Below are 72,089 nucleotides of genomic sequence, written 5' to 3' on the forward strand. Positions count from 1 at the left end.
ATACATTGTCACTATGTTCATTCATCAGCCATACCTGTCTATCATTATTCTTTATGTTGAGGTCCGATTCCAGCTCACAGAATCTAATAAAACATTCAGTGCAGGGTAACGTAATTTCACTCGTTATAAAAATGTTGGGAGGAAAGGTGATTTTGAGATGAGTATTGCAATCTAGTCTGAATACTGAGAGGTTACTCCTGTGCAAGTGTCCACTAACTGCTTCATAAATAGAATGGTGGTATTTGATTCTATTATCCTTTCTGTCAGCGAATTCTCCATCAGCACACCCCCGAGTATTTGGCTTAATAATATCAGCAACCTCATTGTAGTTTCTGTGCCCATGACCCTGTTCAATTCTGGCAACTACTTATCCAATTGCTTAGTAAATATAGTCTTCCAGTCTATCTCTTTCAGCCATCTCATAATTGCATATATATCAGTTCAATTTCTCAGCTGTACCTAAAATGAAAACATGCACTGGCCAGCTAGAACTTTTTCCTCAAAATTATCACATGACACCGTTGACAGCATATCTTGTAGGCAGCAAATAAGGAATGTAATAAAGGGGCAACGTGTCGAGCCAAGAGACCCTTGATTCGAATGGAAGGAAGTGGGATGGATCAGAATAATAAGGTATGTAAGGGGGAGGAGTACAAGCTAGAAGTTGATAGGTGAAGCCAGGTGAGAGGGATGGGTAAGTGGGTGGGGGAGTGGGGACCTGAAGTGAGAAGTGTAAGGTGAAAGGTAGAAGCGGTGAAGTCCAGTGCACACGTAATATCTCAGAGGAGGTTGGTGGACCATCGAAGAATGGGAATAGGGAGGTGCACCAGAGGGGTGACGGAGTATTTTAGGGCAGTTGAGTGGGCTGTGGAAGGATAGGAATGAAGAGGGGCACAAGAAGGAGATGCTAGGCAGGCGAGGAATTGTAATTGTAATAAATTTTGTTCCATGCTACTTCCATTTGTTGCTGAATAAATCTATGTATTTTATTTTCTCAGCTAATAATATTGAAACTTCCCTGTGTGTTTGAATAAACACATCTAACAATTGGAAACCAAGAAGAACAAATGCTTTGCTGAAGCTGTATTAGCAAGACATCAATATGTAGCCGCATTTGCTTACAAAATCTCTTCACGATGCCTGTTGACGATAGAGCAGTTCGTTAAATGGTGAAATAATTAAAATCAACACCGTGTTCAGGGTTTGGTAATTCCTGGTCTCATCAGATTGTAGTTATATTATCTAAGTTTCTGTAGCCTTGAAAGTGACTTTGATTGGAATAGTTATTATTACTTTCGTCTCAAGCTGTTTCCACATACTGCTGTTACACACGCCGTGGGTATCTTGTATCTCTCTTATGACCATGATGTAATTGAGTATCTGCTGAGCATGATGTAATGGTCTTGTGATGGTGGGGTGATGTAATTTCCTGCCAGTGTGAGGTCACATGATGTAATTTTCCCACTAGTGAGAGGACATGTGATGACCTGTTCCGGAGGTATAAGACGGGAAAGCCTTGCTGTGACGCAGGTTAGTTCGTAGTTTAATTCGTCAGTTACTCCGTTATGCTGCGTATTCGTCTCATGACGCAGTTTTCTTTTAAAGTGGAGTTTTACTTTATACTATAAGTTGTACCGGCAGTTTTTAAAATCACTGCCAGTTATATTTGATATATCTTCGATTTAATTTTAAAGTCTAAGTATTGGAGATACGTGACCGTGTAAATCATTTGGACTTTCGCATTTAACACTTTTAAGAACTGTGTTCGCATTTTTCGCTTTAAGAACTATTCGAGTTGCCATATAGCAGTTAATTTCTAGTTAAGTTAGTTGTTTGTTTACGTTTCATTTTTATTGAACAGTGTTTAATAAATGTTTATTTGTTTAAAAATCCTGTCTCAATTATATATTCTTTTTTGCTGGAGAAGTATCGTAACACTGCTGAAAAGCTTAAACTGGTAAATAAATGCTTTACATGCTGGAAACACCAGACAGAATCAATGATCTAAGAAAATGTCAATCTTTGGTCTCCAGAAGGCTTCGGAGCATCACCCACTTAAGCAGATTCTGGTATTTTTTTAATATACAGTTTAACTCACAATTTGCTGTTGTTATCGACATTTGCAACACCTGCATTTATTTTAGTTTTGTTCTGGAAATGTGAACTCGCCCTCTACTGATGCTGACTGACCTGCTGGGTCTTTGGAGCATTTATGGCTTTCTTCTTCTGAGGCACATCACTCCAACTGAAGCATAGGCTCTGACAGCAGCTCACCAGAGTCCTCTGTTCTGACAATTCTTTCAAAGTGTCCTCAGGTTTAGCCCACCATCATAGATCCTTCTTCTGCTCGGATGAGGTCTTTGAAGTTTCTGTTGAAATAGAACTGAGTTTTGGCCACATTCCCGACACTTCCCCTTTCGCTGCTGGGCTTGGACAGTCCATGAAGGAGTTACGCTGTTTTCTTTAAATTACATAGCATATTGTGGGCTATTACTGTGATCTCTGAAATATTAGAACTGTAGATTATGGGGCTTAGCTTAAAGGTGAACACATTAAATATTTCCATTACATACACCGGGCTTTTATGTTGCTAGCAATGGTATTAAGTGAAAGATTGTTCATTCTTGATTGAAGTAAAGGTTTATAAGAAATATAACTTCTATACAAAACTGGCGCCCACCAAATGCTGGAGGAACTTATCAGGTCAAGCAGCATCAATGGCGAAGAATAGAATGCCGTCGTTATGTCCGATATTCTTCATCGGGAAGTCTTGTTTATTCCTCTCCATAGATGATGCCTGCACTGCTGACTTCCTCCAGCATTTTCTATGTGTTACTCCGCATTTCCAGCAGCTGCAGAATCTCTTATCTTCTAGTGAAACAAACTCCGATTGACAATTATCCACACTTATTACTTGAAACAGATAAAGGACCATCAGTCATTTAAAGTGCGCATTAGTCACACCATCAATGTTACGACATCAGAAGAGACATTATATTTCATAGTTCCTTCATAGCATTTTAGTTTTTGTGGGTGGCATACAAGATTTAGTTTATCTTCGACACTTCAGTAAATTCAGAACACGTTTTGCAGCGAGCCTGATGAAGGTGTTATATGAGATCCATACCGCTCAGCACATGGAAGCATAGAATCATAGAAAACCTACAGCAGAATACAGGCCCTTCGGTCCACAATGCTATGCCAAACATGTACTTTCTTTAGAAATTACCTTCAGTTACTCATAGCCTTCTATTTTTTCGAGCTCCATGTAGCTAACCAGGAGCCTATCGTATCCGCCTCCACCGCAGCCCATTCCACACACTCACTACTCTCTGCATAAAAAAACTTACCTCCGACATCTCCTCTGTACCTTAAATCTGTGCCCTTTCGTGCTAGCCATTTCAGACCTGGGAATAAAAACTCTGACTATCCACATGATCAACGCCTCTCATCATTTTATACACCTCTATCAGGTCACCGCGCATCCTCCGTTGCTCCAAGGAGAAAAGGCCGAGTTCACTTAACTTATTCTCGTAAGGCTTGCCTGCCAATCCAGGCAACATCCTTATAAATCTCCTCTGCAATCTTTCTGTGTTTTCAACATTCTTCCTATAGTGATGCAACCAGAACTGAGTTCCATACTCCAAGTGGGGTCTGACCAGGGTCCTCTATAGCTGCAACATTACCACTCGGCACTTAAACTCAATCCCACGGTTGATGAAGGCCAATGCACCGTATGCCTTCTTAACCACAGAATCTACCCACATACACGAGGAAATCTGCAAATGCTGGAAATTCAAACTACACACACAAAATGCTGGTGGAACACAGCAGGCCAGACAGCATCTATAAGGAAAGCACTGTTGACGTTTCGGGCCGAGTCCCTTCGTCAGGACTAACTGAAAGGAAAGATAGTGAGAGATTGGAAAGTAGTGGGGGGAAAGTACTCCAAGTGTGGTCTCAAGAGTGTCTTATATTGCTTCAACTTTCACAACCGACTCAACGTAGAGGTTACCCTTTAGGGTATCTTGCACAAGTCTGTTTACATTTCTGCATTTTGAATTCTTTCTCCATCTAAATAATAGTCTGCCCGTTTATTTCTTCCACCGAAGTGCATGACCATGCACTTTCCAACATTATATTTCATTTGCCACTTAATTGCCCATTCCCCTAAATTATCTAAGTTTCTCTGCAGGTTAAACAACACACACAAAATGCTGGTGGAACACAGCAGGCCAGGCAGCATTTATAGGGAGAAGCACTGTCGACGTTTCGCGCCGAGACCCTTCGTCAGGACTAACTGAAAGGAAAGATATTAAGAGATTTGAAAGTAGTGGAGGGATGGAAATGCGAAATGATAGGAGAAGACCGAAGGGGGTGGGATGAAGCTAAGAACTGGAAAGGGGATTGTCAAAAGTGATACAGAGCTGGAGAAGGGAAAGGATCACAGGACAGGAGGCCGAGGGAGAAAGAAAGGGGGAGGGGAGCACCAGAGGGAGATGGAGAACAGGCAGAGTGATGGGCAGAGAGAGAGAGAACAAAACAAAGAACTAAATATGTCAGGGATGAGGTAAGAAGGGGAAGAGGTGCATTAACGGAAGTTAGAGAAGTCAATGTTCATGCCAACAGGTTTGAACCTACCCAGCCGGTTTATAAGGTGTTGTTCCTCCAACCTGAGTGTGGCTTCATCTGGACAGTAGAGGAGGCCATGGATAGACATATCAGAAAGGAAATGGGACGTGGAATTAAAATGTGTGGCCATTGGGAGATCCTGCTATCTCTGGCGGACAGAGAGTAGGTGTTCAGCGAAGGGGTCTCCCAGTCTGCTAACCTATCCGGCCGCTTCCTACACCAGGTCATTTATAAAAATCACGAAGTGTAGGGGTCCCAGAACAGATCTCTGATGCACATCACTGGTCACCGACATCAATGCATAATATGACCCGTCTACAGGCACTCTTTTCCTTCTGTGGGCAAAACAATTCTAGATCCACAAAGAAAGGACCCCTTGGATCCTATGCCACCTTACTTTCTCAATAAGCATTTCATGGATTACCTTAACAAATGCCTTGCTGACAGTCATATACACTACAGCTACTGCTCTATCTTCATCAAAGTGTTTCATACATTAAGATTGAAAAGTTTTTTTTATTAAATCTCACACTGTTAAAATCTCCGAAAGTGGGTTTGGAACTGTAAAGTAGGAGCGCAGCACTCCGACGCAACTTGTGCATCTACAGGATACTTTTTAACTCTTAATATTGTTGTGCTAATACCATTTACGCGTTGTATGTGATCTATGCACTGTGTTTTTACCGTGGTCCCAGAGGAACGTTCCTTTGTTCAGAAGTATACATGTGCAAAATTGGTTAACAATAAATTTGAATTTGAACTTGAAAAACGACACCGTCGAAATATAAGCGAAACCTATAAAATTCTAGCTGGTTCATAACTCGAACATCATGAATCAGCACTCTAGACAACGCTACTCTACGATAGCCTTATAAAACCGCCAGATGACCAGGCAACCCCTAAAGAACAAATACCTGCACCACATCCTTTAATATAATCTTGTTTCCCGGATTGAGAATCATATTTGCGACTTGAATCACTTGGAGATGCATTTATTGTAACTCATGACTATGATATGAGACTGGAGATAAAATGATAACAGCTTAAATGTAGTTTTACACAGCAAAGTAACTGAGAGCTGGAAAGTATGGAACCAGGGGTTGTGGATATCAGATATGCCGTTTAGAGTGGTAAATCCAATATATTTTACATATTATATTTTACTTAGAGATGCAATACGGCAATAGGCACTTAGGGCTCAATGATTTCGCCCAACTACAGGAATCCTTCCACAACGTTCGTTTCCTACGCGTTTCCCAAATTTTCATATCGTTGCCGGTTCAACAAACTTATGGGCGGCATGGTAGTATAGCGGTTAGCAAAATGCTATTGCTGCACCTGCGACACGGATGTGATTCCACTGTTACATACCCCATGGGTATCTTGTGACTGTCTTATGACCATGATGTAATTGAGTATTTTGTGTGCATGATGTAATTGTCTTGTGATGGTGGGGTGATGTAATTTTCCGGCCAGTGTGAGGTCAAATGATGTAATTTTCCGGCCAGTGTGAGGTCACATGATGTAATTTACCCACCGGTGTGAGGTCAAGTCATGGCATTTTCGAACAGGTATATAAGGGGAAACCACTGTTATCACGAGGTTAGTTAGGTAGTTAGTTTGCTAATTAGTTTTGCTGCGTATTCGTCTCATGACGTAGTTTCGTTTTAGAGTGGAGTTTTACTTTCTATTATTGTAAGGTGCAAAACCGTCGCTGCCAGTTTTAGTTTGTTGGACCTTTGTTTTACCCCTACCGTCTAGTATTGGAGAGTGAAGACCTTACCAAAGCACGGAAACCCAATGGATTGAGTAAAGTTGGTGTCATTCGGCGGTTTCATAAAGGATCGACCTTATTGAATCTTCGTTCAGGAATAGTGGCTTGCATCTGAGTTATTCCCTGCAAGATCAAAAAGATGTGTGTAGTGTTCACCCTCCAGCAAAAAACGTCAGTTCCTTTAAGCCGTTTGATTCCCTACGTCATGAATCCTTTGGACAAGTCATCTCTCGGCTAGGATCAGCAGTAATGTCAGGTCTTCGAAGAAATCAATTTTCAGGGAAGTCTCTTCTTACTGATAGTGCAAATCACTTGGACTTTAGAATTTACCACTTTAAGACTGTGTTCGAATATACCACTTTAAGAACTATTCCAGAGCTTGGCTGTTTGTTAAATTGCTGGAGAGCAGTTAACTTACGGTTAAGTTTACTTTCCACTTTTGTTGAGCAGAGTTTAATAAATGTTTATGTTTGTTTATAAAATCTGACTCAATTTTTGCCCACCATGTAACACCCACAGTATTCAATAAAGAGTTTGTAGACATCCCCGTGGCGAAATGCGTTCCCTCCTGCTGCTCTGGTTTCTTCCCACATTCCTAATATGGTGTACCGCTTAATAGGTTAATTGGTGAAGTGGGTATAATTGGTTTCTGCCGGCTGGTTGGGCCTGTAGGATCTATTGCCATCAAAGCAAATACAACTCTACCTCTTTATCTGTCTTTCCTCCGTTGCGGCAATATGGCTAGTTACTCTGCTAGTTTCTCTGCTTGGAGAGTTAATTGGCGTACTCCAGCTGATGTCTCTTCGAAAAATTTACTTTGCAGAACGGAAGTATGGAAATGGTGTCAGATCTTTGATGCAAGGTAGCAATTAGTAGACTGTTGGCAGAGCAGTTGAAACCACTGTTAAATATCTGCTTTCTGTACACTGAAATAAACAGTTCTAATAATTGTGGTCAAAAGGCAAGCATTTTAATGGAAATATTTCATGAGTGCTCAGGCGGGGGAAGGGGAATAGTGAAGAAAATTATTTCATAACGTAAATTAAGCCCTTGAGTAGAATAAAAGTGGTAACAGAAACATGGAGTAAATTTATGTTGATTTTTGGGAAATCAGGTGTCCAAGTATCAAATAAACAGACAACGCTGACACCCAGTCTTCTGAAACAATGCTCAGAGAAGGCTGCCTCACATACGCTGCATATTCACAGCCGCATACACGACCTGCTCATTTTCTCTTCTGGGAGACTTCTTGGGCTTCGTTGTCGCCCAAGAATTAGCCGTCACCTCGGCGTACAGAATCCGATCTTCACCTGTTCCCGCCTGTGAACTCGGTCCAGTCTGGCCTGACTCGCATGCAGCGTAATCCGATCGTCGATTCCATGGCACTTTCCTGATATTCATTTCAGCATAGAGTACAGATTCTTCTTTCTGGAATGGAACAGACTATTTATTGCAAGATATTAAATACATAAAAAGTTTGAAGAGGTTCAATACCAAATGCCTCTTATCGTATGTGTTTTGAAAAAGGCACGTGCTGTAAAGTGCGGCATCAATTTTAGGTGTAACTCTCTTTATCTTCTGCTTTATTGCTCACCATCCCAGCATTAATAACCGAGCCACTGCAAAACTAACCACGGGGAGATAGCACTTTCCTTGTTTCAAATGCCTTACGTTTCGCTGTCCACTGCTTTCAACAGAACGCCCTCGGTTGAGGAAATGTTTGCCATATTATAAATAAAGAACCTACTATGTCCTATTAGCTTGCAGATTAAATGGCCACTTAATTTACAATGTTTACCCTGGACTTATGACCTGAATGAATCTGTTCCGCTGCCGACATTGCCAATCAGAATTCCCCACTAATGTCACATTGGCCAAAAACAACGTTTTGGGTTTTCCACCACATCCCTGAAAGTAGGAAATGTTAATAATGTTTTCCGCCTTGCTGCCCCTTTCCCAATTGTTAAGACACTCCATTCAACCCAACCTTTTTCCTTCGACGTCTACTCAAATGTTATGTCTATGACCGCAGACAGTTCAGGGTTCCCCTCTGTCCCTTCCCCACTGCAGCAAATATTTCTCTTTATATATCCTCGGGGGATGACCTAACAGGGCACAGCAGCAGAAACCAGGACAGTGGCACTGTGGCCGGTTCTTCGACTCAGCAGGCAAGGGTAAGGTCAGACAGAGTGATAGTGATATGGAAATTAATAGGGGGACGGGCAGTAGATTCGGTCGCAGCGAATGAGACGTCATAAATGTGCGCTGGCTCCTTGGTGTTAGGGAGAGTGTGTAGCTGGAGGTCATGATGCACATTGGAACAGAAGACATAGACAAAAATAGAGAAGAATTCCTTCCCAGTGAATATTGTGTCTTAGGAAAGAGGCTGAAGAGAAAGACCCGTAATGTAGTTATTTCTCGATCACTCCCAGGGCCACGTGATTGAAAGGTCAAAAATAGGATTATAGCACAGATGAATGAGTGGCTGAGAAACTGGTGAAGGTGGCAGGATTTCAGGTTCTCAGATAATTGGAAACTTTTCTAGAGAACTGGCGACCATTATAAGAGGGAACCGTTCAATTTAACTGGAGGGGAGCCAATATCGTGGCCGGAAAGTTTGCTCGTGCTACTTGGGAGGATTTACACTTGTTTGACAGGGCGGTGGGAGTCAGTGCACCAGAGCAGACAATGGAAGGATAGACAGAGGAGTAAATGTCAGAGTCGGTGTAAACTAGGAAAAAAATAACAGATACAATGGGATCGATAGTTCGAAGTGTGCATTATTTTAATGCAAGGAGTAATGTGGAAAAAGGTGATTAGCTTAGAGTGTGGATCAATAATACATCGAACCATGGAAGTAGTACAGAGAAGGCTGAGAGAGGGACAGGAATGGTTTTACATTTTTAGGGAAGATAGAAATGAAGGTAGATGAAGATTACACTATTACAATTACACTATTGGTCATGGACAATGCCACATTTGGATTAAATAAGACCATAAGACTTTAAGACGTAGAAGCAGAATTAGGCCATTCAGCACAGAGAGTCTAATCCTCCATTCCATTATGGCTGTTCCCGGATCCCACTCTACCCCATACTCCCGCCTTCTCGCAAAATCAATTGATGCCCTAACCGATCAGGAGTTCTGTCTTAAATATACGCACGGACCTAGTCTCCACAGCAGTCTACTCGCAGGCTACAAAAAGTTCTTCATTACCTCTGTCCTAAAGGGTCGTCCTCAATTTTCAGGCTCTGCCCTCTAGTTCTGGATACCCCCACCAGAGAAAACATCCTTTCCACATTCTCCCACTCTAGCCCTTTCAACATTCGATAGATTTCAATGAGATCCCCAAGCATTTTCCTAAATTCCAGTAAGTACAGGCCCAAAGGTGCCAACCGCCCCTCATATGTTAACCCCTTCCTTATCAGAATCATCCTCGTGAACCTCCTCTGTACTCTTTTCAATGACAACACATCCGTTCTCAGATATGAGGCCAAAGGCTGTTGAGAATACTCCGTATGGCCTGACCAGTGTCTTTTAAAGGCTCAGCATTATCTCCTTGTTTTATATGATATCTTCCTTGCCAACATTGCGTTTGTCTTTTTTTTTACCGCAGACTCAGCCTTTAAATTAACCTTTTGGGAGTCTTCAACGAGGACTCCAAAGGCCCTCTGCACCTCTGATGTTCGAATTTCCTCCCATTTAGATAATAGTCCTCACTATTGTTTATTTTACCAAAATGCATTATCATCTATTTCCCCAACGCTGTATTCCATCTGCCAGGTTTTTGCCCATTCTTTCAATTTTTCCAAGCCTTGCTGCGATCGCATTGCTTTTTGAGCACTACCTACCCTTCCAGCTAATGTGAAAAGCAGCGGCCCCAATAGTGACACCTGAGGAACACCACTAGTCACCGGCAACCAACCAGAAAAGGCCCCGTTTATTCCCATTCACTGCCTCCTGCCTGTCAGCCATCCCGTTATCCATGACAGTATCTTTCCTGTAACGCTATAGGGTTTTATCTTCATGTGATGCTTCATGTGATGCGCCTTACCAAACGCCTTCTGAAAATCCAAGTAAATGAAATTCACTGTCTCCTTTGTCTGTCTATGGTCTACCGTCATCCACGCCAGTATCCTTCACCAATACACCTGGAAAAGCTCCTCTCTCACGCCTCTGTATTTCCCTTCATTCCGTTGAGATACTGATACTTGTGACTTACGCTTCTGCTTCTGAAATTTCAGTATGAATTCAATCATATTATGATCACTGCTCTTAAGGGTACCTTAACATTAAGCTCCCCAATAAGATCTAGGTTATTACACAACACCCAACGTAAGATAACCTTTCCCCCTATAGGCTGCACAAGCTAGTCTAAAAAGACATCTCATAGGCATTCAAAAAATTCTCTCTCTTGATGTTTGACACCAACTTGATTTCCCCAAAGCCCTTCCATATTGACCTCTCCCATTACAATGGTGTCATTACCCTTAGTCCATGTCTTTTCCAGTTCCCTTTGCAACATCAGCCGCACATACTGACTACGATTTGGAGGCCTATATATGATTCGCATAATGTTTTTTATCCTTGCAGTTTCTTAACTGCATCCACAAAATTTCACATTCTATGACCCTAGGTCACCAGTTTCTAAAGATGAAATTCCATGTCCGACCAAAAGAACCACCGCCTTTCGATATAAGCACACATGATGTTAAACGCCCCACTCTGACTTTCTTTTAGACACGACTCAGTGATGCCCACAACGTCATACCTACCAGGCTTTAATTACGCCACAAGTTTGTCCACCTTAGTCTGAATGCTGTGTTCACCTTAATTCCTGCATTCATCGCCCTTCTCAATTTTGCCTCGGTGGTAGAATTTAAGTCGTAGCTCTGTCTTACCCACTCATCGGTTTGTCCTTCTTGCCATTCACGTTTACATCCATCATCTACTTGTTAACCTTCTGGGTCATTCTTGGCTCTATCATACTGGCTCCCATCACATGACCGATAGTGGGTGCAAAGTTAGCGAGCAGTGACCACAACTCCTTAAGTTTTGATACGACTCTGGACCTCACGGGAAAGTCTTATATTAAAACAGGATAATTAAAAGTGGGGGAGGGGAGTGCACTATGCAAGAACTAGGGAGTGTTAATAAGAGACAACTGATTTTGCGCAAGTCTGCATTTGAGATGTGGAGGCTGTTCATAGACCAACTTGACAAAATACAGGACGGTTATGTTTCAGCCAGAAGGAAGGACAACGATGGTAAGGTAAGAGAACCTTAGTTGTGAGAGAGGTGATGAATTTAGTAAAAAAGAAAAAAAAAGTATGTAAAGCTTAGGAAGCCAGAATCAAACAGAAAACTTGTGGATTATAAAGAAGCCAGAAGGTAACTCATGAAGGGAATTACGAAAGTCAGTCAGGGTCATGAGAAGTCCTAAGGAAGTAGGATTAAAAAGAATCCTAAAGCATTCTAAGCATAGTTCAAGAGAAAGAGGATAACTATGGAGAATGTAGGAGCACGCAAGAATAAAAGCCGTGTTGGTACATCTTCTTGAATGCCGAGGTCTTTAATGAATACTTTACATCAGTATTTACAAAGGAGAGAGATGTGGAAGAGAGGAAGATCAGTGCTGAGCGTAATGATACATTTTGACGTAAGGGGAAAGTAGTGTCGGGACACTTAAAGAGTATTAAAGTGGATAAGTCCCCATCCCCTGATGGGTCTTACGCCAGGGTTTTGAGGGAAGCAAGTAAAGAGATTTCTGGGGCCTTTATCAATATCTTCCGGTCCTCACTATCCAAAAGCGAGTCCCACAGGAATAGATAGGGTGGGGCGGGTAGCAAATGTTCTTCCATTACACTATATTGGGACCAGGGACAATCCTGTGAACGACCGCCAAGGGCATTTTGCGCCAGCAGTAGGTAGTTAATTGAAATGGAAGTTCTATCTTTAGTATCCGTGTTTTTCCCTTTCAGGGATCTTTTGAAGACCGCTGACCTGGAGTTACACGCTGTCTACGGTTCTTTGGGGGAATGCGACCGCTCTCGAAGTTTCACAACAAGCCGTTGTTCGGCACGCTAAGGTCTCGGCCCAAAAGTTCGGCTCGACTTTGGAGGTTAGGAGCTCGGGCTCTGGAGACGGGGGGATCGAAGGTCGGTGTCACGGCAGGAGACACGTGTATCGGGGGAGCTGGAAGATCTACGGCTGTGTGCCCAGAGACTCGAGACCTTGTTATGTCTTCCAGCTCGCTGTGAAACCGAGCCATCTCTTTCTCCCTTACTAGAGTGAGAGAGAACCTGTGATATGTCGAATACCGGGTGAACAATGCAGTCTTTTGGGCAACTGCAAGTCTGTGTCTTTGCAGCAGCTTTGCTTACGCTTGAGTGCTCGGTGCAGGGTGCCGATGCTTTTGTTTTGCCGGGAGGGAGGAAGGGGTGATCGTGGCTACTGCCGCTTACACGGGATGGAGGGGAGCTGGGGGCGGGGTTTGGGGTTCTATCATTTAACTGTCATTTATTATTTGGGGCATCATTGTTTTCGTGGATGTTTGCGAAGAAAATGCATTTCAGGATGTATATTGCATACATTTCTCTGATATTAAATGCAAATGAAAACTTTGAATCCTTTGAGAGACCTTCTGGGATAACATTTATGAGGATTTGGAAAACCTCTTGTTCAATTAGGGAGAGCTACCATTTCTTTGTGAGGGGCGAGAAGTGTCTTACTAACGTGATTGAATATTTTGACAAGGTGACAAGAGTTACTGTCCGAGGCAGATATATGAATGTTGTTTACAATGGTTATTAGTAAGGGGCTTGACAAGTTTCCTCGTGGGAGGCTCATCCAGAAGTTTAAGATGGTGAATTAGTTGCTTGGATTCATAACTGGCTTGCACATTGAAGACAAAGGTTATTGGGTGAAGGGACTTATGCCAGCTGAGCTCTGTCATTTATGGTGTTCTGCACGGTTGTGTACAGGGATCTTTGTTGTTTATGGCGTATATAACTGACCTGGATAAAAATATACTGTAGATGAATGGCTTAGCGAGTTTGAAGATGGCAGGGAGATTGGTACTGATGTGGTAACGTTGTAGGCTATCAAAAAACACAACGGTATCTACATTAGTTGCAAACATGGGCAGAGATAATGGCAGATGTATTTTAACCCGGTCAATTGTGAAGTGCTTCACGTGGAAAAAAAAATGTAAAGCAGAGGCATCTTGGTGGCTAATGTTCTTAGCTCCCTGAAAGGGGCAGATAGGTGGTTAGTAAGGAATATGGCATGCTTGCCTTAAGTAGTCGAGGAATTGAGCTAAAAACTCAGTTGAGTTTAAAAATTTAGTTAGGCCGCATCTAGGGTATTGCATACAGTTCTGGTCGCCCAATTTTAGGAAGGTTGTCGAGACCACAGAGGTTTACCAGGATTTTATCTGGATGAGGTCTTGTGCTAGAACAACAGGATGTAATGTGTGAAAGAAGAGAAGTGAGCGTAGTTACTGTTACAAGGGAGAAGGTGCTCAAAAGGCTGAAAGACTTAAAGGTATATAAGTCACATGGACCAAAATGGACGGCACCCTAAGGTTCTGAAAGAGTTAGCGTTAGAGACCGCGGCAGCATCAGCAAAGATCTTTGAAAAATCATTGGCATGGTGCCAGAGGACTGGAAAATTGCAAATGTCACTTCACTCTTGAAGAAATGAAAAGAGCAGCAGAAAGTAAAATATAGACCGGTTAGCCTGACCTCAATGGTTGGGAAAATGTTGGAGTCAATTGTTAAGGATGGTGTTATGGAGTAATTTGTGACACTGGACAAGACAGTACAAAGACAGTATAGCTTCCTTAAGGGAAAATCCTACCTCACGAACCTGTTGGAATTCTTTGAGGCGAGAACAAATAAGATAGTCAAAGGGGATGCAGTGGATGTTGTATATTTGGACTTTCAGAAGGCCTTTGACAAGGTGGCACACACAAAGCTGCATACTAAATTAGGAGCCTATGGTATTAGAGGGAATTTATTTACATGCTTATAGCACTGGCTGATTGGGGCAGCGGGTGGAAATAAAATGATTTTTGTCAGGTTGGCTGCCAGCGATTAGCAGTGTTCTCCAGGGGTTGGTGTTGGGACCGCTTCTTTTTGTGCAGTATATCAATGATTTAGATGATGGAATAGATGGCTTTGTTGCCAGGTTTGTAGATGATACGAAGATTGGTTCAGGGGCAGGTCGTGTAACGGAAACATGTAGGCTGCAGAAGATCCTAGACAGATTAAGAGAATGGGCAAGAAAGTGGCAATTGAAATTCAGTGATGGAAAAGCATAGCCATGAACTTTGGTAGTAGAAATAAATGTGCAGACTATTTTCTATATGAGGAGAAAATCCAACAACATGAGATGCAAGGGGACTTGGGTGTCCTTGTGAAGAATGCCCTAAAGGTTAGCTTGCAGGTTAAGTCGATGCTGAGGAAGGCAACTGGAATGTTAGCATTCATTTCAAAAGGCATTGATTCTAAGAGTATGGGTGTGATGGCCGGCTTTACAAAGCACTGCTGCGGCCTCACCTATGGTATTGTGAACTGTTTTGGGCTCCCTATCTATGAAAAGATGTGCTGGCATTGGAGAGGGTCCCGAGGCGGCTCACAAGGATAATTCCGGGAACAAAATGGTCATCATACGAGGAATTGTCTGATAGTTCTGTGTCTGTGCTGGCTGGAATTTAGAAGGATGTGCTTTATGACTCATCTGGTTTCCAACTTCAATTAATAAGTGTAGGACAGCAATCATGCTGCTAACTCACAGCTTCGTGAAAGTGGTTCAATTCTGAAGTTAGGAGCTGCCTGTGTGGAGCTTGAATATTGCTCGGATAATCCGCGGGCGGTACTGCAGCATAGCGGTTAGCGTAACGCTACTCCAGCGCCGCGACGCAGGTTCGATTCACCCGCTCTCTGTTAGCGGCTTTACATTCTCCCTACCACCGCGTGGGATTTTTAAGAGTGGACCAGTTTCCTCCCATATTCAATGGATTAATGGTTAATTGGTCACGCGGGTGTAATTGGGCAGCAAGTTCTTGCTGGGCTGGAAGGACGTGTTACCGTACTGTATGAAATAAATAAACAAACGCTTCTTCGGTTTTCCTTCCACATCGCAAGAACCTGTTGATAGATGACTCTGAGAAGAAGGGGAATTTTACCGATTGAAGGGCGGTAGGCAAATGGGGAGGGTAAGAGATGCTCGTATGATATGTTTGCTCTGTTGGGTGTTGAAGTCTATACCACAGGCCGCATGGTCTCCTTTTGTAACGTAATAAAAGTGCAAATGAACTCTCCCACAGTGACGCTTTCTATTTAGCTGTTCTAAGTAGGTAGCATTGTTTTAATTTGTCTCTGCCATTGGCGGTATCCTGGGAAAAATCGGCAAGGTGATATATATGTGTTTACAAAATTACTTAGAGGATTCGCCGCCAGCTTCGAACCATTTCAATCTTACTACGACAACACGCCAGCACAGAATAACCTTTTTTCTGTCACTGTATTAGTGCTCTGTCTCACACAAGTTTGGCATAACGAGCAATTAAGAGTTGTTGAGATTGTATCATGAGCTGCTTCATATAACCCGCTTGCTGGGACACAGAAGAACAACTTTGTATTGTGGCTTTAGGCACAAACTATAATGATCTAGAACAGTAAACGTTTTTCGTTTATCCTTAAAAACAACCAAGCTAACAGGTTCTCCGTCTTAATTTGAAGTGTCTGGAGTCAAGGACCTTGGATCATTCTAAACAACAACTATTGCTGTTTATACCTCAATAATTCTCACATACAATTGCAAGTAATCACAGTAAAAACTTGATCAAAAGCTTTAATTTTAGTAAGATACGTACCTTAGGCACAACTTGGTTTGCGGATCTTTTATCTATAAAACATTTCAAACAAATGATATAGTTTTTATCAAATCCATAAATAAAATGAGGAAAAAAATTGAACCCTAGTTCCGTAACTATGAGAGCAAAATATATTTCTTTATTAACGTATCTGAACTTTTATAAAATTAAACTATTTTCCAGTGTCAATATAATGCTTAGTGGAAAGTATCCGCATTAACTAATAAAGCATTGAAATCGACTCTTGAATTCGCTAATTGAATATCTTACGATTAATTAAATTTGACATTAAGATAATTAATGGGAGGGGGTTTACGCATTGTCTACCGCCTGTATTTCTTTCTCTTCGTCCACAATCAGAACCAATACTCTTCTTACTCCCTTTAAGAAGCTTCTCAAAATCTATAGTCATTTTTATTAGGGGTAAACAAATAGGCGAAAAGTGTGCTAATATTTTATAAACAAAATCCATGTTTTTTCAGCTTCAGATTCGTGCAATATACATAATTCGTGTAATTCATTTCATTTTCTTGAATAAACTTTGCATAAAATACGGGCCATCTTTATGTTATTGACCAAACTGACAGACATTTAGCAATGAAACTGTACTGCTGGTTTTCGATTATATTAATATTATTCCACGTACTGAATAATGAGTTATATCTGTCATGGTACGGTAAACTCCCCTCATTCCTGTGGACTAGAGGACAGCAACTGTGATCTCCTCTGATTTTAATGAGAGGCAGAGTAAGGACATGACTGATCTGTCGGCATTAGGTAAAACACAGAATACAGCAATGGACCGCATAGGAAAGGATAAGAAGACTTAGAATAGACAGCGCAGGTTGTTGTAAAGAAGATCTCATTCAACTAATCTGCTAGAATCTGAGGGAATAATCTGGAGAGCCAATTAAAGTGACGACTTTAGATTTTCAAAAGGATTCCCATGAAATCCCATACAGGCAGCTAATCAGCAAAACAGAACTTGGTGTAATATATTGGAATAGACTTGTTAACCGACCGAAAAAAAAGTAGAATGTAATACTGTAGATCTGCTCCTACATTCAATCATGGCTGATCATTTTACCCTGTTCCTGTGCCCCACACCCCGAATTCTACCCATAACTTTTGATGCCATAACCAATCAAGAACCAATCAAGCTCTGCTTTAAATACACTCAATGACCTGGCCTCCACTGCTGTCTGTGGTAACAGCTTCCACAAATTCACTACGCAGTGGTTAAAGAAATTTATCCGCATCATTGATTTAAATGGATGCTCCTCTGTATAGAACCTGCACCCTCTTGTTCTCGACTCACCCCACCATGGGAAAGATATATTCCACATCGACACTGTCTAGGCCTTTCAACATTCGAAAGGTTTCAATGAGATCCCCCCTCCCCATCCTACTAAATTCCAGCGAGTACAGAGGGAATACAGACTGCAGAAGGACTTAGAAGTCCTCGTGCAAAACTCCCAGAACGTTGAATTGCACGTTGAGTCTGTGGTAATGAAGGCAAATGCAATGTTGGCATTTATTTCAAGGGGAATAGAGGATAATAGCAAGGAGATAACACCAAGCCTTTATAAGGCACTAGTCAAGCTGAACTTAAAGTATTGCCAACAGTTTTGGGAACCATATCTCCGAAAGTATGTGATATCATTGGAGAGAGTCCAAAGTAGGTTCTCGGGGATGATTGCGGGAATGAAGGGGTTAAAATATGAAGGACGTTTGGCAGCTTTGGACGTGAACTCACTGTAACTCTGGGTCTCTGCTGGGAAGAACAGGCCCCCAGTCCTCGGGGTCGCGTTGCCGATGGCCGTTGACAGCGCCGTCTTAATACGCTCGGCAGAGGCTGGTGCTCGGAGAAGCTGTGCCGGAGAGAATGGTCGTGGGCTCGGAGGTTCGACGGACTCAGAGTCGGCTACGGTCAGGTTGCTTTCGGTGTATGCTGCGTCTGCGAGGCTGGTTTCAACGCAGCTTTCATTGTGTGCTGTGTCTGCGGGGCTGAGTCGGGCGGAGGCGTGGCAGTCCACAGCGGCGGCATTCCCTTCTGCCACCGGCGTGGGATTGCGCATCTGTCGGGACCCTGGGGACTTGTAGAAAGTGTGTGGTGATTTCTTTTGAACTTACAGTCCTTTAACATCTTTGGACTATTTTTACTGTGCCCATGGTCTTTTTTTTTAATCAATGATGCTATTGTTTGCACTATTGTAACTATATGTTGTAACTATGTGGCTTAGTGCAGGTCTTGTGGCTTCAGATCTTGGTCTTGTTTGTCTGGTGGATTTGGAGCTCCTTTCCAAGGAACGCACTAGACGGTAGCGCGATATTAATACGCAGCAGCCGCTCCGGCCTCTGGATTGGGGATTGCCAAACGTTATGTGGATTTTCTGGTGTAGTCTGTTTTGTCACACGCTTTTGTGATATCATTCTGGAGGAACGTTGTCTCATTTTTTAACTGCATTGCATTTGTGGTTTCTAAATGACAATAAATTGAATCTGAATCTGAATTTGTCGCTACTCTGAGTCAAGATGCGAATTCTGTCATTTTCCTGTCTAGCTAAGTATTCCTGGCCGGTTGCCGCTGCTTCGAGTCAGGATGCTGGTTGTCTGTCGTTGTTTGGTTTTGTCGTCTCTGTTCCAGCTGAGTGGGCCCGGTCGTTTGCCGGTGCTCCGCGTTGGGAATTCTGTCTCTCAGCCTCCGAGTCCAAGTCCAAGTCCAGGCTGCGTGTCCAAGTCCAGGCTTCCTGTCTGAGTCTAGGTTCGAGTCCACGCTCCGTGTCCAAGTCCACATCCAAGTCCAAGTCCAGGCTCTGTGTCTAAGTTCGAGTCCAGGCTCCGTGTCCAAGTCCAGGTTTCGTGTCTGAGTCCAAGTTCGTGTCCAGGCTCCTCGTTCAAGTCCACTTCCAAGTCCAGTTTCCTCCGGTTTGTCGTCCAACATTTACGTTCATGTAAGCATCTAATCCTCGATCTGCACCCTTCCTGGCAGCTATTAATAAACAGACTTCTGTACTGCTACTTCTGTGTCTGTGTCCTGCTCTTGGGTCCGCTTCCAACGCCCCCATGCAACACCCAGAGAGTGGTGAACCTGTGGAATTCTCTGCCCTGGAAAGCAGTTGAGGCTTTTTCACTAAACATATTTAAGATACAGTTAGATAGATTTTTACATAGTAAGGGTATTAAGGGTTATGGAGAAAAGGCAGCTAGATCGAGTTGAGTTTACGGACAGATAAGACTGGATCTTATTGAATGGTGGGGCAAGTTTGATGGGCCGGATGGGTTACTCTTGCTCCTATTTTTTATGTTCTTATGGCCTGCAGACGTAGAGCTAACAAGCGTACCTTTCATTCCCGAAATCATCCTTGAAAACCTCGTCTGAACCCTTTCCAACGCCAGCACATCTTTCTTATACGAGGAGCCAAAATCTGTTCATGATACTGAAGGTGACGCCTCACCAGTGCCTTAAGCCTCAGCATTACATCATTGCTTATTTATTATAGATCTCTTGAAATGAATGCTAACATTGGATTTGCCTTTCTCATCACCAACATAACTTGCAAATTAACCTCAAGCCCATTTACATCTCAGATTTTTGGATTTTTACCCGTTTACAAAATAATCTGGACATTTATTTCTACAACCAAAGTGCATGACCATGCATTTTCCAAAATTGTACCGGTATTTCAGTTGCCTCTCTTTTGTTCATTCCCCTAATCTGTTGAAGTCCTTCTGCAGCTTACCTGCTTCCTCAAAACTATCTTCCGCTCCACTAACCTTCGTGTCCTTTGCAAACTTGGCAACAAAACCATCTATTCCACCTTCAAAATAATTGATATACAATTTTAAAAAGAAGCGGCCCCCATACCGACCTCTGCAGAATACCAGTAATTCACTGGCAGCCAACCAGAAAATTATGCTTTCATTCCCACTCGCTGCCTCCCAATCAGCCAATACTTCAACCCTGCTAGTAAATTACCCGTAATACTGTAGGCTCTTAACTTGGTAAGCAGCCCCATGTGTGGTACCTTGGCAAAGGCATTCTGAAAGTCCAAATATACAACATCCATTGAATCCTCTTTGTCTATCCTACGTGTAATCTCAAAAAATTCCAATAGGTTCATCAGATTTTCCCTTAAAGAAATATTGCTAACTCTGTAACTACCTTGTCTTGTGACACGAAGTATTCCATTACCTCATTCTTGACATCCATAGTATTATTCATTTGACGTTTGACTCCGGAATTCATTAGTCCAGGGAGTTCTGGAGCCTAACTGGCTGAAAGCATTTTGTCGTAATGGCAGTTAAAGTTTTGAAAGAGTTCTGAAATTTTTAAAAAAGAGGAAATGAGGATCTGACACCGAGTAGGAAAGTCGGCTTGATCATTCTGAATGGCAAAGGGTGGATCAGCCGTAATCATATCGAAGGATGGTGATTACCTGAGGGCCCAAGAGGTCAGCTTTTATTTTTGTTATGCAAACTAAGAGTTAATCTTTAATTACCTGTAGATCGGGCACAGCGTTTCCTATAAATGATGCTGATGAGCAGCGTCAGGGCGAGGAGCACAATAACCAGGAGTGGAGACACATACAAAACGATTTTCCTTTCGTTCGTAAATAATCCATTGTCATGACCCACCGCTGCTGATGAACAGAATTATATCGGTTAACTTCCCTTCTCGTTTACCGTACTTACATTGCTTGATAGGTTTGACCTGAGGTTTAGCTGAAACCCCAAAATTGGCAAACTAACTCTTCTGCGTTACTCCATCATGATGAATAGGTAGACTTGAGGTAACATTTGAGTATATCTATATTTTTCGGCCTGATAGCTTTAGTTATAATTTGGCTGGGTGTGAACCTCTTCCACACATCAAAATGTTGAACAGATAAAAACACAAGATAAAAACACTGTATTTGGCATTGATTTCTAAAAGCAAACACTGTGTCACCATATTCTACGCTGAGTTTCATTTTCTTGCAGGCATTTATGGTAGAATAAAGTCATACAATATAAGAAATGAATAGGTATAATATAATCTACCTTGAAGTTATATAATATAATATGTCATGGTCCGTGTAGGGACCAATGACGTGGATAGGAGGAAGGAGGAGGTCCTGCAAAGAAGAGTTTAGGGAGTTAGGTGCAAAGTTGAAGGACAGGACATCCAGGGTTGTTACCCGTGCCACCTGATAGTGAGGCTAGAAATAGGAAGATAATGCAGCTAAATACGTGTCTAAGGAGTTGTTGTAGGAAGGAGGCCTTCATGTTTCTGGACAATTGGGCCTTGCTCCAGGGAAGGTGGGACCTGTTCCGACGGGACGAGTTGCACCTAAACTGGTGGGGAATAATATCCTTGCTGGAAGGGTTTCTAGAGCTTCTCCGGGGGGGGGGGGGTGTTTAAACTAGATTTGCAGGGGGAGAGGAACCAGAGTGTTGGAACAGATAGTGAGGTGGAGGAGGATAAAGGTCACGCGAGAACTGCAAGTGTAGTGTATGGAGTAAAGTCAGATCTAACGTATAAAGAGGATTGAGGAAAGAGAAGCAGAATGAAGGGTGTAAAGGTAATAAGGCAGAAGGGCTAAAGTGCGTTTACTTCAATGCAAGAAGCATCATGAAGAAAGGTGATGAACTGAGAGCTTGGATACAAACATGGAATTATGATGTAGTTGCCACTGCAGAGACTTGACTGGGACCAGGGCAGGAATGGATTCTCAATATTCCTGGACTTCAGTGTTTAAAAAGGGATAGAGTGGGGGGGGGGGGAGGGAAGGAGGGTTGGCCTTACTGTTCAGGGATACTATTACAGCTACAGAAAGAGTGGATAACGTAGCAGGATCCTCTTTTGAGTCCATATGAGTGGACGTCAGGAACAGAAAGGGAACAGTTACCCTATTAGGCCCCCTGCTATCAGCAGAGATACCGAGGAGCAGATTGGCAGGCAAACTTTTGGAAAGGTGCAAAAATAACAGGGTTGTTATCACGGTTGACATTAACTTCCCTAATATTGATTGGCATCTGATTAGCTGCAGTGGTTTAGATGGGGCAGAGTTTGTCAAGTGTGTCCAGGACGGATTCCTGTCACAGAATGTTGACAGGCTGACTAGGGGGAATGCCACACTAGATCCAGTATTAGGTAACGAACTGGGCCAGGTCACAGAACTCTCAGTGGTTGAGCATCTGAGGGACAGTCACCACAGCTCCATGGCCTTTAGCATTATCATGGAGAAGGATAGAATGAGAAAGGACAGGAAAATTTTTAATTGAGGAAGGGCAAATTATGAGGCTATAAGGCTAGAATTTGGGGGTGTGAATTGGGATGATGTTTTTGTAGGGAAATTACTATGGACATGTGGTCGATGTTTAGGGATATCTTGTAGGATGTTAGGGATAAATTTGTCCCGGTGAGGAAGATGAAGAATGGTAGGGTGAAGGAAGCATGGTTGACAAGTGCGGTGGAAAATCTAGTCAGGTGGAAGAAGGCAGCATACATGAGGTTTAGGAAGCGAGGATCAGATGGGTCTATTGAGGAATATTGGATAGCAAGAAAGGAGCTTAAGAAGGGGCTGAGGAGAGCAAAAAGGGGCATGAGAAGGCCTTGGCGGGTAGGGTAAAGGAAAATTCCAAGGCATTCTTCAATTATGTGAAGGAGAAAAGGATGACAGGAGTGAAGATAGGAACGATTACAGATAAAGGTGGGAAGATGTGCCTGGAGGCTGTGAAAGCGAGTGAGGTTCATCAATACTTCTCTTCGGTATTCACCAATGAGAGGGAACTTGATGACGGTGAGGACAAAACGAGTGAGGTTGAAGTTCTGGAGCTTGTTGATATTAAGGGAGAGGAGGTGTTGGAGTTATGAAAATACATTAGGACCGATAAGTCCCGGAGCCTGACGGGCTATACCCCAGGCTGCTCCGCGAGAAGCGGGAAGAGATTGCTGAGCCTCTGGCTAGGATCTTTATGTCCTCGTTGTCCACGGGAATGGTACTGGAAGTTTGGAGGGAGGCGAATGTTGTCTCCTTGTTCAAAAAAGGTAGTAGGGATAGTCCGGGTAATTATAGACCAGTGAGCCTTACGTCTGTGGTGGGAAAGCTGTTGGAAAAGATTCTTAGAAATAGGATTTATGGGAATTTATAGAATCATGGTCTGATCAGGGACAGTCAGCATGGCTTTGTGAAGGGCAGATAATCTCTTACAAGCCTGTGAGAGTTCATTGAGGAGGTGGCCAGGCATATAGACAATAGACAATAGACAATAGGTGCAGAAGTAGACCATTCGGCCCTTCGAGCCTGCACCGCCATTTTGAGATCATGGCTGATCATCTACTATCAATATCCGGTTCCTGCCTTGTACACATATCCCTTGATTCCCCTATCCATAAGATACCTATCTAGCTCCTACTTGAAAGCATCCAGAGAATTGGCCTCCACTGCTTTCCGAGGCAGTACATTCCAGAACCCCACAACTCCCTGGGAGAAGAAGTTTTTCCTTAACTCTGTCCTAAATGACCTACCCCTTATTCTCAAACGATGCCCTCTGGTACGGGACTCTCCCAGCATCTGGAACATATTTCCTGCCTCTATCTTGTCCTTAATAATCTTATATGTTGCAATCAGATCCCCTCTCAATCTCCTTAATTCCAGCGAGTACAAGCCCAGTCTCTCTGATCTCTCTGCGTAAGACAGTCCTGACATCCCAGGAATTAACCTTGTGAATCTACGCTGCACTTCCTCTACAGCCAGGATGTCCTTCCTTAACCCTGGAGACCAAAACTGTACACAATACTCCAGGTGTGGTCTCACCAGGGCCCTGTACAAATGCAAGAGGATTTCCTTGCTGTTGTCCTCAATTCCCTTTGTAATAAAGTCGAACATTCCATTAGCCTTCTTCACTGCCTGCTGCACTTGCTCATTCACCTTCAATGACTGATGAACAACGACTCCTAGATCTCTTTGTATTTCTCCCTTACCTAACTTTACACCGTTCAGATAATAATCTGCCTTCCTGTTCTTACTCCCAAGGTGGATAACCTCACACTTGTTCACATTAAACGTCATCTGCCAAGTATCTGCCCACTCACCCAGCCTATCCAAGTCACCCTGAATTCTCCTAACATCCTCATCACATGTCACACTGCCACCCAGCTTAATATCATCAGCAAATATACTGATGTTATTCTCAATGCCTTCATCTAAGTCGTTGACGTAAATCATAAACAGCTGTGGTCCCAATACCGAGCTCTGTGGTACCCCACTAGTCAGCACCTGCCATTCTGAGAAACACCCATTCACCGCTAAACTTTGCTTTCTATCTGCCAACCAGTTTTCTATCCACGTCAATGTCTTCCCTCCAATGCCATGAGCTTTGATTTTACCCACCAATCTCCTATGTGGGACCTTATCAAATGCCTTCTGAAAATCGAGGTACACTACAACCACTGGATCTCCCTTGTCTAACTTCCTGGTTACATCCTCGAAAAACTCCAATTGATTAATCAAGCATGATTTACCCTTGGTAAGTCCATGCTGGCTCGGACCAATCCTATCACTGCTATCTAGATATGCCACTATTTCATCTTTAATGGACTCTAGCATCTTCCCCACTACTGATGTTAGGCTGACAGGTCGATAGTTCTCTGTTTTCTACCTCCCTCCTTTCTTAAAAAGTGGGATAACATTAGCCATTCTCCAATCCTCAGGATCTGATCCTGAATCTAAGGAACATTGGAAAATGATTACCAATACATCCGCAATTCCCAGGGCCACGTCCTTTAGTACTCTGGGATGCAGACCATCTGGACCTGGGGATTTGTCAGCCTTCAGTCCCATCAGCCTACTCATCACCGTTTCCTTCCTAATGTCAATCTGTTTAATTTCCTCTGTTACCCTATGTCCTTGGCCCATCCATACATCTGGGAGATTGCTTGTGTCTTCCTTAGTGAAGACAGATCTAAAGTACTTATTAAGTTCTTCTGCCATTTCTCTGTTTCCCATAACAATTTAACCCAATTCATTCTTCAAGGGCCCAACATTATTCTAAACTATCTTCTTTCTCTTCACATACCTTCACATATAGATGGGGTAGTGCAGTGAATGTGATCTACATGGATTTTAGTAAAGGTTGGTGGTGTTGTAGATAGTGTAGAGGATTGACGAAGATTGCAGAGAGACATTGATATGATGCAGGAGTGGGCTGAGAAGTGGCAGATGGAGTTCAACCTGGAGAAGTGTGATGTGGTATGCTTTGGAAGGACAAACTCCAAGGCAGAGTACAAAGTAAATGGCAGGATACTTGGTAGTGTGGAGGAGCAGAGGGATCTGGGGGTACATGACCACAGATCCCTGAAAGTTGCCTCAGAAGTAGATAGGGTAGTTAAGAAAGCTTATGGAGTGTTAACTTTCCTAAGTCGAGGGCTACAGTTTACGAGTCGCGAGGTAATGATGGAGCTCTGTAAAACTCTGGTTAGGCCACACTTGGAGTATTGTGTCCAATTCAGGTCGCCTCACTATAGGAAGGATGTGGAAACATTGGAAAGGGTATAGAGGAGATTTACCAGGATGCTTCCTGGTATGCATTATGATCAGAGATTAAGGGTGCTTGGGCTTTACTCTTTGGAGGGAAGGAGGATGAGAGGAAACATGATAGAGATATACAAGATATTAAGAGAAATAAATAGAGTGGACAGCCAACGCCTCTTCCCCAGGGCACCACTGCTCAATACAAGAGGACATGGCTTTAAGGTAAGGGGTGGGAAGTTCAAGGGGGATGTTAGAGGAAGATTTTGTACTCAGAGGGTAGTTGGTGCGTGGAATGCACTGCCTGAGTCAGTGTGGAAGCAGACAGACTAATGATATTTAAGAGACTCCTAGACAGATATATGGAGGAATTTAAGGTGGGGGATATAGGTGTGGGAGGGTTTAAGGGTCAGCGTAACATTGTGGGCCGAAGGGCCTGTACTGTGCTGTATTATTCTATGTTCTATGTTCTAATAGCCACGCACAAAGACTGTCAAGCAATGAAAGTGCAACAGAAGACAAACTGTGCAAATACAAAAAAAACTAATTAATAATAAGTAAGTAAATCAATAATATGGAGAACGTGTGATTGAAAGTGTAGCCATATATAACCATGAGATTAATTTTCTGGTGTGTATACTTAATAAATAACATGATGAATAATAATTGTAATAGAATTAGCGAAAGGCCCCAAAAAATTGGGCTTTCAACCAGTGTGAAAAAGACAACAAATGGTGCAAATGCAAAATAAAAGAAAGAAATAATAATAATAATAATAACAATTAAAATAATCATAAATAAGCAATAAATATCGAGACCCTTGAAGTGAGTAGATAGGTTGTGAGAAGTTTTCAATGATGGGGCAAGTAAAGTTGAGTGAAGCTATCCACTTTGGTTCAAGAGCCAGAAGGATAACTGGTTGCAGAGCATAGTGTAGTGAGTCCTGAGGCTCACGTACCTCCTTCCTGATGGCAGCAGGGAGAAGAAACCATAACCTGGACAGCTTGGGTCCTTGATGGTGGATGCTGCTTTCCTGCGACAAAGCACAAATTATTCTAGGATTTTTAAGGGCGTTGAAGGGCATTGGTGTTTCCATATCAGACAGTGATACAGCCAGTCAATATACTCTCCACTACACACCTATAGAACTTTTTCAAATGATTAAATGTTATGAATGTAAGAATGTAAAAAAAAGTTTGAAATCTTCAGTATTGAGAGTAATATTGATAATTATCAAGGGAGTACATAGTTCAGATAGAACGTACCTTTAATATGTCAGATTATTATCTGAATGGTGAACGATTAGGAAAAGGGGAGGTGCAACGAGATCTGAGTGTCATTGTACAACAGTCATTGAAGGTGGGCATGCAGGTACAGCAGGCGGTGAAAAAGGCAAATGGTATGTTGGCATTCATAGCAAGAGGATTCGCGAACTGGAGCAGGGAGGTTCTACTGCAGTTGTACAAGGCCTTGGTGAGATCACACCTGAAATATTGTGTACAGTTTTGGTCCCCTAATCCGTGGAAAGACATTCTTGCCACAGAGGGAGTACAACGAAGATTCGCCAGATTGATTCCTGGGATGGCAGGACTTTCATATGAAGAAAGACTGGATAGACTAGGCTTATCAAAACACAAAAATACATCTGCAGATGCTGTGAATCAAAGAATACGTACACAACGCTGGAAGAACTCAGCAGGCCAGGCAGCATCCTTGAGAAAAGAGTAGCCAACGTTTTGGGCCGAGACCCTTCATCAGGAATGGGGGGGGGGAAGAGAGGGCCGAAACCCAGTAATAGAGATAGGGGAGGGGATAGGGCCTAGAGTTGCCAGGTGGAAAACCAATCAGAGGAAATATAAAGGGGGAGGCGGAGGGGATAAGCATGAAAGAACTGTAGAGATAAAGAAGCAGAAAGTTGATAGGGGAGAGAGGCAGAGAGGGACCTAGGATAGAGGAAGGTGGGGGGGGGGGTGATGGAATTACCGGAAATTGGAGAAATCAATGTTCATCTCACCAGACTGGAGGCTACCTAGACGGTAGATGAGGTGTTGCTCCTCCAACCTGAGTTTGGCCTCATTCATGAAGGCCATGAATGGACATATCTAGATGGGAATGAGAGGCAGAATTGAAGTGGGTGGCAACCGGGAGGTCCTGTCTATTGTGACGGACGGAGCGTAGGTGCTTGACGAAGCGGTCCCTCAATCTGTGTCGGGTCTCGCCAATGTAGAGGCGGCCGCACCGGGAGCACCGGATGCAATAGACAACTCCAGCAGACTCACAGTGAAGTGTTGTCTCACCTGGAAGGACTGTCTGGGGCCCGGAATGGTGGTAAGGAGAGAGGTGTGGGGACAGGTGTAGCATTTGCGCTTGCAGGGATAAGTGCCAGGTGGGAGTTCCGTGGGGAGGGACGTGTGGACCAGGTAGTCGCGGAGGGAACGATCCCTGCGAAAAGCTGAGAGGGGTAGGGAGGGAAAGATGTGCTTGGTGGTGGGGTCCTGTTGAAGGTGGCGGAGGTTGTGGAGGATAATATGCTGGATCCGGAGGCTGGCGGGGTGGTTGGTGAGGACAAGGGGAACCCTGTCCATGTTGTGGTGACGGGAGGATGGATTAAGGGCTGAAGTGCGGGAAGTGGAGGAGATGCGGGTGAGGGCATCTTTCATGACGCCACAAGGGAAACCACGATCCTGAAAGAAAGAGTACATTTGGGAAGTCCTGGAACTGAAAGCCTCATCTTGCAAGCAGATGCGGCGGAGACGGAGGAACTGGGAATAGTAAATTGCATTATTGTATTGGGCCGGGTGGGAAGAGGTATAGTCAAGATAGTTATGGGAGTCAGTGGGTTTATAGAAGATGTCAGTGGATAGTCTGTCTCCAGAGATGGAGACCGAGAGATCAAGAAAGGGGAGAGAAGTGTCCGAGATGAACCAAGTGAATTTAAGGGCTGGGTGAAAGTTAGAGGCAAAGTTGATGAGATTGACGAGCTCAGCATGGGTGCAGGAAGCAGCACCAATGTAGTCGTCAATGTAGCGGAGGAAAAGTTGGGGAGTGGTGCCAGTATAGATTTGGAGCATATAACTGTTCCACATAACCCACAAAGAGGCAGACATAGCTGGGGCCCATGCGAGTGCCCATGGCTACGGCCTTGATCTGGAGAAAGTGGGAAGAACCAAAGGAGAAGTTATTGAGAGTTAGAACCAGCTCCGCCAACCGGAGGAGTGTGGTGGTGCTGGGGAACTGGTGGGGTCTGTTATCCAAAAAGTAGCAGAGGGCTTTCAGGCCCTCTTGATAGGGATGGAGGTGTATAAGGAGTGAACATCCATGGTAAAAATGAAGCTGTCGGGGCCGGGGAATTGGAAGTTATTGAAGGGGTGAAGAGCATGAGATGCATTCTGGATGTAGGTGGGGAGAGACTGAACTATGGAGGATAAAATGGAGTCCAGGTAGGCAGACACAAGACTAGGCTTATACTAGCTGGAATTTAGAAGATTGAGGGGGGATCTTATTGAAACGTATAAAGTTCTAAAGGGATTGGATAGGCTAGATGCAGGAGGATTGTTTCCGATGTTGGAGGAGTTGTCACCCCTCCAGAACGAGGGATCACAGTTTAAGGATAAAGGGGAAGCCTTTTAGGACCGAAATGAGGAAAAACTTCTTCACACAGATAGTGGTGAATCTATGGAATTCTCTGCCACAGGAAACAGTTGAGTCCATTTCATTGGCTATATTTAAGAGCGAGTTAGATATGGCCCTTGTGGCTAAAGGGATCAGGGGGTATGGAGAGAAAGCAGGTACAGGGATCTGAGTTGGATGATCAGCCATGATCAAACTGAATGGCGGTGCAGGCTCGAAGGGCCGAATAGGTTACTCCTGCACCTATTTCCAATGTTTCTATGTATTTCACATATGACGTAGTAGGGACCCGGACCTCATTAGCTGAGTAAATACTGGAGGTAGCATTCCTTGCGAAATTTAAAACTCGTCGAGGTGTGCATGTTAACCTCTGTGAACTAAGAGTTTGCCGATCTGCTACCGATTGGGGATTGGGTTGTACAGATTTATTTTACCCATCGTCTAGGATGCCTTTTTTTGTGCCATAGTTGTCCTAATGCTGTTTCAACACTTTGTCTGCTTGTTGTCTGAGTAATTCCAGCATTTTCAACCATCTTATTCTTTAATTTGCTTCTGGTTGTATGTGTCTGGTTCCGCCAGTTTCCTGGGGACAGATTGTTTAAAAACAAGACCTTCTCGGGCATTCGGGCATAGCATTAAATCAGTCAAAAGATGTGACAGGGGATTGGAAGATATTAAATCCCTCTGGGTTGTGGAAAGAAACTTCAAGGGTACAAGGACCTAATGACAGTTATATACAGGATTCCTTAATATAGTTGGGAAGTGGACCACAGATTACAACGGGAAATAGAAAAGGCGTGTCAAAAGTGCAATGCTATGATGTCATGGGAAAATGTCATCAGGCAGGTCGATTGGGAAAATCAAGCTGGTAATGGATCTCAAGTGCATGAGTTTTTTGAATGTCCCTACACCTACTCTGCTTCACCATTTCCTATCTCTTTTCCTTCTCCCTCCTTATCTGCTTATCTGCCCATCGACTCCCTCTGGTGCTCCTCCTCCTCCTTTTTCTTTCTTCCATGGACTTCTGTCTCTTTCACTAATTTGCTTCCCAGCTTCATCCTTCCTCCTTTAGATTTCACCTATCACCTTGTGTTTCACTCTCCTCTGCCCAACTTTTAAATCTACTCCTCGCCCGAAAGGTCGACTGTACTCTTTTCCTAGATACTGCCTGGCCTGCTGAGTTCTCCAGCATTTTGTTTTTTTGCTAGGAATTCCAGCATCTGCAGATTTTCTCTTATTTTGAAAGCTCCTACGATATGGCTTTTTACTGCAGTTTGTTGTTGAGGCGATTAGGGGAATCAGCTATATTGGATTGGCATTATGTAATGAACCAGATGTGATTATGGAGGTTAAGGTAAAAGAATCCTTAGGAGATAGCGATGAAAATATGATTGGGTTCTATTTGAAATTTGATCGGGAGAACGATGTATGCCCTTGACAAATACTGAAGTGGCAGTATTTCAGTGGAGTAAAGGATATTACACTGGTATGAGAAAGGAGTTGACCATAATAAATTGTAAGGAGATGCTTGCAGGGATGACAGTGGAGCAGCAATCGTTTCAGTTCCTGGGGAAAAAAGGAAAGTGCAGGATAAATATATTCCCAAAGACATACACAAATAGCTGAATAGTAGAAACGTGGCTGACAAAGGTAATGTAAAAGCAAAAGAGAGGGCATAGAACAAAACAAGAATTAGTGGCAAGATAGAGGATTAGGAAGGTTTTAAAAACCTACTGAGAACAACTAAAAGAATCATTAGGAGGGTAAAGATGAAATATGAAACGAAGCTTAAAACAATATCAAAGTGGATGGTAAAAGCTCTTTCAAGAATGTAAAAAGCAAAAGAGAGTTGAGAGTGGATTGTAGTGCTAGAAAATGAGAAATAATAACGGGGGACTTGGAGATAGCAGATGAACTAAATAAGTATCTTGCTCTGGTCCTCACTTTGGAAGACACTAGCAGCGTGTCAGATGTTGAAGAGGGTGAGGGAAGAGAAGTGAGTCCAGTTACTATTACAAGGGCGAATGTGCTCAAAATTCGTAAAGAACTAGAGGTAGTAATATCTGGATTGTTGCCTGTACCATGCGGATAAAAACAGGACGGTTTGGCAGATTAATGTGTGACTAAGAAGCTGGCGCAAGGGACAGGGCATTGGGATCTGTTTTGGGGGAGGTATGGCCTGTTAAAAAGAGACGGGTTCCACCGGAACCAGAAAGGATCCAAAATTATCGCGGGCAGGTTTGTTAGAGCTGTTGGGGAATGTATGTACTAATTTGGCAGGGGTGGGAAACGGAGTTAAGGGACTCTGTGTAGAACTGATGGTAAAAAAAATGCAAAAATAGTGTACAGTCAGACTGGCAGGAAGTCAGAAAATGATAGAACAAAATTGTAGACAGCAGGGTGATTATCATTGCTTTAGGGATGCAGAGTTTAAAAGGGTAGCAACTTCTGTACTCAAGGTATTATATCTCAATGCACGGAGTATGGGAAATAAGAGGATGATCTTGTTGCAATATTACAGATTGGAAGGTACGATGTTGTGGCCATCATTGAATTGTGGCTGAAGGATGGTTGTATTTGGGAGCTGAATGCCTAAGGTTAGGCGCCTTATTGGAGGAATAGGAAGGTAGGCAGAAGGGGTGGCGTGGCTCTGCTGGTAAAGAAATAGGAATAAGTGACATAAGATCGAAGATGTTGAATTCTCTTGGGTTGAAGACACCCAGAGTAAAAGGTCTTTGATAGTGCATGCGTATATATATATATACCAGCCTCCCAACTGTAGCCAGGATGTGGACCATAGATTTCAACGGGCAGTAGAAAAGGCGTATCAGAAAGGAAATATTATGATAGTTATGGGAGATTTCAACAAGCAGCTCAATTGGGAAAATCAGGTTGTTAATGGACTTCAAGAGAGTGAATTTGTTGAAAGCCTACGAGCTGGCTTTTGAGAGCAGTTTCTCACTGAGCCTGCCAGCGGATAAGATATATTGGATTGGGCAGTATGCAATGAAGCGGAAGTGACTAGGGAGCTGAAGGTAAAATAACCCTTTGGAGGTCATGATCACAGAATGATTGAGTTCATCTTGAACTTTGATAAGGAGAAAGTTTGAGGTCGCAGTATTTCAGTGGAGTAAAGGAATTTACAGTCGTATGAGAGAGGAGCTGGGCAAAGTAACTTGTAAGGAGCTGCTGATAAGGTACACAGCAGAACAGCAATTAAGTGAGCTTCTGGGAAAAATGAAGAAGTTATGGGATGGATGTATTCCGAAAACAAAGAAATACTCAAAAGACAAAATCATGCAACCATGGCTGAAAAGCGAAGTCAAAGCTAATGTAAAAAGAAACAACAGGGCATACAACGACGCAAAAATTTGTTGTAAGACAGAGGACTGGGACGCTTTTAAAATCCTACGGAGAGCAACTACAAAAATCATTAGGAGGAAAAAAGATGAAATATGAAAGCAAGATAGCAAACAACATTAAAGTGGATAGTGAATGCTCTTTGAAGAATGTATAAAATAAAAGAGAGATGAGAATGGAATTTACCGCTAGAAAATGAGCCCGGAGATATAATAATGAGGGACAAGGAAATGACATGTGAAGTAAATTTGTGGAGCAAATTTGTAAGGAGATAGCAGATATTTGTAGTGAGCACGGGGTTGTGATTGTGGGAGATTTTAATTTTCCACACATAGACTGGGAAGCCATTTCTGTAAAAGGGCTGGATGGTTTGGAGTTCGTAAAATGTGTGCAGGATAGTTTTTTGCTGCAATACATAGAGGTACCAACTAGAGAAGAGGTAGTATTGGATCTCCCGTTAAGGAATGAGATAGGCCAGGTGACCGAGGTATGTGTTGGGGAGCACCTCTGGTGCAGTGATCACAATGCCATTAGTTTCAATATAATTATGGAGAAGGATAGATCTGGACTCAGGGTTGAGATTTTTGATTGGAGAAGGGCTAACTTTGAGGAGATGCGAAAGGTTATAGAAGGAGTGGATTGGGACAAATTGTTTTATGGGAAGGAAGTAATAGAGAAATGGAGGTCATTTAAAGGTGAAATTTTGAGGGTACAGAATCTTTATGTTCCTGTTAGGTTGAAAGCAAAGGTTAAAAGATTGAGAGAGCCATGTATTTCAAGGGATATTGGAAACTTGGTTCGGAAAAAGAGAGAGATCTACAATAAATATAGGCAGTATGGAGTAAATGAGGTGCTTGAGGAATATAAAGATTGTAAAAAGAATCTTAAGAAAGAAATTTGAAAAGCTAAAAGAAGATATGTGATTGCTTTGGCAAGTAAGATGAAAATATATCAAAGGGTTTCTAAAGTTATATTAATAGTAAAAGGATAGTGGTGGATAAAATTGGTCCCTTAGAGAATCAGAGTGGACAGCTATGTATGGAACCAAAAAAGATGTGGGAGATTTTGAACAATTTCTTTTCTTCGGTATTCACTGTGGAGAAGGATATTGAACTGTGTAAGGGAAGCAATTAGGGTAGTTATGGAAACGATGATGATTTATAAAGAGGAAGTACTGGCTCTTTTAAAGAATATAAAAGTGGAAAAGTCTCCGGGTCCTGACAGGATATCCCTGGGACCTTGAGGGAAGTTGGTGTCGAAATAGCAGGGGCTCTGACAGAAATATTTCAAATGCTATTGTAGACAGGGATGGTCGCAGAGGTGCATTGCTCATGCGGTTGCATTGTTTTAAAAGGGTTCTAAGAGTAAACCTAGCAATTATCGGCCTGTAAGTTTGACGTCAGTGGTTGGTAAATTAATGGAAGGTATTCTTAGAGATGGTGTATATAATTATCTGACCCTGATTTGGAACAGCCAACATAGATTTGTGGGTGGAAGAACACGTTTGACAAATCTAATTGAATTTTCTGAAGAGGTTACGAGGAAATTTGACGAGGGTAAAGCAGTGGATGTTGTCTATATGGACCTCAGTAAGGACTTTGACAAGGTTCCTCACGGAAAGTTAGTTAGGAAGGTTCAATCGTTAGGTTTTAATTTTGAAGTAGTAAAATGGATTCAACAATGGCTGGATGGGAGATGCCAGAGAGTAGTGGTTGATGACTGTTTCTCAGGTTGGAGTCCGGTGACTAGTGGTGTGCCTTAGGGAATTGTACTGGGTCCATTGTTGTTTGTCATGAACATTAATGATCTGGATGATCTGGGTGGTAAATTGGATTAGTAAGTATTCAGATGATACTAAGATAGGTGGAGTTGTGGATAATGAAGTAGGTCTTCAAACCTTGCAGTGAAATTTAGGCCAGTTAGAAGAATGGGCTGAAAGATGGCAGATATAGGTTAATGCTGATAAGTGTGAGGTGCTACATTTTGGCAGGACTAATCAAATTAGGACATACATGGTAAATGGTAGAGCACCGAGGAATGCAGTAGAACTGAGTGATCTCGGAATAATGGGGCATAGTTCCCTGAAGGTGGAATCTCATGTTGATTGGGTGGTGAAGAAAGCTTTTGGTATGCTGGCCTTTATAAGTCAGAGTATTGAGTATAGAAGTTGGGAAGTAATGTTAAAATTGTACAAGGCATTGCTGAAGTCAAATTTGGAGCATTGTTTACAGTTCTGGTCACCGAATTATAGGGAAGATATCAACAAAATACGGAGAGTACAGAGGAGATTTACTAGAATGTTACCTGGGTTTCAGCAACTAAGTTACAGAGAAAGGTTGAACAAGTTAGATCTTTATTCTTTGGAGCGTGGAAGGTTGAGCTGGGGGACTGGGGGACTTGATAGAGATAATGAAAATTATGAGCGGGATAGATAGAGTTGACGTGGATAGGCTTTTTCCATTGAGAGTAGGAGAGATTCAAACAAGAGGACATAAGTTGAGAGTTAAGGGGCAAACGTTTAAGGGTAACACGAGGGGGAACTTCTTTACTCAGAGGGTGGTAGCTATGAGGAACGGGCTTCCAGTAGAAGTGGCAGAGGCACGTTCGATATTGTTATTTAAAAAAAATGTATAGGTATATGTATAGGAAAGGAATGGAGAATTATAGGCTGAGTGCTGGTAGGTGGGACTAGGTGAGAGTGAGCGTTCGGTACGGACGAGAAGGGCCGAGATGGCCTGTTTCCGTGCTGTAATTGTTATATGGTTAAAAATGCGTATTTTGCATCAGTATTTATTGGGGAAGACACTAGCAGTGTGCCAGATGCGGTAGGTTTCGAGTAAAGACTAGTGACTGCAGTTATTATGAAATGGGAGAAGGTGGACAAAAAGCTGAAAGATCCAAGCGTGCATGAATAACCCGGACCTGATGAACTGCACCCAAGACTTCAGAAAAAGGTAGAGGTAAATGTTGTGGAGGCATTAGTATAATTTTTCTGGAATCCTTGGTCTCTGGCATGATTCCGGATGACTGGCAATTTACAAATGTCACTCCACTCTTCAGGAAAAGAGTAAGTCGGCAGAAAGGAATTTGTCGTTCAGTTAAGCTGACCTCAGAGGTTGGTAAGGTGATAAAGCCAATTGGTAAGGAAGAGGTTGCGGAGCACAACATAGGATAAAGTCAGCATGGTTTCCTTATAGGAAATTCATGCCTTATGAACCTGCCCGAAGTCTTTGAGGAGATTACAAGTAGGATAGATAAAGGGGATGCCATGGATATTGTATATTTGGGCTCAGGAGGCATTTGCCAAGGTGCCACACATGTGGCTGTTTGCAAAGTTAAGAGCCCCTGGTATTACTGGAAGGTTGCTGGCATGTTTAGAGAGTTAGCCGATTGGTAGGAGGCAGCGAGTGGGAATAAAAGGATCTTTTCTGGTGGGCTGCCAGTATTTTGTGGAGTACCACAGTCGTCAGTTCTGGGACCTCTCCATTTTATGCTGTAATCAATGATTTAAATGATGAAATTGGTGGCGTTGTTGCTAGGTTTGCAGATGATTCGAATATTGGTATAGGGGCAGTGTTGCTAACTTGCGGGTAGAGTCAGTGGTGAGGAAGGCAAATGCAATGTTATCATTCATTTCAAGAAGTCCGGAATACAAGAGCAGGGATGTGATGCTGAGGCTTTATAAGGCATTTGTGAGGCCTCACCTTGAGTGCTGTGAACAGTTCTGGTCTTCTCGTCTAAGAAGAGAGGTGTTCGCATTGGACTATGTTCAGACAAATTCACAAGGATATTTCCGGAAATAGAAGGGTTATCCGAGGACTGTTTGATAGCTTTGGGTCCGTACTCCCTGGAATTTAGATGAATGAGGGTCATATCATTGAAACCATTCGATTATGATATGCTTAGACAGAGGAGATATGTAAAGAATGTTTCACATGGTGGGAGAGACTAGGACAAGAGGGCGCATTCTCAGGATAAAGGGACGTTCATTTAAAACAGATGCAGAGAAATTTCTTTAGCAATAGCATGGTAATTTGTGCAATTTATTACTGGGGCAGCTGTGGAGGCCAAGTCGTTAGGTGCATTTAAGGCAGAGCTTGATAGGTTCTTGATTAGACACAGCGTCAAATGTTATGGGGAGAAGACCGGTGAGTGGGACTCAGGACTGAAAAAAGACCAGCCATGATTGAATTGCGGAGTAGTCTCGATGAGCTAAATAGCATATTTCTACTTCCATGTCATATGATCTTACGGTCTTAAGGTCTAGACCAGTTAGCCTGAACTCAACGGTTAGGAAGACATTAGATTCAATTGTTAAGACCATCAAACTTGAAGACCCGAAGACATAGGAGCAGAATGAGGCCATTCATCCTATTGGGTCTGTTCCACCATTCTTTCATATCAGATCCCGGATCCCACTCACCACATATACCTGCCTTCATGCCATATCCATTGGTTCCCTGACCATCCAGGAAAAGATCGAATTTCGTCACCTTAGATTTATGTACGACTTAGCTTCCACCACTGTCTGTGGCAGAGAATTCCACAAGTTTACTTCTTTCTGGCTGAAAGAAATTCCTCCTTATCTCCGTTTTAAAGGCCTCTCCTCAGTTTTGAGGCTGTTGAAAAGACAGAACTGTAGATGTAGTGTTTATGGATTTCAGCAAGGCATTTGATAAGGTACCCCATGCAAGGCTTATTGAGAAAGTAAGGAGGAATGGGATCCAAGGGGACATTGCTTTGTGGATCCGGAGCTGGCTTGGCCACAGAAGGCAAAGAGTGGTCGTAGATGGGTCATAGTCTGCATGGAGGTCGGTGACCAGTGGGATTTGTTCTGGGACCCTTACTCATTGTGATTTTTATGAAAGACCTGAATTAGGAAGAGGAGGGATTGGTTAGTAAATTTGCTGATGACACAAATGTTGGGGATGTTGTGGATTGCATGGAGGGCTGTCAATGGTTATAGCGGAACATTGATAGGCTGTAAAAACTGGGCTGAGAAGTGGCAGATGGAGTTCCATCCAGATAAGTGTGAGGTGATTCGTTTTGTTAGGTCAAATATGATGGGAGAATACAACAAAAATTGTAAGAGTCTTAGAAGTGTGGAGGATCAGAGAGATCTTGTGGTCCGAGTCCATAGGACACTCAAAGCTGCTACGCAGGTTCACTCTGAGGTTAAGAAGGCGTATGGTTCATTGGCCTTCATCAACCGTTGGATTGAGATTAAGAGCCGAGAGGTAATGTTGCAGCTATATAGGACCCTGGTCAGACCCCACTTGGAATACTGCACTCAATTCTGGTCGCCTCAGTGTAGGAAGGACGTGGAAACTATTAAAAGGGTGCAGAGGAGATTTACAAGGATGTTGCCTGAATTGGGGAGCATGTCTTATGAGAATAGATTGAATGAACCCGGCCTCTCTTCCTTGGAACGCCAGAGGATGAGAGGTGACCTGATAGAGGTGTATAAGATATGAGAGGCATTGATCGTGCGGATAGTCATTTTCCCAGGGCCGAAAGGGAGGACATAGTTTTATGGGGCTTGGAGGTTATAAGGTACAGAGATAAGTCTTTTACACAGCGAGTAGTGAGTGCGTTGAATGGGCTGCCGAGTGGCGGCGGTGGAGGAGGAAACGATAGAGTCTTTAAAGGTACATTCTGGATAAGTGCCTAGAGCTTAGTAAAATAGAAGGCTGTGGGTACACCTAGGTAGTTCTAAGGTAAGTATATGTTCGGCACAGCTTTGTTGGATGAAGGGCCTGTATTGTGCTGTTGGTTTTCTATGTTCTGTGTTCTGTTGGGAAGGCTTCAATGAGATACCGTGGCGTTCTTCGAAATTGCAGTGAGAACAGGCCCAAAGCTGCCAATTGCTCACTATAAGTTAACCCCTTCATTCGCAGAATCATCCTGACGACCTCCTCTGAACTCTCTCCAATGACAACACATCCTTTATGAGATATGGTGCCCAGAAGCGTTGGCAATACTCAAAGTGTGGCCTGACTAGTGTCTTATAAAGAGCCAACATTACCGCCTTGCTTTTATGTTCTATTCTCCTTGATATAAATACCAATTTTGCATTTCCATCTTACCACAGGCTCGGCCTGTAAATTAATGTTTTGGGAGTCTTGCACGCGGAATCCCAAGTCCCTTTGCACCTCTGCTGTTTGAACATTTCCCCATTTCAATAATAGCCCGCACCACTGTTCATTTTACCAAAATGGATTATCATACATTTCCCAACACTGTATTCCATTTGCGAGTTTCTTCCCATTCTTCCAAACTGTCTAAGTTCAGCTGCAATCGCATTGCCTCCTTAGCACCACCTATATTTGTATCATCCACAAACTTTGCCACAAAGCCAGCAATTCCGTAACGTAAATAATTGACAAACAATGTGAAAAGTAGCGGTCCTAATACTGAACTCTGAGGAACAGCACCAGTCACTGCAGCCAAGCAGAGAAGGCCCCACTCGCTGCCTGCAACCTCTCAACCATTCCGCTGTTCATGCCAGTATCTTTCCCGTAACGCCAGAAGATTTTATTTTGTTAACGATGACATTATGGAATACTTGGTTACACAGGACAAGATAAGACAGCATGGTTTTCTTAAGGTAAGATCTTGCCTGAAGAACATTTGGAATTGTTTGAGTAGATTACACCTTGGCTATATAAAGGGAATGCAGTTGATTTGTATATTTGGCATTTCAGTAGGTCTTTGAGAAGTTGCCATACATGGAGTTGCTTATCAAGTTAGGAGCCCTTGGTTTTAGAGGAAAGTTACTGGCATGGTCAAAACATTGGCTGATTGGTAAGACGCAGCGAGTAAGCATAAAATGATCATTTTCTGGTTGGCTGCCAGTGACTATGGTATTTCTCATGGGTCACTACTGGGACCGCTTCTCTTCATGCTGTATATCAATGATTTAGATGATGGAATTGTTGGTTTTGTAGCCAAATTTGCAGATGACTGCTGATGATTCGTGGAGGGCAAGTAGTACTGAAAGAACATGCAGAAGAGCTTAGATGAATTCGGGAAACGGGCGAAAATGGCATGTTAAAGGCAATGTTGTAAATTCGAATGGCGGAGAATTCTCGATGAGCCAAATTTGTTTCCATGTCTTATGGTCTTAGGGACAGATTGGAATAACTCACCAGTAAATGTTCACTTGATTATAGCAATTGCAAATTTAATTAGTTTTCATTATTTTGTCAGCGTGTACTTCACCTTCAATATGTCAAAGACATTCCGAACTTCTGTGTCTAAATTTGTATCGAGGTACACTTTATTGCAGAAGCTGAGAAATGTGCATCGAACGTCGAATATAAATTCAAAATAATACCCACTTACTTGTGACTTGAACTTCTGTCCCTTTTCCAAGATGATTTCCTTCGCCAAAAATTTCTACTTTGCAGTAATACTTTCCTGTATCATTCATTCTGACGTTGAAGATCTGTAAATGTTGGCTTAGAATACCCTTTGAACTGTTAGGTCTTACGCGACCCTGAAACTCGCCGGACTTGTTGTAAACCGTATGGTTTTCCTTGTCTTTGTACCAAGTAATGGCTCCGACCAACTTCTTTGCATCGTTTGTTTTACTGATGTAAGTACAATTCAGCTGCACCGTTTCCCCTTCAGTAACCGTGATCTGCACTGGCGATTGTTCGATTATTCCGCTTGTTGTTGTAGCCGGAAATAATCTCATACCTGTAACCGGAAATAATTTCATTGCCTCGTATCTTCGTTTCGGTCCAACATGTCAAAGCCACTAGCTTTACATAGTTACGCTGATCTCATTTACCCGCATTTTATCTATAGACTTCTCTACTGTGGCGATTCAAATATTTGATGCTTTCTAAATACCACGAGGGTACCTGTTTTCACCACCTCGTCAGGCAGTACATTTCAGTTTTTAACCATCTTCTGACTGAAAGGAATCCCTATAGATTCTCGAACTTTCCATATCTCATAGTAAAATTATGTCATTGTTTCTCATACACACCTGTAATGGAATAAAGATTGTGGACATCTACCAATCTTCGCCTTCTAAAGTAATCAGCTGCATCTGCATCCTGTCAGATCAATCACATCATTCCCATAGTGTCGAGGCTAAAACCGCTGATGATAACCCAAATGAGGCCTACCCAATGTTTGATGAAGCTAGAGCCTAACGTCCCACTTGTTATAAATAATGACAGGGCAATGAAGGCAAACACTCGAAAACACTCCACCTTATCCACCGGTGCCGTCACTCTGACGATTTTATGGACTTATACCACAGCATCTCAGCTCACCGATGCTCTGCAGAGGCCTCCTATATATTGTGTGTGTTCTACTCTTGTTTGCTTTGTGTTCTACTCTTGTAAACTTTCCCTCGTCACTGAACATCAGAAAATTGATACGTTACATTTTCATTGAATCAAATATAGAAGATTTTTTTAAAATCTGTATCCTGCAAGTGAGAGATGCGTATTTACAATCTAAGTAACCTCTATAGTATTTTGTTAAGTCACTAAAGTTATCCCAGAACTTTTATATAATTGATGCTTACGTAGGAATATGAACCTTCAGTCAGGGAAGTACAAAGTTCAAAATCCACCGATCCATCCCTAGATTCACATTAGTCAGGACCTGATTATATTATAAAGGGACATCCGTTTAGAAAAAAGATGAGGAGGAATTTCTTCAACCACAGTGTTTTGAACATATGAAATGCGTTGCGTTACGTACACGTGACACGTGACAGTGGTGTACTTGTCACGTGACAGGTGTTGAAGCTATACTGGACTTGAGGTAATGGTCTCGTGATGGTGGAGTGATGTCATTTTCCTGCCAGTGGAGGTCATGTGACTGGTTTTTTTTCACAGTGTATAAAAGGAGGACCCCTCCCTGTGAGGAGGGGCAGTTCGTGGCTGGATTTGCCATGTTGACTTCATGCCACTGCGTGATTTAATGTTATGACGCAGTTTAGTTGAAAGATGGAGTTTTATTTAATGCCTAAAGTTTAAAAGGTCATTGCCAGCAGTTTCATTATAATACTGCTAGTTGAGAATCAGTGGAAAGTGAAGATCGGAGTTCGGGAGTTAAAAGATCGAGGAAAATCGATTTCGACGGTGAAACAGGTTCGACCTTGTTTGCTACTCATTCGGAAGGAATTTGTTGACTGTGCTCGTGTTAATCCGTGTGAAATAGCAGAAAGGATTGGGAACAGTTTTGTAAAGGAAAGGTCAGTGCCTTTAAGCCATTTCATTTTTCATCTTCGTAAATTCTTCGTGGGAAAAGTAGTTCGACTGGGAACCGCAACAACACGACGTGAAAGGGAATTTAAACCGCCTTAAAAAGTCTCTCCCTTAAATGGACTGTAAGCATTTTGAACTTTTGCAATACTACTTTGAAGAACTGTTTTTGCAACATCGCTTCAAGAACTGTTTAAGCTGCAGCACAGCAGCTGACTTCCGGTTACGTTAGTGATTTGTTTACTTTTGGGGTTTGTTTTTCAGTGTTTAATAAATGTTTTATTTGTTATAAAAACCCCTGCCTCACTCATATATTTATTGTTGCTGAATCCGTAACAGTTGTCACAGGCGACCGTGGAGTTTAATAAGTTCTTGATTAGTCAGGATATGAAAGGTTATTGGGAAAAAAGTTAGAAGAATAGATTTGAGAGAGAAATGGATTAGGCATGATTAAAGCGAACCGAACTTACAAGGCCAAATGGCCTAATTCTGCGCCCATGTCTAATGGTCTTATGGTCTTAAATCACAGAGAAGGCTTGGGGCATTGTTTCGCTTTTGTATTAGCTTGGACACTCGGTACCGCACTTTCTTTGTATTAGGTAGAGCACTGGAACGTCTAATTTTAGAACTTTTGAAAGTCTCGGCTCCTAAAATAGTAGAATGAGGACAGATTAAACAGAATGTTATTCTCTTTATTGTTTGAACAAATGACCGGTGATCTAGTTGATACACACGAAGATAATGCGACGCTTAGCAAGCTAAATGGTAGATTAATATTCCCTGCTTAGAAGTAGAGAATGAAGTTTCGCGGTCTTAAAAGAGACTACTACTCGTTCGGGGGAGAAATAGGAAGGAGTATCATCTCCCCTGGGCTGGAAAATCTCTGAAATTCTCTAGCCGAGGTTTTCAAGGAGCTTCACTTACTGAACATATTTATAGAAGACAACGATACATGTTTAGATATTAAGATAATTTACTGATTCAGTGCACAGAGGTGGCATTGAGGCAATGTTTTTTTTTGCCGGGGAAAGCCTCCAACATCACAAAATGTCAAATGCGCACTTCTGCCAAAATGCGATCTAATTGCCGCGATGGAACGAATGGGCTGATTTTTTTTTTGTAATGTCGTTGCGTTTTCATTCTCGGGTGTCCTCATTAAATACATAACAGTCATGCCACAGTGACCCAGCCCTAACTTTTGCTCATGTCGCTTCACTGGATGTCCCTACCAAGATGTTCTCTCTAATTGTAGATGTTGTAGTACTGGACCGCAATAGAGTATGTATAAGGGATGGCTTTTTAGAAAAGCTTGTTCATGGGATGTGCTGGATTGGGTGTTGTGCAATACTTCGGAGGTGATATGAGAGCTTAAGGTTGAGGAATAAGCCAGCGCTTATACATTCCTTATACATTCTACAAATTATCTCTATTGAGGTCCAGGACGACAACATCTACAATTAGAGAGATCATCTTGGTAGGGGTATCCTGTGAGGCGACATGGGCAAAAGTTAGGGCTGGATCACGGTGGCATGGCTGTTATGTATTTAATTAGGACAGCCTAGAATGAAAATGCAACGACATAACAAAAAGAATATGATCGAGTTCACATTGAAATTTAAGAGAGAGAAAAAGATAAAATCTCATGTGCCCGTATTTCACTGGAATAAAGGAAATTACAATGGCATGAGAGGGGAACTGACCGAAATTGACTGGAAAGGGATATTTGCAGGAAGGACAGCAGAGCAGCAATGGCTGGAGTGTCTGCGAAAAATGAGGGAAGTTCAAGGCAGATATATTCCAAAGGTGAAGACATTTTCACCGGGAAGTAGGACACTACCGTGGCTGAAAAGTGAAGTCAGAGCCAAAGTAAAAGCAAAAGAAGAGGGCATACAAGGAAGCCAAAGCTAGTGGGAAGATAGAGGATTGGGGAGCTTTTAAAAACTTGCAGAAGGAAACTAAGAAAGTCATTCGGAAGGAAAAGATGAATTATGAGAAAGAGCTGGCGACATATCACAAAGATTCTAAAAGATTTTTTAAGAATATAAAGCGTAAATATGAGTCGAGAGCAGATATAGGACCAATACAAAATGACGCTGGAGATATTGTGATGAGAGATGCAGAGATGGCAAAGGAACTCAATACGTATTTTGCATCAGTTTCTACAGTGGAAGACGTCCGCAGTATACCGGATATTCAAGAGTGTCAGGAAAGTGAAGTTTGTGCAGTGAAAATTATGACTGAGAAGGTGCTCAGGAAGCTTAATGATCTGAGGATGGATTAATCTCCTGGATCTGATAGAATGCACCCTCGGATTCTGAAGGAAGCATCTGTAGAAATTGTGGAGACATCAACGATGATCTTTCAAGCATCGATAGATTCTGGCATTGTACCAGATGATCGGAAAATTGCAAATGTTGCTTCACTATTTAAGAAGGGTGGGAAGCAGCTGAAAGGAAACTATGGACCTGTTAGCCTGACATCAGTCGTTGGGAAGTTGTTGGAATCGATTGTTAGGGATGAGATTACGGAGCACCTGGAGGCACATGACAAGATAGGCCAAAGCCAGCATGGTTTCCTGAAAGGACAATCCTGCCTGAGAAACCTACTGCAATACATTGAGGAAATTACAAGCAGGGTAGACAAGAGTGAGTGGGAATAAAGGGATCCTATTCTGACTGGCTTGCTGGTTACCAATGGAGTTCCCCAGGGGTCAGTGTTGCAACCGTTACATTTTACGATGTATGTCAATGATTTGGACTACCGTACTAATCGATTTGTGGCTAAATTTGACGATGATACAAAGATAGGTGGAGGAGCGGTTAGTGCTGAGGAAACAGGCAACCTGCAGAGAGAGCAAACACGAGGAAATCTGCAGATGCTGGAAATTCAAATAACATGCACAAAATGCTGGTGGAACACAGCAGGCCAGGCAGCATCTATCGGAAGCAGCACTGTCGACGTTTCGGGCCGAGACCCTTCGTCAGGGCTAACTGAAAGGAAAGATAGCAAGAGATTTGAAAGTAGTGGGGGGAGCGGGATATGCGAACTGATAGGAGAAGACCGGAGGGGTGGGATGAAGCTAAGAGCTGGAAAGGTGATTGGCGAAAGTGATACAGAGCTGGATAATGGAAAGAATCATTGGACAGGAGGCTTCGGTCTCCCTACTCCACCACACTCTGGATACTGTTCCCCTTGTCCTCACCTACCACCCCACCAGCCTCCAGGTCCAACGTATAACTCTCCATAACTATATCCATATAACTATATAACAATCACAGCAGGGAAACAGGCCATCTCGGCCCTCCTAGTCTGTGCCGAACTCTTAATCTCACCTAGTCCCACCTACTCGCACTCAGCCCATAACCCTCCACTCCTTCCCTGTCCATATACCTATCCAATTTTACCTTAAATGACACAACTGAACTGGCCTCTACTACTTCTACAGGAAGCTCATTCCACACATTCAAACTTCCGCCACCTCCAACGGGATCCCACTACCAAGCACATCTTTGCCTCCCCTCCTCTTTCTGCTTTCCACAGGGATCGGTCCCTCCGCGACTCCCTTGTCCACTTGTCCCCACCATCCCTTCCATCCGATCTGCTCCTGCCACATCGTTGTAAGCGGAACATGTGCTACACCTGCCCTTACACTTCCTCCCTCACCACCATTTAGGGCCCCAGGCAGTCCTTACAGGTGAGGCGACACTTCACCTGTGAGTCAGCTCGTGTGGTATACTGCGTCCGGTGCTCCCGGTGTGGCCTTTTAAATATTGGTGAGACCCAGCACAGACTGGGAAACCGTTACTCTGAACACCTACGCTCGGTCCGCCAGAGAAAGCAGGATCTCACAGTGGCCACACATTTTAATTCCCATTCCCATTCCCATTCTGATATGTCTGTCCATGGCCTCCTCTACTGTCAAGATGAAGCCACAGTCAGGTTAGAGGAACAACATCTTATATAAGGGCTGGGTAGTCTCCAAACTAATGGCATAAACATTGACTTCTCTAACTTCCGTTAATACCCCTCCTCCCCTTCTTACCCCATCCCTGACAATATTTAGTTATTTGTTTTTTTCTCTCTCTCTCTGCCCATCACTCTGCCCGTTCTCCATCTCCCTCTGGTGTCCCTCCCCCTTTCTTTCTCCCGAGTCCTCCTGTCCCATTATCCTTTACCTTTTCCTGCTCTGTATCACTTTCGCCAATTACGTTTCCAGCTCTTAGCTTTATCCCACCCCCTCCGGTCTTCTCCTATCATTTCGCATTTCCCCTCCCCCCACTACTTTCAAATCTCTTACTACCTTTCCTTTCAGTTAGTCCTGTCGAAGGGTCTCGGCCCGAAACGTCGACAGTGCTTCTCCCTATAGATGCTGCCTGACCTGCTGTGTTCCACCAGCATTTTGTGTGTGTTGTTCAACTTGCAGAGAGACTTAGATAATTTAGGGGAATGGGCAAGGAAGTGTCAAATGAAATATAATGTTGGAAAGTGCATGGTCATGCACTTTGGTGGAAGAAATAAACGGGCAGACTATTATTTAGATGGGGAAAGAATTCAAAATGCAGAGATGTAAACAGACTTGGGAGTCCTTGTGCAAGATACCTTAAAGTTTAACCTCTACGTTGATTCGGTTGTGAAAGTTGAGACTATATAAGACGTTCTTGAGACCACAGTTGAAGCATTGTGTGCAGTTTTGGGCTCCTTCTTTTAAAAAGGATACACTGACAATGGAGAGGCTTCAGAGAAAATTGACAAGAATGATTCCAGGAATGAAAGAATTACCATATGAGGAAAGTCTGGGAGCTCTTGGGCTGTATTCCTGGAGTTCAGGACCATGAGGGGGGATTTCATAGCAACATTCCAATTGCTAAAAAGCGTGAACAGGCAAAATATGATATGGCAAAATTATTTCCCATGGTAAGGTATTCTAGGACCAACAGGGCCCGACTTCAGGATTGATGGATGTCCATTTAGAACTGAGATGCGGAAAAATTACTTTAGTCAGATGGTGGTAAATCTGTGGAATTTGTTGCCACGAGTGGCTGTGGAGGCCGTCATTGGGTGTATTTAAGGCAGAGATAGATAGGTTCTTGATTAGCCAGGGCATTAAAGGGTATGGGATGAAAGCAGGGGAGTGGGGGTGACTGGATGAAGTGGATCAGCCCACAACTGAATGGCGGAGCAGAATCGATGGGCCGAATGGCCTACTTCTGCTCCTATATCTTATGGTATTCTGGTTTTATGCTTAGTAATGCGCAATTAATAATGCGGTTCCATCTACTCTTTTGCACCCCTTTCTGTACCTTCTGGAACATTAAAGCACAAAACGTTGGTTTTCTTTTCCTGCCCGCAAGGCAATGAATCTCAGATTAGTATATAGTGATATATATGTACTCTGATAATAAATTTTACTTTGAATTTGCCATGCCCTCAATAAAGGGCTGAATTGTTTTACTAAGGAAGAATGAATGAGCACGAGCAATTATGCCTTAGATTAGTGATAATCTAAGTGATTGTCAAAATTACCTTGAGGAGATAACTAACCCTTTAATGTTCCCAATATTTTATCCCCTCTCTCATTCTCTGTTTCTCACTTTGCTCTGCTGTATGCCTCTGTATGAACGTCCCCGTTTTCAGCACTTACCAGAGAACAAGAACAATGAACAGACGAACGCATTCCACGTCATGGTTCGGCGGATGCCTTTAGAAAAAGAGAAGCAAATGAACACAAATATTGTAAATATTGTAAAAATAGAAACAAAATCTAAATGGCGTATGCCAAAAGCCTGAAATACAATAGCAAAGAATGTCCAAAAAAAATCTTTGACCAAGGAACTTCGGGACTTGGTGTCATCTTCAGTAATTTCATACAAACCGCTTTCGTTTTCATTCTATTTATTGAAGCTTTTCCCCCCACCAACACTGCCTAATCTGATTGGCATGTCCTACAGCTTTGACCTGCATTTTGCAACTTTTCCATCAGTTTCCATGTTTCATCTCCAGCAAATAGTTTCATTAATAACTTATCGTTGCTGTGACCCTCTTAGAGATATTCGCTTTTTCCTATGCAATCCTTTTGTGCATTCTCCGCAACTTAAAGCAAGCAGTTTCCTCTTTTTCCCAGCTTTTCTGAATCTCTATGACCTGAAACGTGGTCTTCCTTGTCAGATTTTGCAGATTGTTGTGCTTGATCTTGCAGCTGTGGGTTAGACTTAACGGATATACACTGCATGTTAAAGCATAAATAATCTGATTAAAATATCGTGCATCCCTGTGAGTTGTACCTGCGCTAAGATGAATAGAATCACGTACAGAATTTTACACAGTGGGAAAAGCAAGTCACAAGGACTGAATGCTATTCTATGTCATATAACGAGGTAGTGGGTGGTTCTTCGTGTCTTAGCTGATCTAGGACAGATGTTCTCCCTTTGATGGCAAAATTGAAAAAAATAGTTCCTGTTTTTAACCATCGCAACTCATTTCTACATTTTTTTTTTGTTTCGTCAGCAAAACCTAAAGAAATTGGAGTCCTTGGGGACTTTTTAACTATCATCATTTAGCAACTGAGGTTTGTTATCCATTTCCCTTTTTGCACAGGCAATGTTTTAAAAATACTGCCGGGAACTTCCTGTATAGACGCTACCATTGAGCATCTCTTGTGCTTAGAAACACAAGAAATTCTGCAGATCACAAACAAGATGCTGCAATTCCAAGCAACGGACATAAAATGATGGAGTAATTCAGCAGGTGAGGCGGCATCTATGGAAAAGAGTACCCTTCATCAGGTCTGATTGAAGTGTCTCGACCCGAATCGTCGAATGTACTCTGGTCCATAGATTCTGCAGATGCCGGAAATCCAGAGAAACGCGCACAAAATGCTGGAGGAACTCAGAGAGCATTATTGGAGGGGATTACGGGGGTCGACATTTCGGGTCGAGATGGTTTATCAAGACTGGAAAAGAAGGGGGCAGGAGCCAGAATGCGGAAAATTAGTGTCAGGTGTGCAGCTTATATGGAAAAGAAACAAAACTATGCAAATACAATAACAAAACTAAAATTAAATAAGTAAATAATTAATACAGATAACATATCATAGTTCTTGAAAGTAAGTCCATAGCTTGTGGAATCATTTCAAAATTGAGGTGCATGAAGGTATCTTTGTTAGTTTAAAAGCCTGATGGGTGAAAGATACTATCTGTTCGTGAATGTGGTGGTGTGGGAGTTCAGATTCCGTTCAGGCCATAGTGTCTTACCTAGCCGTCAGATTAATCCCCACCCATCCCTGCAACCAACAGAATCCTCATTGTCGCTCTTATGAACTAAGTAGAGGTGTTTTGCCATGCGGTCACCTTTGTATCTGCTTCTCTGCTACATACCCGTCAAATTTGCCCATTACCACATCCCCAATCACTCTCAACCCGAGTACAATAAATCCAAAATTATACTAAGCAATTAGCAATCAGGCATGGGAAGGCACAGGGACAAATAACAGTGCCAAGTGGACAAGCTCCAGGCAGGAAGCAACCAAGATCAGCATCGAACCAGATCCCCGGTTCCAGCATTAGCGCCACATCACCACATTGAGACAGTTAATCAGCAATGCGAGAAAGAAAGTTAAATTTATACTAATCTATGGTTACGACGTTATGAATATTTTTACTTCTGAACGTGACATTTCCTTGGCTGTTTTCACTTCTGAATAAGCAGTCATGGAGGTCAGGCCAAAGCCGAATTGAAAGTTAAACTTCGTTAAATTGTGATCATAAAATTTGAAGAGTTATTAAGATTTTGTTGCCTTCTACTTTGAGATTCTTAAGTTACATTATAATTGCAGTTAAGGTGTTGAAGTAGAACACTTTTATTTTCCTTCTACTTTCACATTTTTAGAAACACACTCACCTACTTATGGGAAAATATTGCATGATGAATCTGTTAGAATTCTTTAAGGAAATTACAAGTAGGATAGATAAAGGGAACGTAGTGGCTGTTGTATATTTGGCTTTTCAAAAGGCCGTTCACAAGGTGCCACACATGAAGCTGCTTACCAAGTTAAGAAACCATTGATTGGAGGCAAAGAGTGGGAATGAAAGGCTCCTTTTCTGGTTGGCTGCCAGTAACTAGTGGTGTTCTGCGGGGATCAGTGTTGCGGCCGCGTCCTTTTGTGCTGTATATCAATAATTTAGATGATGGAATAGATGGCTTGGTTGCTACTTGAAGACGATATCAAGACATGTGGAGGGACAGGCATTTCATAAAGCTTCAGAAAAGCTTCAGAAGGACTTAGATTAGAAGAATGGAAAGGAAATACAGTGTTGGAAAATGCATGAGCAGAAATAAATGTGCAGACTGTTTTTTAAACGGGGAGAAAAACTAAAAATATGAGATGCAAATAGATAGACAATAAACAATAGGTGCAGAAGTAGAACATTCGGCCCTTCGAGCCTGCACCGCCATTCTCAGATCATGGCTGATCATCTACTGTCAATACCCGGTTCCTGCCTTGACCCCATACCCTTGATTCCTCTATTTAGCTCCTTCTTGAAAGTAACCAGAGAACTGGCCTTCACTGCCTTCCGAGGCAGTGCATTCCAGATCTGCGAGAAGAAGGTTTTCCTTAACTCTGTCCTAAATGACCTACCCCTTATTCTCAAACCATGCCCTCTGGTTTCCTGCCTCTATCTTGTCCAATCCCTTAATAATCTTATATGCTGCAATCAGATGCCCTCTCCATCTCCTTAATTCCAGAGTGTACAAGCCCAGTCTCTTTAACCTCTCTGCGTAAGACAGTCCAGACATCCCAGGAATTAACCTTGTGAATCTACGCTGCACTTCCTCTACAGCCAGGATACCCTTCTTTAAACCTGGAGACCAAAACTGTACACAATACTCCAGGTGTGGTCTCACCAGGGCCCTGTACAAATGCAAAAGGATTTCCTTGCTCTTGTACTCAATTCCCTTTGTAATAAAGGCCAATATTCCATTAGCCTTCTTCACTGCCTGCTGCACTTGCTCATTCACCTTCAGTGACTGATGAACAAGGACTCCTACATCTCTTTGTATTACTCCCTTACCTAACTCTACACCGTTCAGATAATAATCTTCCTTCCTGTTCTCACCCCCAAAGTGGATAACGTCACACTTATTCACATTAAACGTCATCTGCCATGTATCTGCCCACTCACCCAGCCTATCCAAGTAACCCTGAATTCTCCTAACATCCTCATCACATGTCACACTGCCACCCAGTTGAGTATAATCAGCAAACTTGCTGATGTTATTCTCAATGCCTTCATCTAAGGTTTGGGAGTCCTTGTCTCGAACACCCTAAAAGATAGCTTGCAGCTTGAGTCGCTCGTGAGGAAGGTAAATGCAAAGTTAGCATTCATTTCAATAGGTCTAGAATATAAGAAAAGTGATGCGATGCTGAGGCTTTATAAGGCACTGGTGAGATATCACCTTGAGTATTGTGCACAATTTTGGGGTCCTCATCTACGAAAAGATGTGCTAGCATTGGAGAGGATTCACAGGAAGTTTACAATGATGATTCCGGGAATGAAAGGGTTATCATTCGAGTAACGCTTGATGGCTCTGGTACCGCACTCATTGGAATTTAAAAGGATGAGAAGGATCTCATTGAAACCTTTCGAAGGTGGTAGAAAGAGTAGATTTGGAAAGGATGTATCCCATGGTGGGGTAGTCCAGGACAAGAGGGCAGAGCCTCAAAGTAGATGGGCGGCCATTTAAAGCAGATACACGGAGAAACTGCTTGAGCCAGAGGGTGGTGAATTTGTGGAATTTGTTACCACAGGCAGCTGTGGAGGCAAGCTCTTTGGGTGTAGTTAAGGCGGAGATTGCTAGGTTCTTGATTGACCACGGCATCAAAGGTTTCGTGGAGAAGGCCGAGGATTACACCTGAGAGGGGGAAAAATAAGAATCACCATGACTGAATGGCGGAGCAGATTCGAGGGGCAAATGACCTAATGCTGCACCAATAGCTTATGGTCTGAAGGCAGGATGACTCAGACAAGAGAAGTGAAAGCCAGCATATAATCCAAAAGGAGTGCATACATCAGAGCAAAATTTAATTATTAAGATACAGCGCCAAATAGGCCTTCCCGCCCAGCAATTTCCCCGATTTAATCGGGGTCTAATCATGGGGCAATTTCCAAAGACCAAGTAAACAGTCTTTGGACTGTCGGAGGACACTGGAGCATCCGGAGCAAACTCACACGCTACGTACAATCCGCAGGCAGGACAACGGTGGGAAGGAAACCCGAGTTGTCTGCAATGTAAAACTTAGTGCGAAACACCACACTGTTACGGGAATTTAGAAGATTGGGAAAATTTTAAAAATCAACAGAAGGCAATTAAAATGTCATAAAGGAGGCAAACATAGAACACGAGGTAAGTCAGCCAATAGTATTAACGAGAGAAAAATGTTTCTTCATATACTGCATGTAACCGAAAAGAAAGCGAGAGTAGATATCGAAATGATGGAAATGATGCTGGAGTAATGGTGGCAACGAAATAGTGGACAAACTGAATACGTATTTTGCATCATTCGTCACTGTGGAAGCCATTCGCAGTATGCAGTTGTTCGAGAGGTTTAACAACGGTAGAATTGTGTGAATTGTGCTATTACTAGGGACAACGTTCTTGGGAAAATGGAAGGTCTGCAGGCAGAGAGGTCACCTGATCTAGATGGTCTAAACCTCAGGGTTCTGAAAGAAGTGACTGAGGAGTTTGTGAAGGCATTGGTAATGTTCTTTCATGACTCAGTGGATTCTGGGACTGGTCTGGAAGTCACATCACACTTCAAGAAGGGAGAGAGGCAGAACAAGTTACAGGCCCGTTAGTGGGACTTCAGTGCTTTGAAGATTGTTGGAGTAGAATTCCTAAAGATGTTTTTTCAGGCTACTTAGAGGCACACGATTGAATAGTGCATAGCCTCTGGTTTCCTTAAGGGAAAAGGAGCCCATGATATTACAGGGAAGATACTATGATGGACAGAGGATTGGTTGATTGCCAGGAAGCAACGAATGGGAACAACGGGAGCCTTTTTTCGCTTGGCTACTTGTGTGTAGTGGTGTTTCACAGGTGTGTTCTGTGGCCGCTTCTTTTTTATGCTATACTTCAGTGCTTGGATGACGAAATTTGTGGCTTTGAGGCCAAGTTTGAGGCCAACTTGGATGATACTTACTGAGGAGACTGAGGTCCTTTAACATCTGCAGGACGATGTTGAGGATGTTCTATGAGTCTGTGGTGGCCAGTGCTATCATGTTTGCTGTTGTGTGCTGGGGCAGCAGGCTGAGGGTAGCAGACACCAACAGAATCAACAAACTCATTCGTAAGGCCAGTGATGTTGTGGGGGTGGAACTGGACTCTCTGACGGTGGTGTCTGAAAAGAAGGTGCTGTCCAAGTTGCATGCCATCTTGGACAATGTCTCCCATCCACTCTGTAATGTACTGGTTAGGCGCAGGAGTACATTCAGCCAGAGACTCATTCCACCGAGATGCAACACTGAGCGTCATAGGAAGTCATTCCTGCCTGTGGCCATCAAACTTTACAAATCCTCCCTCGGAGTGTCATACACCCTGAGCCAATAGGCTGGTCCTGGACTTATTTCCACTTGGTATAATTTACCTATTATTTAATTATTTATGGTTTTATATTGCTATATTTCTACACTATTCTTGGTTGGTGCCACTGTAATGAAACCCAATTTCCCTCGGGATCAATAAAATATGTCTGTCTGTCTGTCTGTCTGATACAAAGATAGACTGAGGGCCGTCCATTTAGAACGGAGTTGAGGTGGAATTTTTGTATCCAAAGAGTAGTGAGTGCATGGGATTCATTACTACATGCAGCTGTGGAGCACGAAGAATGTTATGCAGATTTTCAGCATTTTTGGATATGGACTTGAACTACAGATTTCAGTTCATATTTCAGTCTTATAGTGTTTTTCTATTATGCGTTTCCTTTCTCGATTTTTGTGTCCTGGGGTGGGAGACTTGGGGTTGATATACCTGTTCCATTTTTGTTCGATTTTTCATTGCGGGGAGGAGAAATTTTGGGGGTTGATGAGCGTATTGCTTTACTTTTCTTTCTTGGTTTCCTGGCTATTTGGAGCAGAAGAATTTCAGAGTTGTGTGCTTCGGTAATAAATAACCTTTGAACTTTTGAAGCAACTGGGTATGTTTAAGGCAGAGGTTGATAGATTCCTGATTAATCAGGGCATGAAGGGATATAGGGAAAAGGTGGGCTGAGATGGGAATGGATTATTTATAATGAAATGGCAGGGTCGTCTCGATGGCCCAAACGGCCTAATTCTGCTCCAATATCTTATTGTTTTATTGTCCCTGAGTAATCCCTCCTCATCTCTATTCTAAAAGGACGTCCTTCTATTCTGAGGCTTGTGCCCTCTGGTCAAGACTCACCCACAATAGACACCAGGCTCTCCATGTCCGCTCTAGATAAAGATTGCGTTGCGCTTCACAGGCCTCTTTCACAGGAATGTCAGTCGCAAAGCCGCGCCCTAAAAACAGCCAGGCTGTAGAACCATTGAAGAATTACACTGAATTTGATTTTCCTTCACTCATTGAGGCGAACGAACAGTTAACATATATTGTCATTACTCTTTGAACTGTGGACCACGGAAGGCGAATTGGTACAAAGGATGGGACTGATTTAGGTAGGGGCGGGGTAATGGGCTGTGTTGCGGTAGGAAATAGCAACTTTCTGCTCGACACTGGAATAGTCATCCTCTCGGAAGCACAAAGAAAATCTTCTGCGGGTGGAGTAACAAGCACCTGGAAGAGAGGATTTCTGACATTTTGGAACGAAAGCACACATCAGGACGGCGACTGGAGAGGTAAGATAGCCAGTCTAAGTAGGAAAGGGGAAGTGAGACAGGGGCCAGAATGTGATAGGGACCAAAGAAGGATGGAAGATCAGGGGCAGATTTAACGATTTGAGGAGAGGTATTGCTGGAGTTGGGAAATGGTAGCAGATAGATAATAGAAGCAAGTTGACAAAAGGGAAAATAATAAAGGCAGACGAGGACGTGTGGGGGAAGAGAGGTTGAAGGTGGAAATCGGTGCCGGGGGAGGGCGGGGGCGATGATCGAGCTAATGATTCCTAGCAATGCTAGAATCTACTAAATACGGCCATGCTGGGAACCATTAAGGGAGTGGAGGAAGGTAAATGCGAAGGGAATCCGGTGGCTCATAAATGTCTCTTTCGGCCTCCTGGTTAATTCCACATTTTAACCAAATATTTCATGCGCCAGTGTGAAATGCTGTGTGATATGCTTCTCCATATCATTCCTTCTGCCTCTAACTGCCCCCACCCGCCGTCAAAGTTTCAGCCAGTCACCTTCCAGCAACTCTCTCCGCTTTCACCCTCTCCTCGGGGGAGGGGCAATCTCATCTTTTTGCCTGTTTCTACCCATCACTCACCTGCCTCTGTCTCCCACCTACGTTGCTCCATTGCAAACTGGCTCTATCTGCCCCTTATCCTTCGCATCTCCTTGCCTATCAATTGCCATCTCTTGTCTTTACCACGCTCCCTCTCCTCTTTATTCCGGCTCTTACTTCACCGTGGCCAGTCCCGATACGGGATCTCGACTCGAAACATCAACAACCCCGAACCACCCCCGTCCCCCGTCCCCCGTACAGAGGTTACTCGACCCGCTGAGTACTTCCAGCAGTTTGTTTCCCATCAGAATGCAGCATCTGTCCTCTCTTGTGTCTTCCCCAAGCCACCGCTCAACCTCACGCAGCTTCACCAAAGCTCGGCCAGACACACTGATCCTACTCAGTATCAGACTCAGAGCCACTCAATCTTCCTAAAATCAGATTCAAGGACTCTCCAGCAGCCGGAAACCCATTCTTCCCGAATCCCGGATTTGGAACTCTTTCACAAAATTTGGCTCGGGAAATTTATCCGCCTCAAAGCCCGCTTCAAGAAAGGTCCGCCTCCTGGACACCAGGCTCAGAGATATTCACCCTCTTCAAAGCCCGATTCAAAGACAAACGATCTCTTAAGACCCTGCTTTACGCCTTTAGATTTCCCTAAAGCTCGGTGAAGAAGCACTTACCGTTCTTAAAATAGCTGCCGAATCTTAATCTTTCCCTGGACGTCTTAAGCCCAAGCTTTGTACCACAAAGCACAGACGTTATGTACGCAATCGAATCTTAGTTTTACTTGCAACACTTCCGGTTTCCTTCTATAATAATGTGCATATTGTGCATCTGCACAAAACACACTTCTCGTTTCCGAATCCTTTGGTTAGATAAAGCATCTATGAGTTTAAACAGCCGTAAAATAAAACGGAAAAATGTTGGAAAATGCCCAGCGGCTCAATGACACCTATGTGAAAACATGGAAGGTTTCGGGTAGACGTTATATAAATAATCTCTCACTCTCTCTCTCTCTCTCTCTCTCACACACACACACACACACACACACACACAGACTCTCCCTCTTCCCCCTCTCCATATCTCTCCCTCTCGCTTTCCATATCTCCCCCTCTCTCCCCCTTCCCCCTCTCCCTCTCTCCCTCTCTAAACGTTATCGGCAGCTGAGGAACAGGATCTGCAGTTCAGGATGCAGAGTAATCGGTGTCATTCTCATTATAATAAATATCGAAAGTTGGGGAGAGTATATCCCCTCTTGAGAGAATTCGCAGCAGTTAAAAACAGAAACATAACTTTGCAAAGAAGCATGAAGTGATTAAAAAATATCACTTTGACAGGATGGAGAACACGTGGGAGAGGCATACACCTATAGCGGGTTTTCCAACTAACATATCAGTGAAGCATCCTTACACCCCCGGTAGAGAGATTTCCAAAGCGGAGGAACTCATCAGGTCCTGCAGCATCTATGGAGAGGAGTCGACTTTCGGGCCGATACCCTTCATCGGGACAGCCAATCTAGCTGAAATTGCTTTATGTGGAGGAAACGAAAGTAGACAACAGATATCAGTAGAAGAGAATAAAAATAAAACACTAGGAAATAAAATTGCACCCTTGTTAACCTAAAACAAACGAGACTTCAGTAAAACACTTCCCACACAGACACGTGCATAAAGGATCAGACAGCATCAGGGAGTATGGGGAGGGGAAAGCAAAGTTAATATTATAAACAGATGAATTCTCAGCAAAAGCTGCGATTCAAGTATAGACGAAATTCCTTTTGGCTGGAATTATTGAATTTTCTTTTGAGTCCTGAATAATGCAATGAACCCGGACAGAAGTTGTGCAACTCACTCAAGAAGCATTATTGGGACAGTATCAGTGGCCAAAAGAAGAGAGCTCAGATTGGCAGTGGGTGGCGAATTATAATGTGAGAACACAAAAATTTCAGGGTCGCTCTCTGAGCTATACAGAAGTGCGTTACCATCAATCACTCAAATGTATCTGTTTTGTCCAACGTGGAAGAAACAACACTGTTATGTACCACTCCGAATTAGTAGTATAGTGCGTATAACCATATAACCATATAACAATTACAGCACGGAAACAGGCCATCCCGCTTACTCTCACCTAGTCCCACCTACCTGCACTCAGTCCATAACCCTCCGCTCCTTTTCTGTCCATATACCTATCCAATTTTACTTAAAATGACAAAATCGAAGTTGCCACTACCACTTCGACTAGGAGCTAGTTCCATACAGCTACCACTCTCTGAGTAAAGACGTTCCTCCTCGTGTTTCCTCTAAACTTTTGCCCCTTAACTCTCAACTCACGGCCTGCTGTTTGAATCTCTCCAGTTCTCAATAGAAAAAGCCTATCCACTTCAACTCTATCCACACCCTCATAATTTTAAATACCTCTCTCAAGTCCCCCCTCAACCTTCTACGCTCCAAAGAATAAAGACCTAACTTGTTCAACATTTCTCTGTAACTTAGGTGCTGAAACCCGGGTAACATTCTAGTAAATCTCCGCTGTACTCTCTCTATTTTGTTGACATCTTTCCTTTAATTCGGTGACCAGAACTGTAAACAATGCTCCAAATTTGACTTCACCAATGCCTTGTACAATTTTAACATTACTTCCCAATTTCTATACTCAATACTCTGACTTATAAAGGCCAGCATACCAAAAGCATTCTTCACCACCCTATCCACATGAGATTCCACCGTCAGGGAACTATACACCATTATTCCTAGATCACTTTGTTCTACTGCATTCCTCAATGCCCTACTATTTACCATGTATATCCTATTTTGATTAGTCCTACCAAAATATAGCACCTCCTACTTATCAGCATTAAACTCCATCTGCTTTCTTTCAGCCCACTCTTTTAACTGGCCTAAATTTCCCTACAAGCTTTGAAAACCTACTTCATTCTCCACAACGTCACCTATCTTTGTATCATCTGCATACTTACTAATCCAATTTACCATCCCATCATCCAGATCATTAATGTATATGATAAACAGCATTAGACTCAGTACAGATTCCTGAGGCACACCACTAGTCACCGGCGTCCAACCTGACGAACAGTTATCCACCACTACTCTCTGGCATCTCCCATCCAGACACTGTTGAATCCATTTTACTACTTCAATATTAATACCTAACGATTGAACCTTCCTAACTAACCGTTCGTGTGGAACCTTGTCAAAGGCCTTACTGAAGTTCATATAGTTAACATCCACTGGTTTACCCTCGTCAACCTTCCTAGCAAGCTGTTAAAAAATTCAATAAGATTTGTCAAACATGACCTTCTACGCACAAATCCATGTTGACTGTTCCTAATCAGACCCTGTCTATCCAGATAATTATATATACCATCTCCGAGAATACTTTCCATTAATTTTCACATCACTGACGTCAAACTTACGGTCCGATAATTGTTAGGGGTACTCTTAGAATCCTTTTTAAACAATGCAAAAACATGATCAATATGCCAAGCCTCCAGTACCATCCCCGTCTCTAATGATATTTGAAATATTTCTGTAAGAGCCCTTGCTATTTCTACACTAACTTTCCTCAAGGTCCCAGGGAATATCCTGTCAGGACCTCGAGATTTATCCACTTTTATATTCTTTTAAATCGCCAGTACTTCCTCTTCTTTGATCATCATAGTTTCCATAATTAGCCTACTTGTTTCCCTTACTTTGGACTATTCAATATCCTTCTCCTCAGTGAATACCAAAGAAAAGAAATTGTTCAAAATCTCTCCCATCTCTTTTGGCTCTGCACGTAACTGTCCACTTTGATTCCCTAAGGGACCAATTTTATCCCTCACTATCCTTTTGCTATTAATATAACTGTAGAAACCCTTTGGATTTATTTTCACCTTACTTGCCAAAGCAACTTCATATCTTTCAGCTTTTCTAATTTATTTCTTAAGATTCTTTTTACATTGTTTATATTACATTTTTATATTCCTCGAGCACCTCATTTACTCCATGCTGCCTATATTTATTGTAGATTTCCCTCTTTTTCCAAACCAAGTTTCCAATATCCCTTGAAAACCATGGCTCTTTCAAACTTTTAACCTTTCCTTTCAATTTAACAGGAACATAAAGATTCTGTACCCTCAAAATTTCACCTTTAAATGACCTCAATTTCTCTATTACATCCTTCCCATAAAGTAGCTACTTCATCTGGGCGGATTTTCAGTCTCCACATAAGAAGCTCTCTACCCACACTTTATGACAAGAAGGGCGTCAATGACTATCTCTCAGAGAATTGGGGACGTTCGTTAAAACTTTACAACTACTTCTGTGGGTCATTACTGAAGTAAGCATCATCCCTTCAGTATTAATCAATAAGCTTCAAAGCCTGGGTACCTCCCTCTTCAACTGGATGCTCAAGTTCCTAATCTGAAGTTCACAGTTAATACAAACCAGAAATAACATCTCTTTCTTACTGACAATCAATACCTCAACGATGCGTACGTAGCCCGCTACTCTATTCTCTCTGCACTCATGACTCTGCGACTAGACACAGCGCAAACACCATCTATAAATTCGCAATGACGCAACTACTGGTGGAATCTTTGACAGCGACGATGAGGTGAACAGAAGTGAGATACATCGGCTGATTCAGTAGTGCCACAACAACAACCTTGTAATTAACGTTAAGACCAATATATTAATTGTGAACTTTGGGAAGGAAAAGTCGAGGGAATAAAAACCAGTGCATATCTGCATATCGAGGCGTCGGCAGTGGAAAGGTCGAGCAGTTTCAAATTCCTCGGTGTGAACATTTCTGAAGATCTACATATGTGGACCCAACATATTAATAACATTACGAAGAAAGCATGCCTATAGTTATATTTCATTGGGAGTTTAATGAAATTTGATATGTCACCGAACCATTTATAAAATATAACCATATAACAATTACAGCATGGAAGCAGACAAGCTCGGCCCTTCTAGTCCGTGCCGAACGCTTATTCTCACCCAGTCCAATTGAGACGCACTCAGCCCATAACCCTCCATTCCTTTCCTGTCCATATACCTATCTCATTACATTAAATGACAATATTGAACCTGCCTCTACCACTTCTACTGGAAGCTTGTTCGACATAGTACCACTCTTTGAGTAAAGAAATTTCCCCCTGTGTTACCCCTAAACTTTTGTCCCCTAACTCTCAACTCATGTCCTCTTGCATGAATCTTCCCTACTCTTAATGGAAAAAGCCTATCAACGTCATCTCTATCTATCCCCCTCATAATTTTAAATACCTCTATCAAGTTCCCCCCTTAACCTTCTACGCTCAAAGAATAAAGACCTAATTTGTTCAACCTCTCCCTGTAACTTAGTTGCTGAAACCCAGGTAACATTCTAGTAAATCTCCTCTGTACTCTCTCTATTTTGTTGACATCTTTCCTATAATTCGGTGACCAGAACTGTACACAATACTCCAAATTTGGCCTTACCAATCAATGCCTTGTACAATTTTAACATGACAGCCCAACTCCTATACTCAGTGCTCTCCAATTTTCTGCAGTTGTACTTTGGAGAGTGTTATAACTGTTTGCATCGCCGCTTGGTATTTTTCTGCATATGATCTCAAAAAATCTACAGCAGGTTGTAAGTTCAGCTAGCTCCATCATGGACTAACCTTCCCACCATTGAGAACATTTTCAAATAGCTAGGCATCAAAATGGCGGCTTCCATCATTAAGGACGCCTAGCAACCAGGTCACGCCCTGTTCTTATTATTACGATTGGAGGTACAAGAAACTGTAGAAACACAGTCCATGTTTTCAAAACATCTTAGCAACAGCTTCCGTCCCTCAGCCAGCAGATTTCGGAAATGACTATGAATTAACCCATGAACACTGCCTCACCAGTTCGGCACTCTTTTTGCGCTCCTCTCTCTCTCTCTCTCTCCACCCCCCCCCCCTCTCTCTCTCTCTCTCTCTCCCTCTCTCTCTCTCTCTCTCTCTCTCTCTCTCTCTCTCTCTCTCTCTCTCTCTCTCTCTCTCTCTCTCTCTCTCTCTCTCTCTCTCTCTCTCTCTCTCTCTCTCTCTCTCTCTCTCTCTATCTATGTAAATTATAGTATATTTCATGCATTGTACCATACTGGTGCCGTAAAACAATACATTTTACTACATATGACAGTGTCAATAAACTTGATCCTGATTTTGATTTTTTCTCATAACTTTAGGTTAAGATTACGACTGGGTGAAATGCAAAGAATATTTTGTTGATGAGAAGCACTGTGGATCTTAGTGGGTTTCTTGAGAAACAACCGCGATGAAGCACTTCTGCTGATGTTGTCTTCAGCAGGAGAAACTACAAAACTTTTCACAATGTAGGAAATTTAACTTCGAAACAGAATTACCGTCCCAAAATTATCCAACAGACTCAGAAAATTTCTCGTGTAACGGAGAACGGGAAGCGAAAACAGACCTGTACATACCAGCAAAAATCAACATCTTGTCTGACGATAAACTCTGCTGAGATATTCATTGGTTAGCTAAATGAGGAAGTCCGAGATTAGTTGAAATTAGATGAAATTAGATGCTTCCCGCCAGTTATTGCCCTCTTTCTATTCCTTCCACCCACAGATACCCCGTAGACATCCTCTCCATGACCTTCTCCTTTTCTGCAGCCGTGACACTATCCCTGATCACCAGTGCCACGCCCCAACCTCTTCATATACAAGTATACGAAGAGCAAGAGGATAAGACGTGAGAGAATAGGACCTATCAAGTGTGACCGTGGAAAAGTGTGCATGGAACCGGAGGAGGCACAGTTATTTAATGGATACTTTGCTTTGGTATTCACTACGGAAAAGGATCTTCGAGGTTGTATGGATGACTTGTTCTGGACTGAAAAGCTTGAGCATGTAGATGTTAAGGGAAAGGATGTGCTGGAGCTTTTGGAAAGCATTAAGTTGGATTGTTCACCGGGACCGGAAGGGATGCACCCCAGGCTACTGTGGGAGGGGAGGAGGAGATTGCTTAGCTTTTGGCAATGATCTTTGCAACCTCACTAAGGTCAGGAGAGGTTCCAGTGGATTGGAGGTTTACGGTTGTTGTTCACTTATTCAAGAAAATGAATAGGAATAGCTCAGGGTATTATAGACCACTGAGTCTTACTTCGGTGGTTGGTAAGTTGATGGAGAAGATCCTGAGAGGCAAGATTTATGAACATTTGAAGAGGCATAATGTGATTAGGCATTGTCAAAGGCAGGCCGTGCCTTACAAGCCTGATTGAATTTTTTGAGGATATGACTAAACACGTGGATGGAAGAAGAGCAGTACATGTAGTGTCTATGGATTTCAGTAAGGCATTTGACAAGGTACCCCATGCAGGGCTTATAAGAAAGTAAGGAGGCATGGGATCTAAGGACACATTGTTTTGTGGATCTAGAACTGCCTTGCCCACAGAGGGTAAAGAGTGGTTGCAGATGGGTCATATTCTGCATGGAGGCCCAATGGTGTGCCTCAGGAATCTGTTCTGGTAGCCCTACTCTTTGTGATCTTCATAAATGAACTGGATGAGGAAATGGAGGGATCAGGAAATTTGATGATGGTACGAAGATTGGGGGTGTTGGGTAAAGTGTGGAGGGATCTCAGAGGTTAATGCGAGACATCAATAGGTTGCAAAACTGGGCTGAGAGGTGGCAGACGGAGTTCAATCCAGATAAGTGTGAGGTGGTTTATTTTGGTAGGTCAAATATGATGGCAGAATATAGCATCAATGGTAAGACTCTTCGCAATGTGGAGGATCAGAGGGTTCTTGGGGTCCAAGTTCATAGGACGCTCAAATCTGCTACGCAGGTTGACTCTGTCGTTAAGAAGGCATTGCCCTTCATCAATTGAGTTTAGGAGCCGAAAGGTAATGTTGCAGCTATATAGGACTCTGGTCAGACCCCACGTGGAGTACTGTGCTCAGTTCTGGTCACCTCACTACAGGAAGGACGTGGAAACTATAGAAAAGGTGCAGATGAGATTTACAAGGATTTTGCCTGGATTGGGAAACATGCATTAAGAGAATAGGTTGAGTGAACTCTGCCTTTCCTTCTTGGAGCAACGGAAAATGAAAGGTGACCTGATAGTGTTGTCTAGGATAATGAGAGGCATTGATTTTGTGGATAGTCAGAGGCTTTTTCTCAGGGCTAAAATGGCTAGCACGACAGGGCATATTTTTAAGGTGTTTGGATGTAGGTACGGAGAAGATATCAGGGGTAAGCTTTTTATGCAGAGAGTGGTGAGTGTGTGGAATAGGCTGCCGGCGGCGATGGTGGAGGCGGAAACGACAGGGTCTTTTAACATGCTAGATACTTAGAGTTTTGTGTTCAATTCTGGTCACCTCGTTATAGGAAGGATGTGGAAGCTATGGGGAAGGGGCAGAGAAGATTTACCAGGATGTTGCCTGCTTTGGAGAGCAGGTCATATGAAGCAAGGTTAGCAGAGCTGAGGCTTTTCCCTTTGGAGCGTAGAAGAATGAGAGGGGACTTGATAGAAGTCTAAAGATTATGAGAGGCATAGATAGGGTGGGTATTCAGTACCTGTTTTCCAGGGCAGCAATAGCAAACACCAGAGGGCATATGTACAAAATTAAGGGAGGGAAGTTTAGGGGAGACATCAGGGGTAACACAGAGGGTTGTGAGTGCCTGGAACGACATGCCAGTGATGGTGGTAGAGGCTACAACTCTAGGGGTATTTAAGAGCTTCTTGGACAGGCACATGAATGAAAGAAAAATAGAGTGTTATGGGGTAGTGTGGATTTAGTACTTTTTTATGGATTATCTGGGTCGGCACAACATGGAGGGCTGAAGGGCCTGTACTGTGCTATAGTGTTCTATGGTTCTATGCTCCTGGATGGATACATGAGTTTAGAAAAATACAGGGCTATGCATAAGCCTAGGTAGTTCTAAGGTAAGGTCACGTTTGGCATAGCTTTGTGGGCCGAAGGGCCTGCATTGGGCTCTAGGTTTTCTATGTTTCTATGTTTTGATAGACATAAAATGTTTTAATCGAATTGTGTTCCTACTTGTAAAGCTATGCTTAACTTAAAAGACCAAAAGAAATAAGCTATTGGCCCATGAAACCTACTCCGCCATTTCATCATGACTGATCTGTTTTCCTTCTTAGCCCCAATCTCCAACCTTGTCTCCGATTTGGAGCGGATTCGATGCGGAAAAGTTTCATTGTTCGTCCACCTAACACAGGTGTAAGGTTGGATCGTTCCAAGTGCAAAGCCGATCGAGAACGGCTTTGGGCTGGACGGCCCAACTGTGTTGCTACGCCCGGGTCTGGGTCCTAGAGCGAGGCCCTGTCTTTTTTTTTTGGACAATTGAAACGCCGGATCAGATAGACTGGAAAGCCAAGAATTCTCCTTAATACAGGACATAGATTTTGGGTAAGGAGTAAGAGATTCGTGGAGAACCTTTTTCATCCGAGTGTGGCAAGTACTTGTATTTCAACGGAGGTGTCATTGCTAGAAGAATAGTAGCCTAAAGCATTAAGAGGTACTTAGAGGAGCGCTTTAAAGAGCTTTGAAGGCTCTGGCCGGATGCTGGACAATGAGAACAAGGCCAATGGACGCCCAATGTTTGGCCTGGGTCAGTTGGGCTGAAATGCTATCTGAAGTTTCTGAAAGGCCGATCAATTGATTAAAGTGTGAATTGGGTGACAGAGTAGGAGATAGAAATATATAGAAACATAGAAAACCAAGCACTCAATACAGGCCCTTTAGCCCACAAAGCTGTGCCGAACCTGACCCTTCCTTAGAACTACCTAGGCTTTAACCATAGCCCTCTATTTTTTCTAAGCTCCAGGAGTCTTTTTAGAAGTCCCGATTGTTTCCGCCTCCACTACCACCGCCGGCAGCCCATTCCACTCAGTCACCACTCTGCGTAAGAAACGGACCCCTGACATGTCCTCTATACCTACTTCCAAACACCTTAAAACTATGCCCTCTCGTGCTAGCTACTTCAGTCCTGGGGAAAAGTCTCTGACTATCCACACGAACAGTGCCTCTCATTATCTTGTACACCTCAAAAAAGTTCTCAGTTTTAAGAAAAAAGGTAAAAGAGCCACAAGTTAGCTGAAGTATATGAAGCCACAATTGATTTCGCATATAAACCAATTGCAAGTTTTATTAAAAGCAACACACACAACTGGATTTCCAGCATTACAGTATATCTTGTGATTATGGCATGCTTTATTGATTGGCTCTAATAGCCGCAGGTGCCGGGATAACTTAATGATGTATAAAAACTTGGAAGTTTTGAACAGTTTATTTCTATGCATAGTTTGAAATTTCGAATATGCGTGTTGAAAAATGCTGAAATTAAATTTAAGATTGCAAAATGCCCACTACAAGTCCCATAAAATTGCGGCTACATATTTCATGTCCAAACTCTGTCCTCCAGCTAGGCCACAGATAGGATGTAATTCTTGTTATATGATAAAGAACAGTACTGGAGAGGTTGTGGTTGGGCTGTATGAGCTTCCACGTGTTTGCTACTTCTATGAGGAGAACACAATAAACAAATTAGAATAGCTAACATAAGGCATAAGGCTGCCCTATCAGACAAAGTAAAGGCAAATCCTAAAAGAATCCTTAACATATCCTACTGACATGTTCAGAGCAAAAGGATTGCATGGGGGAATATTGGTCCTATGGAAGATTAGAATGGTAATCCATGTGTGGAGTCAAAAGAGATGGCGAGATTTTAAATGGAGATTTTATATTTGCATCTGCGTTCACTGAGGAGACGAACACAGAGTCTATAGAAGTGAGACAAAACACAGCGAGACCATATACCCCGATATAGATTACAGAAGAGGAGGAGCTTGCTGGCTTGAGGCATATTAGGGTGAATAATTCTCCAGGGCTGTCAAGGTGTTCCCTCGGACCCACTGGGAGGCAAGTGCAGAAATTGCTGGGGCCCTAATGAAATATTTTAAACATCCTTAGTGACAACTGGGAATTGGGAACAGGGAATTGGCCCACTGCTTAAGAAAGGCTCTAAAAATAAAGCAGGAAATTATAGGCTGGAGAACTTGACATTAGTAGTGGTAAAGCTGTTGGAAGATATTCTAAGGGACAAATATATGTATGCATTTGGCTGGACATGGATTGATTAGAGATAATCTGCATGGCTTTGTGCGCAGTAGGTCGTGTCTACCGTGTCAATGACAAGGAGTTTCTCAAGGAATTTGCCAGCAAAGTTAATGAAGGCAAGGCAGCAGATGTTGTCTAGGCATTTGACAAGGATCCCCATGGGTGATTGATCAAGAAGGTTCAGTCGCTCGGCATTCAAGATGAGGTAGTGACTTGGAATTGATATTGCCTTTGTTAGAGACGACACAGAATGGTAGTAGATTGTTGCATTTCTGACTGGAGGCCTGTGGCTAGTGCAGTGTCGCATAGATCAGTGCTGGGCTTGTTTTGATTACCATCTATATCAATCTGGCTGATAACGTGGTTAACTGGACCAGCAAGTTGGTGGAATCTACCAAAATTTGGGGTATAGTGGATAGTGATGAAGAACTAATTGAGCTTTCAGAGGATCTGCTGGAAAATTGGGCTGAAAACAGCAGACGGAATTTAATGCCGCTTAGTACAAAGTATTGAACTTCGGTAGGATCAAGAAGGGTAGGACTTAAACAATGCTTTGAGGAGTAGGGTAGAACGACAGGATCTGGGAATTATGCCCGTGATTCATTGAAGATGGTGAATAAAGCTGTTGGCACATTGGCTTTCATAAATCTAAATAGTGAGCAGAGGAGATGAGATGTAATATTGAAGATATATAGGACGTTGGTGAGGCCTAATTTGGAGCATTGTGTGCAGACTTGATCACGAACCAAGGGGAAAGATGTAGATATGGTTGAAAGAGTGTAGAGACAAATTACTAAAATATTTCGTGACTGGAGGACCTGAGTTATAAGAAAAGAGTGAGTCAGTAAGGACTTTATTCCTTTCAACGTAAATGTGAGGGGAGATTTGATAGAGGTGTACAAAATTATGAGAGATATAGATAGGGTAAATGCAAGCTAGCTTGTTCTACTGAGTTTGAGTGGGACTACAACTAGTGATCATGGGATAAGCGTGAACCGTGAAAAGTTTCAGGGGAAGGTAAGGGAACACATCTTCACTCAGGGTGTCTTAAGAGTGTTGAACGAACCACTAGCGCAAGTGATGCATGTGAGCTCTATTTCAACAATTTATTGCTCCAAACGATTTAAGCCTTTTTTTGTAATTTTTATTGAAGTTCACCATCAAGCAAACATTTCCACAAGATGTATTTCAGATACTATACATATACAATATATCATATAGTTGTATTTGCCACAAATCTCCACTTATCATTTATCTGAGGTATACTTATAGAACAGAGAGGACAGAAAGAACAAACAAAAGTAGAAAACAAGTAGGTAGTAATAATTTTTACAACATATTCATTGATTTGTGAGAATAATATCAGGTCTATGAGGTATTATGTAATTAAACCATTTTTCCCAGTATGAATCAAATTGTTCCAACTTATGATTAACAAATGCTGTTATTTTCTCCATTTTATAAATGTCCATTGTCCATTGTACTTTCCATCCATGCGTTTAAAGTTGGGCTTTCCTATGATAGCCATTTCCTGGTAAGAGTCTTTTTACCAGCCATCAACAGTATATTCATTATATATTTATCTCTTTTCAACCATTCTTGAGGTATATACCCAAAATATATGGTCTTACTATCTAAGGGTATTTCACATTTAAAGATATCTTTTAGGGCATTATGTATCCCACTTCAATAGTCTTTGATAACAGGCTATCTGCAGAAAATATGATAATGGTTTGCATTTTCAATTCCACAATTTCTCCAGCAAACATGGAGGTCATTATCATAATAGGATTTCTGAGAGGGTGTAATAAAATATCTAATCAAAATTTCCCATCCGAACTCCCTCCATTTCTGTGAACTGGTACACTTCCATTGACACCTCCATATTCTCCTCTCGTCCATTCTTCCTCAGATGTAATTATCCCTCCTTCCTTCTCCCATTTTGCTTTAATTTATGAAGTCGAATGGTTTTTAAGATTTGTCTAACCCTTACACACGCTTGAAATGATTCTACTACCGTTATCTGAATTATATGCTTTTCTAAATACTTCTATCAAACATGTACTTGCCTTGGTTACATTTTAACCGTCCTATTTCCATACTGTCGCATCTGTAAATACCGATAAAAGTCTTGTTTTTCTAATGTGTTTCTCTTTAAGCATTTCAAAACTGAACAGTGTTCTTCTTTCATTATATTACAAAGAACTGTTATTCCTTTAGTGGTTCAGTCCTTAAATCTAGCATCCAATTTATTCGGCGTAAAATCCGAGTCATATGCACACCATTTATGAATTGCAATATGTCCCCCTAGTTTATATTCTTTTATAATTGGTTTCTTTAAGAGTCCATTTCACCCATGTGTTATCAATAGTATTTATGTAACTTTGTATGTTGTTAACAACCAAAATTGCCTCTATGGGGATGGAAAGTATCCTCTCCTCAATTGTTTTTCCATTGATCATCAAATGACAGGTTGCACCAGCACATCACAGCTCTCAACTGTGCTGCAAAATAATAATCTCGAAGAGAAAGTAGGCCCCATCCCCCCTTTTCCTCGGCTAATTGCAAAGTTTTGAGACGAACTCTAGGCATTTAAGTTGCCACATTTATTCTGACAACATGATCTTCCTTTCATTAAATTGATCTTGGTTAATCTCTATTGGTAGGGTCTGAAAGAGATATAATAGTCTGGGTAGTAAATATTCATTTTAGAGGATCCAATCCTTGAATGGAGGTTAAAATTAGGAATTAAGTTCCATCTTGTTATATCTTCCTTAACTTTTTATATATAGGCGAATAATTGCGTTGTAATAATTTTGCCAAATCTTTTGCTATAATGATGCCCAAATATTTGAATGACTCTGTTTGCCATGCCCATATCTACTTTCAATTTCTCTTGGTGGGCTACAGTTATATGAAACTATTTGGGTTTTGTCTATGTTGATCTTGAATCCTGATAATTGACTATATTATTCAAAGGAGTGCATCAATTTAGGTAAAGAGTATGTTGGTTGCCCTGGACAGATCAAAATGTTATCCGCTTAACAGGCCACTTTATGCTCTGTACCTTTAATAGTAATTCCCCTGATCTCTTCATTTGTCTGATATATTGAGTTAATGGCTCCATATACAATGCGAAGAGTAGTGGTGACCATGCACAGCCCAGTCTCGTGCCCCTTTCTAGGGTAAGACTATTTGATAAATATCTATTGATTTTAAACCTAGCAGTAGAGTTGTCATATAGTGCCTGTATAGTTTTAATAATTGTGTCATTTAAACCAAATCTATGTAAAACTCTGTAAAATTCCAATTAACCGAATCAAATGCCTTTTCCGTGTCCACGCTTATCACTATTGCTCAAATTTTATTTTTTGTATATGATCCATAATGTGAAGTGTCCTTCGTATATTGTCTTGTGTTTGGCATTGTTGTATAAAACCACTTTGATTATTATGTATAGGTGTGGGTAGGAACTCTTCTAATCGTTTGGCCATGATGGAGGTAAATAATCTATAATCCACATTAAGAACAGATATTGATCTAAATGACCCACATTTGATTTTATCCTTGCCTTCTTTCAGTATAGCTGAGATCATCGCTTCCTTACAGCTGGGTCTCATTTGCGCCTTTTTTAGAGCACAGTTCAGTATTGGGAGTAAAACAGGAATTAACTCATTTTTAAATTCTTTGAACCACTCTGCCGTATACTCATCTGATCCTGGTGATGTTTAATATAAGCCTACTAATTGCAGTTTTTAGTTCAGCCTCAGTTATGTCAGCAGTCATCTTTCCATTTAGTTCTTCACTTAAAGTCGGTAACTGCAGAGAATTCAGGAAGGTGTCAATTTGGGTTATGCTTCTCCCTGGAACTTTGGAATATAGAGTTTTGCAAAACACTTCAAAAGCTTCTTGAATTTCATTTAGCTTATTTTTTTTTATCACTTTTGTTCTTGGATCCCTAATTCTATGAATTGTATTTTCTGCTATCTTGTTTTTTAGTTTCCACGCCAGTATTTTCATAGATTTAGATCCACTTTCATAATACCTCTCTTTCAGAAACATTTAATTTGCTTTGATTTCTTGTGCAGCAAAACTATTAACTTCATACCTATTTGTAAAAAAAATTCCTCTAAAGTATCTTGTGCCAAGCTCAATTTGTGTTTTTTCTAGTTCCTTTGGCTTATTTTGTAATTCCTCTAATGTTTTATTTCTTATGTTTTTATATGATGATATCGCTATAATTTTCCCTCTTAAGACAGCCTTCAGAGTATCCCATGGAATGGGAGGTGAAACTTCTCCATTATCATTGAATTCTAAGTAAATACCTATTTCGTTTTTAATTTGTTCCTTAAAATAGGGATCATTGAGTAGAATTGAATTTAGTTTCCAAATAGTATTTTTTGGCTGTATGTCAAAATCAATAGATAGATATATAAATGTGCATGGTCACTTACATCTATTGTTCCAAGCCCACAGGTGTATATTTTGTCTTTATCTTTACCAAATGTTATGAAATAGTCTGTTCATGTATATACAGAATGGGGGTAAGAATAATGAGTCGGGGAAAAGTTCCCTCCAATATCAATTTCCTTTAACTTTCTTATGTTAACTTTCTTATGTTAACTTTCTTATGTAAGGAATTTGTTCCATAGGTTTTTCTGTTGGGAAAGTTTAACTTTCGTTGTAATTGTAAATTTAAGTCTTCCTCAGAAATCAAGAAAACTTCTGTTTCCGTTAGCATAATATTCGTACTTTTCTGGAAGAAACTAATATCACCTACTCGGGGTGCGTATATATTGAATAGAGTAGCTGAATTTCCGTCTACATTCCCCCTTACCAGAATATATCTATTCTCTATATCTCCAATTTGAATACTTTTTCAAAATATGGCTTGCCTGAGATGAGAATTCGGAAGCCCATTCTGTTTAGTTTTCCATGTTCATTAACACTTAAGTGAGTTTCCTTTAAGTATACTACATGGGCTTGCTCTTTCTTCATTTTTGATGGAATGCTAGAGCGTTTGATTGGATTTAACAGCCCATTGATATTAGAGGAAATTAATATCTTTGTCCTTAGCCATCTGTATTTATCTGTCAGTATCTCATTGAAATTAGCAGAATAAAACTTAATCGATCTACTCCCTGAACAAATAAGAACCAAGAAACGCGAATAAAAAGATAGGCAACGGAGGTGTGATGCCAAGGGTGAGGTCTCTAGTAGATGACCGTGGGTTGAGTTAGAGGAAACGTCTAGCCGTGGGGGATAGCTTCTCCTACCTGAGAGTTGAAGGTCCCCACTGCAGTACCCATAAAAGTAAATGACAAAATCTATGTCCATTACACAGAAAGGATTTCCTGTGCATTCCTCCCATGTATATATTCTTACTTAAGTGGGGATATAGCAGTGAATGAATGAATGAATAAAAAATAAAATAATTGAGTAATATAAAATCCACATTGTAATATGTATTTCTTGAGATAAGTATAGTACCATCTCTTTTTGCTTCTGTTTAGCTTATCAACA

The 72,089-nt window shown here is 42.3% G+C and overlaps 1 protein-coding gene across 2 annotated transcripts; it reads right to left on the reverse strand.

Annotated features, from left to right (window-relative positions):
* Positions 1 to 7,365: 7,365 nt before the first annotated feature.
* LOC132393827 (uncharacterized) lies at positions 7,366 to 56,166 on the reverse strand. 2 transcript variants are annotated; one of them, XM_059969217.1, is made up of 9 exons: positions 56,118 to 56,166; positions 54,457 to 54,569; positions 47,663 to 47,719; positions 40,136 to 40,492; positions 26,760 to 26,834; positions 20,789 to 20,929; positions 20,030 to 20,107; positions 16,287 to 16,318; positions 7,366 to 7,834 (listed from the first exon to the last, which is right to left on the reverse strand). In XM_059969217.1, exons 2-9 carry the CDS (start codon positions 54,479 to 54,481, stop codon positions 7,592 to 7,594), a joined length of 1,008 nt encoding a protein of 335 aa, XP_059825200.1. In that variant the 5' UTR covers positions 54,482 to 54,569; positions 56,118 to 56,166; the 3' UTR covers positions 7,366 to 7,591. The 2 variants fall into 2 exon arrangements, with proteins under 2 accessions (XP_059825200.1, XP_059825201.1); XM_059969218.1 differs by lacking the exon at positions 20,030 to 20,107.
* Positions 56,167 to 72,089: the final 15,923 nt, after the last annotated feature.

Source organism: Hypanus sabinus, chromosome 5, assembly GCF_030144855.1.
Source record: "Hypanus sabinus isolate sHypSab1 chromosome 5, sHypSab1.hap1, whole genome shotgun sequence".
Taxonomy (NCBI): Eukaryota; Metazoa; Chordata; class Chondrichthyes; order Myliobatiformes; family Dasyatidae; genus Hypanus; species Hypanus sabinus.

What these genes read in the sequence shown, in the direction of transcription:
- LOC132393827 (XM_059969217.1), bottom strand. Translation starts at nt 54,481, where the DNA reads ATGGAGAGCCTGGTGTCTATTGTGG. An exon ending in CTGCTGCCATCAGGAAGGAG is followed by an intron (nt 20,930 to 26,759) that starts GTACGTGAGCCT and finishes TCTGTTCATCAG; the next exon opens with CAGCGGTGGGTCATGACAAT. An exon ending in AGATAGTTTTGAGGAAGCAG is followed by an intron (nt 16,319 to 20,029) that starts GTAAGCTGCAGA and finishes AATGTTTTATAG; the next exon opens with ATAAAAGATCCGCAAACCAA.